The following is a 72,089-nucleotide window of genomic DNA, read 5'->3' on the forward strand; positions in this document are numbered from 1 at the left end:
ATAGGACGTGTGAACGCCATATTTACGAGGACGGAATTTTTGACAGACGATAGCCCTCAAGCTACTTTGACCGATTACGGCTTCGTGATAAGGCAAATCATAGTTCACACGACCCCTTCCCACTTTCCTTCGCCATCTTCTTCCGTTTTGGGTGCTTCGTATCCTCGGAACTTAAATATCGTGCGAGAAAAATCGGATTTCGATGTCTATTCCGACGCGTCTAAAATGATTTTATTGAGAGGGCGGCACGCGGAGGCTACAAATGTTACCGGAAAATTGGGAAGGTAACTTGCGGCAACTGTATCTATGATATTTTTTTTATATAAACATAAGTCATATTTGAGGCATGTTAAGAACCCCTTCCCCACCCCTTCATATTGATAGTAAAGCCTACACATACTATTTTTTAAAATAAAGGTACAACAATAACCCCGTTTTCGATGGTGATATTCAATCCGCTAAATCGATCGTGGTCGAGCATTACAACGGGGCGCGATTAAGATGGGAGAGCGTTGCGAAGTGAAAAAAAAAAATTTCTATCAACAGACCCAAACTGGTTCGAAAGAAATCCAGGAGTCTGTTGGATAAGGATGCCAACGAATATCAACCCGTTATTTTATCTATTAAAAACTGTTATTATTCGTTTATGAATAGGCTTATTGGATTAAGTGTATATTTTTAAACTTTACATGTGTGCTACTATAGTTTGGGTAATTGCTATATTTTTAACTTGATTACGCCATTTTTTTTAGGCGGCTGAAAAAAAAATCGGCTAAACCCAAGTTTTTAGCCCCAAAATTATCACCCTTTGGTCTCGGGGGTTTTTCAAAAAAGAAAGAGAGATAGCACAGCTCAAAATTTGGAAGAAAAACAAATATAAATTTTAATCGCCTTTAATGTTTTGCGGATTTTTTCCCGGCAGGCGTGTGAAGATTGAGGAGCCGAATTGGCCGGCATTTCGTTTTAACCCTTGTTTGTATCATTTCGAATAGGCAAAATACTTTTAAAATATCGACTTCCTTCCTTCCTTTGCCAGTTTGAAATGATTTCACTTTAACAGTTCAGAATAATTTGATTTTTTTTATAAGGTTTTTATAAAATGTACCATATCTTATCATATTTTTTTTTGATAAAAGGACGTTTGTTTGGCGCATCTGTTTACTCACCAACCCTTCAAGGGAAACGTGTTAGGGCTGGCTTACGTAGCGTCGGATAAGGCGTACAGACCTGGCGGCATTTGCACCATTCCTTACCATTACGTTTCCACTGGTTCTATTTTAAATATAAAATTACATATAAGCCATTTTTTTTAATTGCATCTTTCAATAATCTTAAAAACGTCAAAAAATCAATTATGGAGTTTACCTATAAATTATAAGTTTGATGTCTGGGTTGTCAATCAATGTTGAAAGCTAAATAGATTACCCAAATTATCCATCTCATAGAATTAGATGTATAAATTTTATCGAGAAACGAGTTTGTTTTTTTTAAAATAAATAAACATATTCTATTTTTGCGTCTCAAAATTTGTAAAACATAAAGCTAGGACAGTCGTATCCTAGAGCGTTGGGAATAAAAAATGGCCCCCAATAAAAAAAAAGAGAATTATCCATTTATATTTGTCCCAATATCATAAATATTAAACAAAAATACTACGATAAAACCTATCAAGAATGACCAACTAACCTTGGTCTCTTTAGGACCGGGCCTTGCCAGACAAAATCTTTTAAAAAATGTATATATATTTCTAAAAAAATTCTAATTTCTTGGGCAGTTTAGCCTTGCGGGGGTCTCGTTGTATTTTCTTTATTTTTGTTGATGCTTTCATGACTTCTTTCTAAAACTAAAGAGATTTAAACATTAAAATTAAGAAAGTATTATAATGTCCATCTTCTACTATATATTAATTTATTTTTCTATATTTATAATATAATTTATTTGATTAGATGTGCCCTCCACCTTGGTCCACTTGAATACCGGCTTTAGCTCCTATCAGAACGAAGCTCTAAGAACGGTCTTCACCCAAGAGGGTGACATAATAACGGCCCACGAATTGGGACATAATTGGGGCAGTGAACATGATCTAAGTTTTAACTTATAAATACAGGAAGGAAATTTGGGAATCTTTTATGTTACTATCCCCATTTATAGGCGATAACCTGCTCACCAATTCAAACCTAACTTCTATTACTTTATTTATTTTAAAAAAAAAATTTGAATTTTTATTCGTTACATCTGATTGGTTGGCTTTAAAGAGTTATTCTAATTTTATGCCGCCATTTTAATAATAAAAATAATATAAGTCACGTGAATTTTACCTTGGTTTCTATTTACCCGAATAAGTTTATAAAGTATCCTCATCAGCCGTTTTGACTTTAAAAAAAAATTGAGATTAATCGGACCGATATTTGCTTTTCCTAGTGCATAGATTAATAGAGTTAAGGAAAAGTGAATTTGATTTTTTTTTTAAAAATTTTTTATAAATTTTTTTAAATTTTAATTAATTTCGACATATTTAGAGTATTTTTAAATGTTTTTTTTAAATTTATTATAAATGAAATTATTCTGTATTAGGTCCAAGATACATTATGAAATTGATCAGATTTTTATAAATTTTTTTATTTTATTGTTTTTTGATAAATTTTGATTATTAATTTTTTAGTTTACGCGTTTGTTAGGGAAAGTATGAGTTTAATATTCAAATTATTTTTAAATATACTATTCGCCAAGAATAATAATGTTGCATAATCTATATAGGCACTCTCCGACTGCCGACACCAAGGCTAGCTATGATAGTAAACAGGTGGGCGGCGCTTACATTATGTATCCCTTCTCCCTGAGGGGCTATCACGATAACAATAAAAAGTTCTCCCCCGCTTCCCTCGTCTCCATCGGCACCGTCTTAAAGTCCAAGGCGCATTTGTGTTTCACCGAAGCGGATTATCGCGCCCCTAATAACGTTCGCGAAGGGGGGCCCAGTATGAATAAACCGGAAAACGATGATCTCATTTCCTCTTTTTGCGGAAATTACATCGTGGAAGGGAAAGAGGAATGCGACTCCGGACCGGATCTGACTCAAGCTTTGATTTTGAGCGGAGAAAATGATGGAGGTTATTTTTTTTTTAGAAACTGTCATCTCTTTAAAATTTGATAATTCGATGTCAGTCAGATCAGTGGATCATTGTAGACCATGATCCACAAATCTACCCCTTTATGGAACTTTCCTATTTTAAATATAAATTGAAGTTGGTCACTCATATTTTTTTCTTCTTCTCGTTAAAAAAAAAAATTAAACTGATTTCTTTCTTCTAACGCAAAAAGGTGAATATGCAACGAGTTTAATGAAGCGTATATATTTTAAGTCCCGCGAGTAACATAATAGAAAATAAAATCTATCATGCCACATTTATCTCTGATTGACATGTATCATTTGACAATGACCGACAGAGTCGCTAAAATTAACTCCGCCCCCGAATGTGGCGTATTTTTCTTCCCCGCGCACCCGTAGATTTAGCCAGATTTTCCAATTTTAGCCATTACCCAATTATGCTTACTACCTCCTTTTTTTGCTTTTTCTCTCCGTTTAATGACGATTTCCAGGTTTTCCCGGGTGAGCCAGTTTCCCCTTTAAATCTCTATTTTTACGGTTCTGAGCGTCACATTTTGTGAGATCCATTACCACCGATATCGGCGTCATCTCAGACCTTCCGCGAGTCCTTCATCTCACTTCCATCGAGGTGCATCTCTTTACCCAGTCATCCTTCATATCTTTTGTTCCAGTGCCTAAACCATCTCGGTTTATTTCTTCTCCTTAATATTCGGTGTTATTTATCTCCAATATTTCTTCCGATTATATCTCAAAAAACATAATTTAATTATTTATATAGGTTATTTTAGGGTGGGTCCATCCGATGATAAGTGCTGCGATGCTTTTTGCAAATTGATAAAGCCCGCCGCTATTTGCAGCGATAAAAATTCGGTTTGCTGTTCGTATTGCAAACCTACCCCTGCCGGCCTCAAAAAATGCACTCCCGATCTCAATATTATTCTAGCCATCGAGGACAAGTTAATAAAATATTCTTTAAAAAAAAAACAATCATTTGAACATTTTTTTATATCAAAATTTGAGGGAGTAGTAAATTGGAGGGATTAGATATTCAATAATATTTATCAGAAACCTGCAGGCCCATATCCGCCCCGGATCATGCCGGGCATAAACGGGCTGGGCCGTGTAATTCATACCTCTATAGATCTTTGAAATTTTTGCCTTTCAAATAAAAATAAAACAGGAATCGTTCTTTATCACGAATTCGCGACAAATCCCCCCAAAATATTTCTTCCACTTACCGCTCGAAATCCCTGATATCTGCGAATTCACTCGATAAATCATGCTACCGATTGGACCAATCGTATTGCGACGGCGTTTCGCCGGAATGCCCCACGGTGAACGTGACGATCTACATCGACAAAGTAACGGATATTTTTGGAGAACGGATAGTAGACGATCACATGATTAAAAATGACGAGGCGCCACAAATTTTTGAGTTCATCCCCAAAGGTTCGTATTGCAGGGGCTCCACCGGGGATGGCTTGTGTTCGGGCACTGGAAAATGTCGGCCATTTTGTGAATATAAAGGGTTGACTTCATGCATTTGCTCCAGTCACGGTAAACATATGTTTTTTTAAGAACAAAATATATTTTATTCGAAAATTGAAAGTGAAACCCTCCACAAGTGGCCACTTACTTATTTTAACCTATCGATAAAGGAAAAGCAACCCCTCGGACGTAGGTTTCACTCCCGAAATATAAATAAGTTATGTTAACGCCATAATTCTCTTCTATCTTTATGTTCGTTCCCAGACGGGACTAATATATTTCTTTAGACCTAACCTCTTAAAGGTGGTTGGGGTTAAAAGGGTAGTTGTAACTTACGGTCAACATATGTTGCAAATAATGGCCTCAAATAGGCTACCCACTTACCAAATTTATTAGTTCGCAGTTTGTAGACAGTCAATAACATCATAAAAAGGATTTGGATACTTACTTTATAATTTAATTTTCGGATTTTAATTTAATAATAGGGGAAACCTGTAAATTATGCTGCAAACAAAATCATTACGATTCACCGTGCCTTCCATATACCAACCCCTCGGAAAATGTTACCGAACCCTCCTTACTTAAAGAAGGTGAACCGTGTCAATTCGGATACTGTGATAAAAACGTTTATTTATTTTTTATAGATGTGTATATATATATAAATTAATGACGCCATTTTTATTTAATTATAAGGAGACATATTTTTCTAGAACTTTCTAATATCTCAATTTGAAAATGTATGAGAAACCTTTTAAATTGATTTATTTTGGATTGACCTACCCATAAACCGCCCAAAGCCATCACCTACCTTATACCGACCTCGTTATGGTTAGAGTTTAACCCTTGAATTACTATTTAGGTCAATTATAGATCTGTAACTGGCTGATGAATTCCATTGATTGGGCTACTAACTACACGAAGGCTTCACAGAATACTTTCTAAAAAATTGAAAAAAAAAAAAAAAAAAAAAAAAAATGTATGAGTAGATAACGTCCCAAATCTAGCGAACGCGATCGCAGAAACGGATAAGAACAACCCTCATTTAAAAACCTAAAATCGCAAAAAAAGTTCCGATCTTTAGGGAGATCATCCCAAATTATACTCATAATTATTATTTTATTTAATCTCAAATCATTTTAATGGCAAAGTTATAATTAGCATAAATTGGATAACAAAACAATATATTTGCTGAGATTGGCTGAAAAAAAATACTCCCTATCTATTTTATTCTGACCAAAAATTGGAATATTTTCGTAGAATAAAATAAGAGTGGCATTTTTTCTGAAATGCCATCCAAAATGTTTACATATTTATTTTATTTAAACTAATGTAGGGCACATGTCAAAGCGAATTCACCGATCAAATACAAAAAATATGGAATTACATCGAAAATATTGGCATCAATAATTTTAGTAAATGATACCAAATATATGTATTTGATAATATGAATCAGATAGACTAGCGGATAGTGTTGTTAAACGGCCCGATTTGAGCCGATTCTTAAAAAAGACTAACTCGATATTCGAGCCAGATAGATTTTGACCAAATCTCGAATTCCAAACCTTACTTCCATCTACGAGCAAAATTAACAGGCTTTTTGTAGTATTTTTCTCTCTCTGGATAAAATATTGAGTTAATGTTTTTTTAAATATAGGGTCAGACTGAGTTGTTTAGTTACACTGGTAGTAAATATTAATTTGATGCCCAAAACCACGGATAATTATTCATGAATTTGAACTTGTCTTCTCTGAGCATAATTTGGTAAATTTACCATATTTTGACGCACCATCATTTTAGAGGAAAACATAAATCGATTAATGATAGATTATCCGATGACATATTATGATATTATGAATATACGAATAAAAAATACTTGATATATTTTAGGGCGATTGATGAGGGACAACTTGGTCGGAACTATCATTATTATGACGGCCTTCGTCTGGGCGCCTTGTTGCCTGCTCATCAATAACATAGTGAGTGAGATTATATTCAGTTAAAATTGAGAGTATGTGAGCCCCCCCCCCAACAAAAATCATCGCTGAACCGAGACAAAAAAAGATATATCGTGAAACTGGAAACTAGAAACCCTCTTTACAGTGTTTCAGGGAACCCTAATAGAACGGGTTCTAACTGTATATAATTTACGGGACCGGCTTAGCCGTTTACCCAAGTACGAATTGTATGTGGAGCGCCACTAAAATTGGTCCTTAAGGCCCGCCAAATTATCAAATTATTAAGAGCTTAATATGAAGGAGCAACATTTCGGACTAAAACGCACTTTCAGAAGATTATAGAAATAAGTGATTTTATTTTTATTGAGAGATCAAATTTTTTTTGATTAGAAAAAAAAATTTCACAGTTTTTAGGCACAAGGAGTACGGATTAAAGTGTGCTTCCTTCCTTGTGCTTGAGCGGAGAATCGGTTTAGCCGAAGCCGGGACCGATAATTCGTATACACTATTTTCCATCCCCTGCATCGGTCCTATTTTTTCACCGTGACCGAATCCCATTAACAAAGTTTGGAACGCACGGAGCCTGTTTTGATCCCAAGAACCGGAAACTCTCTTTTTGACGGCTACCATTCATAGTTGAGATCCAATCCGTGACGATTTAACAGCTGATCGATTTGTTTTTTTTTAAAATCTGTTTAAGAGAACAATTTTTCTTTTATTAATTATTAATTTTATTTTTTTAATTCCATTCAAACGACAATAATCTGAGAATTATCGCTTTTTGATAAAGGGAAAATTGATCTCGTAAATAGATTTTTAGGAATCGATCAGCTGTTAAATTGTAAGTCCGATCGGATCTCCCCAATAGGAACGCAACCTAGAGAATTCAGGAATTGGAGCAGCACTCGGAACCCGAAACGGAATCCATTTTTTTTCTAGGTTACAAGCTCTGGTTTAAAATTTTCAAACTAATTATTGATATTATAATTATATTATTATAATATCAATTTAGGATAGGAAACGGGAAGAAGGACTCAAAACTATATTGGATTGGTTTGATCCTAAGGTTTTAAATATACTTTGATTTACTCACTGCCCACCCTCCTAAGTGAAAGTAACGGCAGCACGTTACTTATTATTAAAGTATCGGAAACATATTTTAAGAAAGATAGGGGATTCACTTGTTTACTATTCAAGAAAGTTTTTTTTTTAATTAACTCTTTACTTTCGTTAGTCTCTCCCAAGATAACGAATGACGATGAAGCACTTTGAGCTAATAATAACATTTTTAAATACTTATCACTCTTCCCCTCTCCCTAAAAAGAATGATTCCTTGTTTCCTCCAGGTGTCAGAACTAGTATTCAGAAGATAGATCCGAGCATAATTCAGAAATACAGAAATCCTTCCAATTCATTTAAAACCAATCGAATTAATGTAGCAGACGAAAACGTGAAAAACTCTCACGGTCATGGTTACGTCAGTAAGGATACGTCATTCTATTTCGAACCAATCGGGGCAGGAGGCGAAAAAAATCTCGATAACGATAAATATCTATCTCGGAATACGAATAACAATAATAACAACTATTTTTTATATGGGGAACACGCGTTTTAGGGAAAATAAAATATATTCCGATATTTTTTTTTATATTTATTATGACAATTATCGAATCTCAATGGAATTTTTTCACTGCAAAAAAAAAATGATCTTTTATTTCTATTAGAATTTTTATTTATTTATTTAAACCAATAGAAAAATACGGAAATTTTAAACGTAAATTATTTTGTTGATTATAAATATAATAATCAACCTTATTCATGATGTCTATAAGATATGATTATGTATAAAAGTGTATGAGGGAATTAAATCAAAAGAAAGAATAGTAAATTTGGTAAGATCCGACCGTAGATGATCGGGTCGGAAAACTTGTGCGAAATATTTTTACGGACATGCGTAAAGCCGTTTCAAAAAAAAAGCAGCGGGCCGGTTATCTAAGATTGTATAATATCGTTATAGACATCGCCGCCAAATCGGTAAATTTCCGAAACAAACGTTAAAACTTGCTGCGCGAGCCGCTAATTTTTCGGCTCTAAAAGGTTATCATATAATCGGAGTTGCGGAATAAAGCTACAAACTATTCGGTATAAAAAAGCTCGATGGTGGGATAAAGTTTTCAACTATAGAAGCTTTTCCTATGGCCTATCGTTCGCGAACGAACGCTTTTATAATCGATACACGATAAATTAGTGCAGGTTGTGAATAAGGTTTTTTTTTTGGCCTAAATACGGAATTTGTATTTTTTTTTAAACAACGTATTCGAACTGAAATTACAATTTTATACTCTCGCTCGGAACACTTGGAGTTTGCTGGGGCAAGAGAATCTTTGGCCATCAAGCGACAATGTAAGATAAGACAAAGCTATTTTTAGCGCGCAAACCTAGTGTATACGTAGTAGGGATAGGAATAGCTACTTTATCATCGAGATAATCCTTGATCTCATCCCTCCTAAGGTCAGGAAATTCAGGTGCCCCCCCCCCTTATAAATTATGATATATAATATAAAATATATTTATAATTACTTTCTTGATTTCGTGACGCGTAACTATAACAAGATACTGTTGTGTAATTCGTATACATTCGTTCTATTTGACGGAAATCCAAAATATTTACACAATATTTAAAACTATTTATTTTAGGCATATATTTAATTTTTCGTTTTTTAGGATATCAAGTAATTGTGGCCACGTGATTACTAAATGTGCCGACATCCCTACATTATGTTAACATTTTGTATCGGCATCATCATTGATCCGGAAGTCTCCTCCAAAAAAAATTTTTCCCCCATCCTTGTAAATAAATGGCATCAGTCGTAAATTCTGGCTTATATGCTAAATCCGACTACACACCAATATTTTTAATATACAAATAATTCAAGGTCCATATCATCGGGCACAATGTACCGTCCGTCCAAGCCCTCACTTCCGTTACGATTACTCTCATTTTCTGAGCCTGTATTTTACAGAGTCGAATAGGAGATTAATATACGCGGTCATATGAAAAAAAAATAAATCCAAAAACAAACAAATTATTTCAAAATTTAAGGGGATTTTAAAATACTTTTACATATATTTTATTTAGCTTTCATTAAAAGATTAAATTATTTAATATTAAATATTATAAAACATACATAATTGTTTGTATATATATATATATTTATTTATTTATATAATTAATAATTTTTGTTTGTAAAATTGAAAAATAAAAATATATAAAAAATTATTGTGTTTTAGCGTTTAATTATAATTAAAGTTAATTATACTATTTTTATTTTTACATTTTCTTTATAATATCGTAAATTATATATATGTGTCGTATGGGTATTCGGAATTCTTGGGGATTCGGAATCTCTTGATTTTAAATCCTTTACCAGAAGCGATATAAAAAATTTTAAAATCCGATGAACGCCGCTTCTAATTTATATTAATTTTTATATGGATTTTTCATATAAGTTTAAAAAAATACTAAGATGTCTATGGCTGAAATTTATAGGGTAAATACTCTACCCATGCTAGAATCCATTTCCGGTTTAATTGTTTTTAAAATTTTCGCCCTCGGTAAAGGATTAATCAAGAGATTCCGAATTCTGAATCCCTACACGACTTATATATATATATATTTTATAAAAAGGTTAAACAAAATAGAAAAATAAGTTCACCAATATACAAATAAGTGAGTGAGTGATAGCAATATGTCAAAATAAAATAAAAATGGTTGACCTTTTTATATAAAATAAATAAGTAAATATTATATTTTTCCCACTAAAAAATGGAAAATCTTTATATATTTTTATGTTAGTGTGTAAAAAATAATCTTTTACACAAGCATTATATTTTCGATACAATTTTCCTTTTGATATCTTATTTATTTAGAAATGATATTATTGTAATGGGTAAGCTTGTAATTAAACTTCATGTGTAATGGGAATAAAAACTAAGTGCTATTTAGAAAAAAAAACATCAATAGTAAGTAAGATAAAAAATTATTTTAAAAAAACACATAATTTATCTTACTTTTAACCATTAAAATTGCTATCATTTCGTAATTTATAAAAAACTCGTATTTGTTTCTTGCAATTTTCTCCGTAATTAGTTCGAATCAAATTTTTAATTGATACTAGATAATAAAAATGGAAATTTAGTTTATACTTTTTTTAAATAATAATAATAATATTGAATTTTTTAAAAAATAAATTTAAAAAAATCAAAAAAAATAATTTTAAAAGTTTTACGCCATCTTGCGGATTTAATTTTATCGAAATTTAAAATGTAATTATAATTATATTTTTTTTATATAATTACTTACGAAAAAGATAAACATTATATCCTAATCGTGAACAGGGTTGCCAGGTCAAAATTTTCAAATTGTGGGAGAAATTAGGTATTTTGTGGGAGAAATATAAAAATTGTGGGAGAAATTGCTAAAAATAATTATAATTAAATATATAAAAAAAAAATTATTTTCAATATAAATTACTTATGTACTATTATATTTTAAAAAATAATATTTATTAATATTAGAAGTAATTTTTTTAAAAATTAGCAATGAAAGTGGAACTTAGAAAATATTATTATCTTAATCATCTTTAATCTAAGCTTAAGAACCTCTATAAATATATAATACATATTTTATATTTTTATTTATATATACCATGATAATTATCCTCTAGGTGAGATTTAGATTGCTTTGAGGTTAAAGCACTAGTTTCCAATACTGATGTTGTTTTTTGGACAATAAAATGTTATAATTAAATATATAAAAAGAAAAAAAATTATTTTCAATATAAATTACTTATGTACTATAATATTTTGAAAAATTAGCAATGAAAGTGGAACTCATCTTAGAAAATATTATTATCCTAATCATCTTTAATCTAAGCTTAAGAAATCCTAAATATTATACATATTTTATATTTTTATTTATATATACCATGATAGTCATCTTCTTGAGATTTAGATTGTTTAGAGGTTAAAGCAGTTTCCAATACTGATGTTGTTTTTTGGACAATAAAATGTTATAATTAAATATATAAAAAGAAAAATTATTTTCAATATAAATTACTTATATACTATTATATTTTAAAATATATTATTAATATTATTAGAAAGTAATATTTTTAAAAATTATCAATGAAAGTGGAACTTAGAAAATATTATTATCCTAATCATCTTTAATCTAAGCTTAAGAAATCCTAAATATTATACATATTTTATATTTTTATTTATATATACCATGATAATTATCCTCTGGGTGAGATTTGGGTTGCTTTGAGGTTAAAGCACTGGTTTCCAATACTGATGTTGTTTTTTGGACAATAAAATGTTATAATTAAATATATAAAAAGAAAAATTATTTTCAATATAAACTGTACATACTATATACATTAATTATACATACCACGAACACGATCACGAAGATGCTTAAGTTCCACCACCTCAGGAATCACTGGCACTGATTTCTTGAAGAAATTCTTAATTGATTTTTGTTTCATACCAGTTGAGGTTGTTGAGGTGCCAATACCAAATATGATGTTGCTTTTTGGACAATAAAACATATATATTTTAATTAAATATATAAAAATAAAAATTATTTTCAAAAAAAACTGCTTTTGTACTATTATTTATACACAGCTTATCGTCGATCTAGAATTGGGAATGGATTGGATTGGTTGGATGGAGATTGGCGGAAAAATAAAAGAAGAACCAGACATATTTTTCGAATAAATATTTAAAATTTATTTTAAAAATAATCAAATACTGTCTCTCAAAATTATTATTTATATATTAAAAACATTAAAATGCTAAAAAAAAAATTGTGGGGGAGAAATTAAAAAATTGTGGGAGATTTCTAATTGTGGGAGTTTTGTGGGAGTGAGATGTATGTGGGTAAACTAAAAAATTGTGGAGGAGACTCTCACTGATGGGGGGGAGGAGCATGGCAACCCTGATCGTGAAGGGGTTCTTAACTTATTTTTTCTAATACTATATGTTATTTTACATTTTTAATTTATTTACCTATTTGTTCAATATAACAATTTTTAAAAAGAAGAAAAAAAAAGAATAATAATGTGTTATAATTTCTTCTATTTCAGGGTTTTTATAACCCACATAAATAATAAAAAATAATAATATTGATAAAAAAACAAATAATATCGAGTAAAGATGATAATATTGACAAAATTATAATATTGATAAACAAACCAAATAATATTGGTAATAATAAAAAAAAAAAATTTAAAGTAAGCATGCCCTATCACATTATTTTTTTCAAAAACAATAATATTTTTCTTCTTTGTAAAAGATGATAATAATTTTTTTTATAATAACAACATCTATTATATTATATCCAAAAACAACAATAATTCAATATTATAACAACTTTTACAAATACTATTTTTCCACTTTCACCACATGTCCACCCCCTAATTCTTTCTTCATCCCCATTCCTCCGGCCCCAACACAAACTCCGAATCTGTCATGCTAAACTCCAACCAGCCAAAAATTCATGCGTAAGATACTCCTCATTCCACGACACCACCCAACATGCGCTGCTATCACCGAATCTTCACTGATCGCTGTCTCTCCCATGCTTCTCCTTCCTGTCTCTGCGCCCGCTCTGACATCCGGATTGTCATTCGCCGTCCTCTTGTCTCTCATTGTCATCGTTTTCCCCACCAGCATCGCTGTCCCATGTCGGCGATACCCACTCAGGCATATCCCCCGCTTTCCTTGTATCACTTACTGGTCCTTGAACGTCACTCCTCGTGTAGCCCTAATCCCTTGTCGCATTCGTATCTTGGAGTCCACGGCTGGTTGGCATTTTACAAAATAAAATATAACGCCATTTGTAATATTACTCCCTTATCTGAAAGAATATTCCACAAAAAATATCACTATATTGGTCACAAGTGTTGTCTTCACCCTTTTATGCTATCAACTCTAAATAAATCTTACCAGATATCCTATATATCAAAATTAAAATAAAATTGATTGATATTTTATATAAAATAAATCAGTTGAACAATTATATTTTTTCCCCTTAAAAATGGCAATCTTTATATATTTTTATGTTAGTGTAAAAAATAATCTTTTACACAAACATTATATTTCGATAAATTTTTTTATCGATATCTAATTTATTTAGAAATGATATTATTGTAATGGGTAAGATTGTAATTAATCCATATATTGAAATGGCAAAAAAAACAAATATCAAATAGCAAGTAGGCAAAGATTATTTTTTAAAAAACACTTTATTTTATCTTATTTTTAACCATTAAAATGTGATCATTTCGTAATTTATCAGAGTTGTTAAAAGATACTTTTTAAAATGGACAGATACATCGTCTAAAATAATATCTAAATAACGATGTTTTAATCAAACATCTATCTAGATGCAGATACAGATACCACATTTTTATATCTAAGATACAGGATCTAGCTAGATAATTTATAAAAAACACATATTTGTTTCTTGCAGTTTTCTCTCAAATTTGTTCGAATCAAATTTTTGATTGATAGATAATATAAATGGAAATTTAGTTTATACTTTTTTTAAGTAATAATAATAATAATATTGATTTTTTTTAAAAATAAATTCAAAAATCAAAAAAATAATTTTTAAAAGTTTTACGCCATCTTGCGGATTTAAGTTTATCTAAATTAAAAATGTAATTACAATTATATCTTTTTTATATAATTACTTACGAAAAAGATAATCATTATATATTGCCCTAATCGTGAAGGGGTTATGCCTGTTCGAATTATTTTTGTGTAGGGAAGAACGCCCTCAGATTGTTTAAAATTAAAAGGCATTATTAATATACTACTACATGATAATATAAATATAAAAGTTTCCGAATTGTACCATAAGAAACGGATTCGGTTATTTGATAATAAAGAGAAAAACATGGGAAAAGTGAAATGTATTAATAACAAAAAATTTTTTTTTAAAAAAATAAAATAAAAGAATATTGGTCATTTTAAATTATCGATAAATAATCTCGAAGATATTGGAATTTGATTCCAAAGGTTGCTGATCGGGTGGGATCACATATGTTCTTGATCTTTAGGTCAATATGCGAAAGAATGCCAAATCAAGTAGTTCTTAAATTATCAAAAAGTAAAAAGATATAAATAAAAGGGAAATATATAAGTGTCAAAAATTCTACAACATTTAGTTGTTAAATCCTTTTTTTAAATGAATCTGATGAAAGGAACAATTAATTAAATTAATCGTGAATATTTAACTTGTAAAGTAAAACAAAGGTTATCAAGAGACCTTCATGGGGCAGACCGACCCAAGGCCCGCTGGTTCATCTAATATTACATTTTCTAGCGGGCCTGGGTCGGGCTTAGATTTTTTTAAAATGGACATGGGCTGGGCCTGGCCTTTTTTTTATTCTAATGATAATAAATTTCAGTATTGTAAACAAAATGATTGCCCAAATATATTTAAATATTGTTTTATTTTCATTAAACAAAAAAAAAATTAAATTTTTGGATATGGACTTGGGCCGGGCTTGGGAATTTTTTTTCCAATAGATAAGGGCCGGACCGGGCTTGGACCTAAAGAAATTTTATACTGAGGGCCTGGGCAGGGTTTGGTCAAAAAATTAAGGCCCATGAAGGTCTGGTTGGTATCACAAATTATTGTGAATGTAAATTTAAAATATTTTTTTATTAAAAAAAATAAAATATATAAAATATCATTTTTTGACATTTTATTAAAAAAAAATTTTTTGGGGATTTTACTGATGGATACTCAAATCGGATTTAATTATCATGCCAATCCCTTGCTTTCAAGTGACGTTTATTCCCTAAAGATGGAGGCATGAATCTTGATTCTCAACATTCCTCAAGGTTTAGGACTCCAACGAGTTATTCTCCCGAGATGCTAAACAAGAAACTACGCTTTAGAATGTAATTCTAGAATACTGTACAAAATCAATGCTAAAATCAAAAAAATAAAATTATGTCACGAGCCCATTAAGGGGGCGATATGTCTTAGTTTTTGATCAAATTATTATTAATATTTGTATAATTTATAATTTAGTAGATATTTATATACATGTCGTGTGGGGATTCGGAATCTCTCAATTTTAAATCATTTACTAATGGGCAATTTTTGGATTTTAAAAGTCTGATTTTACAGGAATTGCATTCCAGCATGTGTAGAGTATTTACCCCCTATAAATTTCAGCCAATTTCAGCGATAGACATTTTTTGCATTTTTTTGAATTTATATGAAAAATCCATATAAAAAATTACTATAAATTAGAAGTAGTTTCTAAAAGTTCGTGGCAAAATTGTTTGAAATTTACAGTTTGGGTACTCTACCCATGCTAGAATGCATTTCCGGTTAAAATCGGACTTTCGAATTTTTTTCGCTCTCGGTAAAGGATTCCAAAATCAAGAGATTCCGAATCCCCACGGATTCCGAATCCCAACGACGACATATATATATATATATATATATATATATATATATATATATAAAGAAAGAAAGAAAGAAAGAAAGAAAGAAAGAAAGAAAGAAAGAAAGAAAGAAAGAAAGAAAGAAAGAAAGAAAGAAAGAAAGAAAGAAAGAAAGAAAGAAAGAAAGAAAGAAAGAAAGAAAGAAAGAAAGAAAGAAAGAAAGAAAGAAAGAAAGAAAGAAAGAAAGAAAGAAAGAAAGAAAGAAAGAAAGAAAGAAAGAAAGAAAGAAAGAAAGAAAGAAAGAAAGAAAGAAAGAAAGAAAGAAAGAAAGAAAGAAAGAAAGAAAGAAAGAAAGAAAGAAATATATTATATATATATATATAACTAGAAGATATTATGATTGTGCGATTGAATAAAACATTTAAAATATAAATTATTTCATCATTAAATTTTTAGTATAATAATAATAAATGAATGAAAAAAAAATATATATCTTATTTTGAGTCATTTTATATTCCCCGAACCCGGCCCCTTCTTAAATTTCATTCCTGTAACCGAACCCGGACCGCACCCTTTATTTTTGTTGAAGAGTTCACGTCCCTGTGTTAATATCAAATCTGAGTACAGCCCATTTCGCGTTGTTAATTATTAAATAAATAAATAATTTTTGTTTACAATCATGTTACACCATGCAAACCTATTCCCCATTTCATTACTTTTAACGGCCTAAACTGCACCCGCAGCCAAGGTCGCCGTCTTCGGCATAAAGCAATAAATAAAATCATCCATAACGCTTTTAATAAGGTTAAATTACCCAACATCCTCGAACCAACCAACCCCTCATTACAAGACGGCTTCAGACCCCACGGTTTAACCTGTACCCCAGGGTTCAACGGGAAATCCCTTATTTGGGGACGCAACCTGCGTCTCCTCCTTTCCCTCATTAATTCATTTAAACCCTCTTATACTAGCGGGGAGAATAAAAAAAATTAATAAATATGTAAAATATAAAAAAAAATTTATATTTCAGCCAATAGTCATTTCGACCAACGACAATTTTTCAGTCTACATGCCAAAAAATTTTTAATATAACAAACGAAAATCGCGAATCCATATTTCTTGAACAAAAACTTCAACGCTACTCGTTTTTTTTAGGTACATATTCATCATTAAATTAAGCTCCTTTTTAGATCCTTCGATACTTATAAGATATATATTTTATTTTGGTAATTTTTATATATTTTTATATACTTTGTTTTAATATTTTTTAAGTGTTTTATCATAAAATTTATAATTATTAAAATAATAATAATAATGATAAAATAGAAATTATTTGGAAAAATAAAATTTAATAGGATCTTGATCCTAAAGAATGTCAACATGAAAATTTCGTAATTCAGGAAATAATCGTCAATTGTTATAAAAAAAATTATACTACAATAATTTATTGATGGTATCGCGACAACTATTTCATTGACGTCAAATAAAGATACCTTTACAATTATTCTATCAATATCAATATTTATAAAATATTGAAAAAGTAAAAGAAATAAAAGTTGGTTATTAAACCTTGTAAAGAAATAGTAAAAAAAAGAGAAATATAAAATATTAATTTACATAATTTCGATAATATTGAATCCGCAAGTTGGCGTTTATTATTTTAAAAATTTTATTATATACCAGAATTTACTCGCTTAAAACATTTAAAGGTTCATTTTAATATACTGAATCACCATAAAACTCATGGTGGAAGGCTATGTACAATATTATGAAACAAAGTAATTCGCCTGTTAAAGAATATTGTTTGTTAATTGTTGCTATGTACTATATTATTTTGTTGTCATTATGGTATTTCGATAATACCCAAATGACTATTTAAAATTAAACAAAAAAAATTTTTAATATTATTAATATTGATTTATCTAAGATTTTAAACCATATTAAATTGTTTTTTTTTTGAGAAAAATAATTAAGGTTTATTTTTAAAACTAATCTTTAAGTATTTTAATCCCCCCCCCCTCTATTTAGTTTTCTTTATCTACATTCATGATAAATACGATGGCTATTTTGAAAGTTATTGCATTGCTTTATGGTATAGCAATGCAAGTAAACAAAAAAAATTTTTATATATATACGCTATATAAACGTTAATTATTTTTTTTAATAAAATTTTTTTTAAATATATAACGCCATCATATTTAGGTAAATTAGTTTAATAACATTTTTTAAAAAAGAATATTTTATTTGACTGAGTTTTCATTCATTTTTTTTTCAAAATAAATTTTTAATTTTATAAATTGACAATATTAAATTTTTTATATTTTTTTGTAAACACTTACTATATTCTAAAAAATAATTTAATTTATTGATAAAGGAAGGAACAAGTCTCATGTTTAAAGGTCTTTATATAAAACTTTCAATATAATAACTAATTAAGTTTACCCCTATTTTTCTATTATAAAATAAATCAACGTACAATTAAGTATTTCATTATTTATCAATAAATATTAATTAATAAAAATAAATAAAAAGTTTAGAAAAATAATATAAATATGAATAACCAAAATTATGTTAAATCTTAATCACCACTTTTTTCCCCGCCAAATTTTAGACAAACAAAAAAAAATATTTTGTTCAATAATTTTATAAAGAATTCGAATCATTATTTTCCTCAATAAATCTCCATTTTTTTTTAGACAACAAATTAATAAATACAAAAATTTTATTTTTAATCTTAAAATTTTTTTAACCTTTGTAAGAAAATTTTAATATTTTTAATTTCCTTCCATAATTTATAATCTTTTATAAGGCAAATATTAATAATCTTATTTCATGTATATCATTTTGTTTTCAATATTATAGTTTACTTCTATTTTTAAGAATACCTTTAAATTATGTTATAAATGGGAAGTGTGTCAAAACAACTTGTTCATGATGGGTGTATATCCAGGAAAGAGAGAACGATAAATCAAAAAAAAAACAATATGGAAATGCATAGAGTTCTTATAAATTATTGGAAGGTAGATCTGCCCGTTGCAAAGAGCGATACCATACATTAAATGAAGAAGTAATTCTTCATATAGACAATAATCATGATCATGTATGAGATGGTATTGAGGTCTTAAAAACCGAAAGCTTAAATAACATTTAAAAAAACGTGCTATTGAGGTGACTGATACACCTCAGAAAATTATAAGCGTTGCAATAGCAAGGGGGTTCCCCATCCCTTCATGCTGCCCTTCAACCCATCACATCAATAACGGTACCATCCAGAGGGCTACATCTTAGAGGTCGCGGGCTTAAGCTCACGATGGCAATAAAAAAAATTCACGCTTACCACTAAAAATTTTCGACCAGACCCACCCTCTCACGAAAAGCAATATTTTGATTCACGCCGGAAAATTCACGGTGTTTTTAAATTTTTCGCATATAATTTTACACTTTTTTTGAATTCATTTCTATTTATATATCTAAACAAAAAATAAACAATCTATAAATCGAAATTATTAAGAAAAAGAAGAAAGTCCATCTTTTTTTTATTACAATTGTGTACATCTTTCCTCTAATAAGAGATTTGCTACAGAAAATAACCTTTTCACTAGAAGCCGAACTTGAAGCTGACAAAACTTTACTATATAATTTTCTCAAATGAATATTCCTGCTTCCAAAACTTCAAAATATTGTCTTGTTATTTAACTTATGTGAATCTTTTAAGTTCATCCTCACAGCTTTCATCGGTGATGTTGATGTTTCATCAGAATCATCTAGAAATTCTCTAATATTTTCATTTAGAATATAGGTCTTTTATGAGTGTAGGATGAATTAGGAGTTATAAATGATAGTTGGCATCGACTTATGCATATCATCTAATTTTATATCATTTAGCATTTTTGATTGTTTTATATATATCATCCTTTTCTTCTTTTATTAAAAACTTAAGTCTTTTAAAATTCGGATCTAGAATTAAGCCTACCTTATGTAGTGGCTGCATAATAATCTTTTAAAAGAAATCTTGTTCTGTATTTTAAGGTTTTGATTATTATTGTATCACGTTCAGAAGGTTAACAAAATTTTACTAATTTTTGTTTCCATAGACAAAGTGCATTTGTTGTGGGACGAGAATCTGCTCTCAGATTATCCGAGCATTCTTTAAATATTGATAAAAATTTATCTAACTCGCGTATGATGCTGATATCAATTGTGGCTAATCTATTTAATTCTTGCTTGCTAAACAAATACACCTGTGTTTCAAAATATGATTTTAAAACTCTATATCATGATATATACAGAGTTCCATCTCGTTATTCAATCTTGTTTAAGGGTGTGACTTAGTTTGCTATTAGCTGTAGATTGTTTGAAATATTGTACTATTTTTTTACACCATTTATATTTAAGGCTATTTCAGTTATAAAAATATAAATATAATATTTTTTATTATATGGCATATACATGCTAGCGTTTCATCCTTTGAATGCACTTATAAGATTTGCTCCGTTATCACTCACAACTATACATTTATTTAAGTAATTTTCTACTTCTGTATATTCTCCTAAAAAATTAACTACACTTTTAAAATTGACTTTTTTTTCATCCATTGTCCTTGTAGCCAAAACAAATGTTTTTAATGTAAAATCTTTAATGATAATATGTACGTAGTACTTTAATGGTTAAAAAACTTATATTTTTATAGTCATCCGTCCAAATATCAGTGATTATGAAGTAATTATTATTGATCATGCTTTTAATCTGAAATTTTATTTCATGGTATATTTTTGGACCTATAGTATTCATGAGAGTTTTCCGGTTCACAACTTTTATATTTTGTTATACTATGGAATCCATATTAATACCAACATTTATCTTTTGGCCTGGCTTGTAAAATCCTTCACTTTCTGATGCATTTAAAGATTGAAGATCTTTACTAATAAAATATAACTGACTTTTCTGTAAAAAATTTAAGCAAAATTTAGCATAAAGTCTCGCGATAAAAAACACCTAAACATAAAATGAAAATAGAGCTAACGAAATGTTACCGGATGTTGTTTATAAAATGCGGAAGATTTTTAGTTTTCATAAATTTTTCTTTTTTTTTAAAAAAGAACTAAATTAAATAAGAAAATATATAATATAATTATAAAATTGCAAATTTATATTTATAAATAAAAAACAATTTTAAAAATTAAAATTTCCGTGATTCACGGGAAATTTATGTTCACTCCCGATTACGCCCGGGGAAAATTTTGTGAAGACCCGCCACGCCCAGTCACGCCTTGGAATTTATAATTTTTTCACACTCACGCCATGACCCACCGTGACACGATGGGTCACGTGTAATTTCACGGCCCGCGCCCACCTCTACTAGATAGCTTATAGGTTCTCCATTACTTAGCCAACGAGAGGCTATTATCTAGATTTATCCTATAACTATAGAATAACATGTTCAGAATTGCCATTCCTTCAGTATGACAGCAAGCATATGCAACCGGAACTGCCAAGAATTTTAAAATTAGCCACCCCCCCCCCCCCAAGGCCTTACGATGGCGGAAAGCGGTCACTGGTATGCAGATGGCAAGTTAAAAAAAATCCCCCTCAATTTTTCACCAACTTTGGAGCCTCCATGTCCTATTAAAACGCGGTAGTGCCCACAATTTTTGTACTACTATCGAATAATATCCAGATTACGTGTATAAGGATCTTGGGATGAGATAAAAAGGTTACAGAATAATATAAATCTTATATCGTTAATGATTGATTTTAAGAAGGCGGAAATAAATTCCTTTACTCTTTCATTCCATTAAATAACTATATTAGGGTACTTTTTTTTCTTATGACCCAATCGATTTGGAGACACATACAAGATGGAGAGTTAATAGCGAATTATTTGGACAGAGATGCCAGGAAATGAGTGGTCAATAAAAATTAGACAAATGTTCTTACTCTTGCATCTGTTCCCGTGGATGATGCAACTGGTGCCTTTCCATGGACTTTTACACAAACACCATTTTTATCGAAACACTGAAAGAGTCTTAGGAAATCTTATTATACATGTTATTGAAGCGAATTTGATTGGTAAAATTCTTTGCAATGGAGTTAGACAAGCACCGAGGTTTCCAATTCCCCCTACCTCCTAGAGCATGAGACTTCCCTTTTGTTAATTCCTTCACTTCTAAAAATATAATTTGAAAAAATTTTTTTTGATGATATCCAACCCTCAACATGACTCCTATTTGATGGTCCTATTGTTTTATACTAATAAAATTGAAACTGTATTAGATAGGAGATAAACTGACGCCGTGCTGAATTGTCGCCACGCCTATGCTGCTCCGAACTGACGCTTCACCGAATTGACGTGATACCATAGTGTATATCAATCTCGCAGTTTTTCTCCCGATAAATTATTCTTTCCAGAAATTTATAAAGCATTTCAAAATTTGTATTTATTTCCATTATATACCATGGAGTTGAATTGACGAAATTTGAATTTAAAATGGAAGTCATACCCGATAGTTACGACAGGCTATAAATATTAAAATCTTTACAATTTATAAGAAAGAGATAAAATAAAAAAACGGATAATTATTTGGTATGGTTGTGTTTTGTCACCGCTAAAGCCATAATAACAGTTATGACTACATAAACTACCGGATGAGAGCGATAGATAATTTTGAACACATCTATTCCATACAAAATCATTAAACTATTTTTTTTTAAAAAATCTGCAATGAGATAGAGAAATTTCCAAGTATAAACACATTTTTACTCATAGACCCCACCAGGGCTCCAGATGGTTAAAATTAGTGTTGTTAAATGTCTCGTTTTGAGCCCATTTTTAAAAATGGCTAACTCTCTATTTTAGCCAGAAAAAGGATGCCTAAGAAACAAGATTTCGATAATATATGTCTAAGAACCTTTTTTTCCTTCTACGAGCAAAATCTTCAGGGCTTGGCTAATATTTTTCTAGATGAAGTAGTGAGTTAGCCGTTTTTAAAAACAGGCTCAAAACAAGACGGTTAACAACTCTAAGTTAAAGTATATATATCGTTTATTTATAAAAAATAGTGCAAAAATTTTTACAAAATTAAATATTCCCATTGATTCCTAAATAAAAAAAAAATAAAGAATCCATAAAGTTTCAACTCCAAGAATTGTATCTTTCAAAGAATTATTTCACTTATCGTCATGCCAATTAATAGACTTAATTTATAAGATAATAAAATATATGATAAGTATTAGTGTGTTCGATTTTTGGGGAAAATCTTGGTGGAATGGCGCTTCTTTTGATGTTTACACGAGTTTTAAGCGCGCCAAATTATTCCCACTGGCAAAAATGTTATGCCTTTTCAAAAAATCTTTAGATTTAACGTAACAAATTTTTTTTTTGTATATAAAGTTAATAGAAATAGGGATACGAAATGTTTTTTTTTTATTTTAACATTATAAAAAAAGATATATTTAATTTCGTTATATATATATATATCAAATTCAAGGTTTAAAATATAACCATGTCGTTCGATGTTTATTTACTATATCAAAAAGATATTCATCTCATTTTAAACTCATTTAAAATTAATGTAAAATTAACCTATTTCTTCCAAATCTAAATTTATTATCACGAAAATGTATGTATCCTTAATAATCTTAATCCTGACGAGATTTCCCCCCCGAATTTTCCCCGAGAGAGCTTTTCAAATCATTTGGAATTCTCCTACACAAATTTGCAAAATTAGGTATCTATATACATTGTAACATATAATAACTCTATGTGCAAAGTTTTCCTTCCCTTTATTTTTTACTATTAAATATCTTTAGCTTCCGGTTTGGCTATTAATGTAACAGTTTTAAAAGAAAATAATTTGTACGAAAATTACAAAAATATTTACTTGCCGCTGTGTCCTAAACCTGGTTTCAAAAAATTTCACAAAAAAAAAAAATTAACTTTCACAAAAGTTTTTAAAATTTTTAACCAAATCAAATATGTTTTTAAGATTTTCTAGATTTATATTTAGGACATGTTCTTCTATTTTTATATCAAAACAAAATTATATTTTTTGATCTTTAAAACGCATTCTAACTCTCCACAGGACTGTCACGTGACGAAAAGTTCCAAAAAAATAGAGAACTTCAGGCATAGGATTATTAAAAAATGGAATTGTTAATGGCGATTGAACGGCGCCGCCATTTTTTAAAAATGGCGGCAAATATGCTTCCTGTAAGACAATCTTACTGGCCAACTATTTGAAGAAATTTATTTTTATCGCCTCATTTACCCAAAGATTTATAATTTATAATTCTTACAATTAAAAATTTATTTTGCACTCTGCACTTTTAAATAAGAATTATAATTTTTGAATTCTGAAACACTGCTATTAATCAGGGAAAGGCGGCGTATAATCCTTTCAAATGATCCCCCCCCCACTCCCCCTTCCCTTCTGGCATTATTTGCCGATAATAATGGGTATATATTCATTATTTATTTTTTTTTAAAATGAACAAAAATTTACTTAAATTTAATTATTTATCATAAAAAAATAATCTATTTAAGTTTTCCCCAAACTTAATCATATGGCATCCACATGATGTTTTACTACATTTAACTAGAAAATATGAATGACACCTCCCGAGAGTTTCTATTGGATGAAAGATTTTTAAGTCTTAATATTAAGTTTAATTTGTGGCAGGTAATCGCATCCATATACAAAAAATGCAGCTACGCGTTTTTACCGCTTCCATAATGTAGGAAACAGAACACCCCCCCCCCCTTCCCTCCCTCCTTCAGTAAAATAATTTAATCCATGTATTTTTGAATAGGTACAAGAATGACCTTAATTTGGCATCATATGGTATACAAGCAAATCCTAACGAGACCTGGAGAGGCAACTTAATATCCCTATTCTACGATTCCCAGTTAGGTCTTTGGCCTAGTTTGACCACAAATACTGTCACGAATAAAACCGACGAAGTCAACGGCGGAATCCCTCAGAAGAGCGATATTTCTAAGCATCTCGCTAAAGTGGAGAGCGACTTGGAATCACTCGTGCCGAATACAAATTTTGACGTTTATTTATATTCATATAATATTATTCGGTGAGTGTTTGTTGAACGGCCCAGATTTGAGCCCAGATAAAAAAAAATGGCTCGAATATTTTTTTTGTTCATAGATGGCACAAAGGTGAAAATATTGAGATCGCCATTTTTTTAAAAATGCGTCACAAATCGAGAGCCGACACTTGATGAACTCCCTCGGTGCGCCCGCCAGCCTAATATTTAACTTATTTTAATGGCTTAGTGTGTCTTAACTTAAAATGGCGCAAGTTTATTATTACCTTTTGTATATTTAATTTTTTTTTTTTTTAAAAAAAAAAATATTGTTTCAGGGATTTGCCGTGATAGATTTCGAAAAATATCTACCCTGGTGGAGTTTAATGAACGATGGAATATACAAAATTTATCATGTAATATTATTAGAAATCCGGAGTATCTCCCTCACACGCTAAATTATCGATACAAAATCGATCCTATTTATTAGAGATCGGTGGCGGAACGGTTATCGCTAAATGAACCTCTCTGTTGAACCGTAACCGACTTTAGCGAATCGAACCTATCGATTCGATTTAAAATCGTTTTTAAGTGTATTTGATAAGTAACACTTTCTAGTTGAGTTATTTGATTTATTTCACTTTCCCAACTCCTGAAGAGGCGATATGGATTTAATTGTATCAAAACTCACATTTTACTTTTTTAATATTTTTTTTAAAAAAAAACTTCGTGATAAAAAAAAACGAAAAAAAATCCATTATTGTTTTTTATTCTGTTTTATTTCATCAATAATACGCAAATAAATGGTCACAATCATTTTAAATAAAATTTAAAAATTTGGGGGAGAAAAAAAAACGTTTTTTTCGGGAAAAAAACGAAAAAATCCATTATTGTTTTTTATTCTGTTTTATTTCTTCAATAATACGCAAATAAATGGTCACAATCATTTTAAATAAAATTCAAAAATTTGTGGGGGAAAAATTTTTCTTAACAATCCTTCTACAAATTAAAAATTAATTTTTTTTTTTATAGATTTTAATATATCATTTTTGAGGTGTTTTTAAATTTTGACAAAATAATTTTTTAAACATGTTTTTTTATTCGTATTTTAACCCTTGAAAAATAAAACGAAAGACGTTTTTTTTATATATTATCTGTTTTACATCTTTCTTTCTTTCTTTCTTTCATTCTTTCTTCTTTTCTTTCGCTCCTACTTTCTTTCTTTCATTCAAATTTTAACGATTCAAATTAGAACTAAATTTTCCTAACATTTTACTCTTACAAACAAAACAAAAAAAGGATGCATCCATAGCTTATTACAGAAGTGAAAACCCGTCTATAACGAATATCAGTCTCATAAACGCGGGTGCGAGGATCGATTACGAAATGGCTGTCAAACTTTTTATACTAAACACCATTAAGAGGCTTAGAGAATTGCGACCTCGTGCCAAATGGGGATACTACATGTACCCTTTTTGCGCCAAGTAATTTATAATATATGAAGGAAGGAAGGAAGGAAGGAAGGAAGGAAGGAAGGAAGGAAGGAAGGAAGGAAGGAAGGAAGGAAGGAAGGAAGGAAGGAAGGAAGGAAGGAAGGAAGGAAGGAAGGAAGGAAGGAAGGAAGGAAGGAAGGAAGGAAGGAAGGAAGGAAGGAAGGAAGGAAGGAAGGAAGGAAGGAAGGAAGGAAGGAAGGAAGGAAGGAAGGAAGGAAGGAATAACCCTTCATTTGAGCCGATCTTATTTAAATACGATTGACTATTACTTACGCACCGCAACACATCGCGAACTTTAATAAGAAAATCATTTTCTAGGCAGAAATTATGGAATAATAAAATTATGATCCAATTCATATCAAAGAATAGCTAATAGCGGATATTTTTGCGACGGAAAGCTCAAAATACTGAACGAGAGAGCTCATTGGTTATATCAAAACAGTTTCGCGTTGTATCCAAATTGTTACTTGCATCCGCGCGATATACCCGATACCGAAATGCGAGCCCTTTATATCTTGAAAAGTAACGTTGTATTTTGGGAAATTAAAGATACAATTTATCCATCATAAAATCCAAATTTTTATATTACAATAATAAAAAAACGCTAAATAAAATACGTAAAAATCATCGAAAATTTTTTTTTAAATGTCAAATTTCTTCATTTTTCTGAAAATAAAGAATTTTATAACAATTGAAATGAAACCTATTATTTAAATATTATTTTTTTTTATAAAAAGTTTCAATTAGTTTCAGAGATTTATTCTGTTAAAATCCGTTTATTGAATATTACATTGTTCCATCTCAATTTTTACAAAAATTTGTTCAGGGGAGCATCTTTATAGTAATAAATATATCTTATTTCTTTTTTTTCTCTTTCATTCTTTCTTTATTTTATTCTTTCTTTCTTTCATTTCTTTCTTTCAACATTTTTATTGTAGCCATATAAAGATTATAGAATCGAAGAATTCATTTATAAAAAAAAGAAGGCATTATGATACTATGTCAACAAATTTTCGATTTTATTTGTGCCCCATCGGGTACGTCCGGTCCGATTTCGGGTGGGCTAAACCCAAAACTATTTAAATGCCGCTAAACCAATATAAATTATTATAGGAATGAACGAAGCGAAGCGAATTAGCGATTACGTGGGTGATGTCGATATCCCCATATTTCCTTATATTCGCTATCATTACGTTCAAGAACCTTTTCCGAACTTTCTAACCCCAGTTGATATGGAAAATAGTATTGGACAAGCGATAGACGCTGGTTCGTCGGGAATAGTTTAACAAATAAATTAACTCATTTTATAATTCGATTATATAACTCTACTAAAGGGTGACTATTTTGATACATTGATGCGACTCTTTTTCTTTTGTATCTGTAACCGATTACATAATTTTACCGGTATCGGATCGTTACTATCCATACCTGACCTGGCACCGCCATTATATAGACAAAAAAAAATAAATACACAAATAAACAACTTAAAAGAAAAAAAAATTTTGGTTAAATTTTATTAATAGATTTTATGGGGAGATTATAGCGATTTCGGTGATTGCTCGCTATTAGTTCAATATATTAAAAATACACTGGGTCCAATTGCTAGAAATATGCTGAGTTACGCTAATTGTAAGTTTTCAAAATATTAAATGTTATACACTCTCTATTCTCCTTCTTATAACCTATATGTAAAATTTTATCAAATGTTCTTACATATATATATATATATACAGTTACATTTGCAGCTATAATTAATTTTAGATGAAAAAAAGATAACAATCAATGGCCTGAGCATTTTTCAATGTTAAAAAATAATATATTGGGGAATTTTAAATTTTATTTTGATTTCAAATACCTTTAAGAGATATGAATATCAAGTTTTAGGTTAGTCACGAAGGATAGTCAAATATGAATGATAATGTTTTAAAATAGTTGACTTATATTATATTGAATTTTTCTTGTTAACATCCAAAAATGCCTTTAAAAAAAAGCTTGCAGCGATTGTGTTTGTGGAGGAAATGGTAGATGCGTCAAGTCTTTATTCCTGAATCAACCTGTAACAGACTCCGAGAGCTTACTTAAATCGGAGCAAATTTACGATAAATTTTGGGAGATACCTTATTATTATAACAAAAGTCTGGAATCCTTTGGGAACAATATCTGCAGATGTTATGCCGCTTTTGATGGTTATGCGTGCCAATGTTACGCTGGTTGGAGTGGACCCCAGTGTCAGACGGAATCATGATATATATATTTTTTTTATCAATTATAATTATACCTAAAATATTGATTGTTAAAAATAAAATTAATTTAATCTATGCCTCTTCGTAATGCAAATTCATATGTTTTAAAAAAATATTAGATTGTTTTAAAAACAGCTGTTATATATAAAAAAAAAGGAATCCAACCCAATCAGTTTTCCATCTTCATTATCTTTAAACATTCGAGTTATAATATCCTCAAAGCCCACCGTACTGATTTGGGATAAATATTCCGTTTCCCTTATCACGCCTAGTTTTCGCTCCTATTATTCGTAAGTAAAATATTATGAAAGGGCTCGATTCGAATTATCCAAGCCTATCCTACGAACGACCCAACCATGTCACTATGTTACAACTTTAGGGCCCTCTAGAAAGCTAGTTTTTTTTTATAATTTAGGATTGAAGAAAGAATTAAATACTTAAAAAGGCTAAATATATTCTTTTCTTTCCCGCCATTCGTCTGTTCCTTAATCTAATACCAGATGATATAATTTTAGTATTAAGGCGCGTTTTAACTTTGATCACATTTAAATCTAATAATATTTCAAAATGTTGTGTCGTGCAACTATCAATGCCGATACATTTTTACTCATCCTGCCCTTCTAAATTATGTTTTAACCACCCACCCCCACCCGTTATCCTACCTTTAGCCTCATCGTGGGTGAGAGGGGGGCAACGTCTAGTGGCTGCTAGTGGAGGTCTAAAAGGTTCCTTGTGGTCTGGGTCTAGAGAATAAGATCATGGTCTCCTCGACGGGGTGTAAAAACCACCGAAAAGGGGGTTGGTGGCAGGAAGGCCATCCGATTATAATAACCTTGCTACAAAATTTCCTACCTGGGTAAACCTGGAAGTGGCCATTAAATGGAGAAGAAAGAACACTTCCACCAGCCCCTTAAACTTCTATTTTATTCAAACAACGATATTGACTCATAACCCCCTGCCCGATCGTGGTAATAGCAGTGGCCTAAATATAGAGACAGTAATGCAAAAATGTCAGTATTAGCATCAACAAATGCTTTTTTTACCCAGGGCAACTTGGCCACTCAATATCCTTGATCATAATTTGATTAAATTTTTTTGTAATAAATCTAAGACTTTTCGAATAAATTTTAGATAGACTTTGATTCATTTTAATTGCTTAACTTAATTCCATGACTTTTCTTCTTTTCCGTATAATCATAGCTCGTTAACAAATAATAAGACAATTCTTAATGGTTTACAGTTATTACGACGTTGATTTATTATCCTTAATCAAATTTCATTTAACGGGAAAACACAACCAAGTAAATTAATTTACAGCATTTCAACAAATTTTATTAAACCCTTTTTATCAACAATGGTCAATTCATTAAACCCCGGTGAAATGCAGGACTAAGCTGAATTCCTGTAACCCTATGATATACGCAACCAAATTAAAAACCGCTTGTTTTCAAACAATATTTTTAATTTTTTGAGAAACTAACGCCATCTAACGGATAAAATTTTATTAAATTTTAATATTGCATAAAAACTATTTTGGCTCATATAAATGATAAAAATTAGTCTATCTTTTATTTATATAAATCAGATAATTATAAATCTAATATTTAATGATTGATTTATAGTTTATGTTTCCTAAATATTTGGATGCATGAATCAACCTTTATTGTATATTTCTATATACCTTTTAATGTTACATAAATTGTAATATGGTAAAAATTTACGATACCAAAAATCGGAAATAGAAAACCAGAAATGGCCATAAAAATAAAATCGGCATTTTTTAATTTTTTTTTATAAAATAATACAATATCATATATGTATAATCATTTTTTTTTCAAATGTCAAAATAAATTATATTAAAATTAAGACATAGGGTGAATTAATATTAGAAATTATTTTTAATCAAAGAGAAATTTGAATTTTATAAATTAACATTTTAATTAATATAAAGAATTTTTGAGTAAAATTTTGACTCTCATGTTTTTATCCCGTGGGAATAAAATTTTTGTGTTCCAAGAATTTCATTTCCAGATGTTTAATTAAAATAGTATATTATATTAAGAGTTTTATAATATTTATGGTTCTCTATACATCCCCGGTTCCAACTGATTCAATTAACATCTAACAAATACTAGAGACTGACCAACATAACAACAACGATCTAAGGATGGGGGGGTAGGGGAGGATTTTATTCTTAAAGATGAGTTTGAATCGCCCAACATCTTAATCAATTGAATCCGACCTACAATTAATCTTCTAAAACTTAGGAGATTAAAGAAAATCTGTGATAATTTAATATATATTTTTTTTTAAATTAAATTTTATAAGATATTAATATTTTTTTAAATAAAAAAAATGCACATAGAAATACAATAAAAAAAATGATGTATTCGCGTAAAGAAAAAAAAAGTAATTATGATCTAAATGTATGTAATATTGTTATTTTTTTTATAATGTGCCAATATAGTAATTATTGGGAATTAAGGTATTGGAAAGCGTATCATAAAAGGGGGATAGGAGGAGGGTAGGGGAGAGAAAAGTTACTTAAAGTATGATGTTTACGAAGGTAAAGAACGTACAAGAATTAAGGTATTATATAAATACGTCGTTTTTTTATATTAAAGACATATCAAACAGAGTTAATCTAATGATAGAAAAGGGAAAATAACAGGAGGAATATTAATTGGTTAAGCAATAAAATATATAGTAATAATTGAAAAAAAATTTTTTTTTATATTATCAAAATTACATTTAATAGGGAAGATGATATACTTAAAATAAATATAAGAAAAACATCCAATCTTTAAATATTAAATTTTTTAAATCAGTTACAAAAAAAAAAGATGTTGGTTTGGGTTGGTCAAGTGATTTTTATTTTCAAAATAATATAATTTTATGTACAACAACAAATAAAAAAATTTAGCTATTCAAAATCAAAAAATAACGCCCCCTTTATGGCGCGAAATATTGTTCGAATTCTTTCTTTTTTCCAGAAAAAGGAGTTAAAATTAAAATACCCGCCTGATATACTAGAAGGTAAAAGAAAAATATATTCTTGAGGGAGAGAAGGGGTGTAAAGCGAGATTGGGAGGGGGGTTAAAAGGTGATTTTAATTTTAATTATATATTATATATGTGTATGTAATGTATGTTATGATAGGTTTGGAAATGTGTTAGGGTGTCGGGCTAATTCGATTTTTCGTCTTCAGAGTCGGCATGATCACCGTGTAAATCTCCGTTCGTATTGTGAGGGCCATTGGGCAAGGATGTATTTTTTGCGCCTTGTAAATTTATATATTTTTTTGAACAAACAAACAAAAAAATATATTATAAATGTTGTCATTTATATATAAACCCAACGCTAATTAAGTTTACGATAAAACAAAATAATTTTTCGATTTTAAAGTAATAGTCCATAATCCTGAATGGTCTTATTTTACTTTTTAAAACTTATTTCTGTTTTAGTCCAGGCTAAACAGATTTTAAACTAGGATTACCCTAATTTGATTTAGAAATTTCACAAAAATGGATATAGAACTTTACAATACTCAGTCGACGAAATATAAATGCTTCTAGGAGTGTTCTAACAATTTGATAATGATTTACAAAATTCTTTATAAATTCGAGTTAAAAACAATTAAATATATTTTTTGAGCCTAATATAGATGTCATTTTTCCCCCTCATTCGTGTAATATTATTATTTAATTTTGTTTTTGTTGGTAAACAAAAAAATATTATTAACCATGTTGACGGGGAGACGATGCTTGGGAAGATTTAAGCTTGACTATGACCGACCGTAATCGAGTGACGTCCTTAACGTGTTTACTGTTTTTAGGATTAAAATCGCAAAGAGACGCCACCTTTTCCCATTCCTTTTTGTCCTTGTTGATCATGTCAGCTGTTTTTTCGTTTTCTAAATCAATTATTTATTTATTTTATGGTAAATAATTTCGTAATAAAAGATACATTAAAAATATTTGATAACGTGCCGTTACTTTCTCTGGTAATGTTTGATTTTATGTTTTCCCGGTTGTGGCTTTGTTGAAATTCCTTCTCTTGAATCCTAGTATATTATTGTATTTATTTTTTATTAAATTCATGTATCGAAATTGAAGCCCCTTTATGGGACCGCTAAATTGTGAGTTACGGTTACGTTTCGGTCAGCATATAGAATAAGTCCATTTCACTTAGAATTTCGGACAATACTGTCGCCATGGAAAAAAAGAGACAAATGAATGATGTAAAGTTACCGATTATTCTCTTTGGCTTTGGACACTTGTTGTTTATACATGGATTGCCATTCTTCCAATTCCTTCTTAGCGTGTTCCCTCATCTCTTTCTTCTTGATTTCTTCTTCTTGATCTGCATTATTTAACAGGAAAAACAAAAATTAAGTTAGGGATATGTACTATGATTAAGACTTCTTTATAACTCTATCCGATATCGAAATATCTGTACCGGATAGTGAGTTATTATCGGCTGATAACTGATAAACGATCCGATCTTTAACAAAAACGTCGGATGAAAAATATTTGTTTATAATATAATTTTTCATCTTCTAGCTGGAAGCATGGGATTATAAAAAAAAAAGATTTAAAATAAATAAAATAAGTCACGAATTTTATAAAAAAAAAGAAATCCTCAAAAATTAAAGAAAGGAATTTTCATTTTTTTAATTCTGAAAAATTAATATTATTTAATAAAAATAATTTTAAAATAATAACATAGATGAATTTTAAAAAAAAAAAAATTTTGGAGAAATTGAGAAAGGTATAAAATGCGAACGAAATTTGTATTAAACATTTAAAGGAAGGAAGGAAGGAAGGAAGGAAGGAAGGAAGGAAGGAAGGAAGGAAGGAAGGAAGGAAGAAGGAAGGAAGGAAGGAAGGAAGGAAGGAAGGAAGGAAAGAAAGAAATTAAACATTAAACGCTATATATGTATACCTTTTTCTTTGAGGATTTCTTGCTGTTTTTCCCGCCATATTTTTATTTTTTCGGGCTCCTTGTATATTTTGTCCTCTTTGGAGATGGCGCTAAAATCTCCCCTCTTTTTGTAAGGGTCGGGTTTACCCTGGGTAGAATGAGATTCACCGAGATTATTATCGTCGTTAAAGTCGAATTCGGCGTTATTTGGTTCGATAAGGTTGTTGCCATTGGTAAGATGAGCCTATATATATTTTTTTTTGTAAGAGGATTTAGGAATAAAGGGATACGATCTCAACAAAAGTGACTAACATGACGTATATTCTAGCAGGAAGAAATCGCTTCCCATTCTTCGCAATGAAAGATTACAAAATCCAACAAATAGGTTTATACCGTGGCAACATGGCGCTCATAATTCTCAAAATAAAAAATTGCTAAAATTCATGACATGCATCTTTTAAAAAAAAAAATTTTTTTAAGCACCGATCCAAAATATTAATTTCAAGCAGCCCCGTTACGATCTGCAAAACGCGGCCCACCCCGTACCCTTCCAACAGACCGGGCCTATTTTGCGAAAAATAATTTCGGTCTCGGGCTAAGGCCGCATCCATAGTGGATCCGATCCGATCCGACACTATTTTACAGCTGATCGACTTTTAAAATCGGTTTATGAGAATCAATTTTTTTTTATTAAAACCATTATTTCTTAGGTTATCATCATGTATAGAATTAAAGACAAAATTAATATTATTACAAAAAAAATTGATCTCATAAACGGATTTTAAAAATCGATCAGCTGTTAAACCGTGTCGGATCGGATGTACTATGAATGCGGCCTAAGTCCCTAACATTTAAAAAAAAATTCTGGACCTGGGGGTGGGAACGGGGTTAAATTTTTTTAAATATATTATCACTAAATTTTAAAATTCTTGCAAGAGTCCCAGCATATTTTTTTTTATTTGAATTTTTCCGAATTTGAATAAATTCGGGTCGGGTAGTTCAAAAAAGTTTTTTTTAATTCGGGTCGGATTTTTGGGGGACAAATAAAAAATAAAAAATTGGTTCAAAATAGGGCAGGACAAACAGATGCCAATCGCTAATTTTAGATCGTCATTTTTTTTTGTCCTTACTTTACGAAATAATAATAATCATAATAGAGAGAAGAAAAAAAATTGAAAGATTACTAGGGATGTCATATTAATTTTAAAAAAAAAATGGTGTCCTCACACTTTTTTAGGGGAGTTATAAAGATTTGTTAAGAGAAGGATCAAATTAGTTCAAAATTAAAATTTAAAAAAAAAAATGTGTAAAATCGGCGTAGGTAAAAAACTTTTAAAAAAATGGCTGAACATTTTCTATCTTTATACGTAAAAACCATATGATCGCGTTACGAACGAGGGAGGCAAAAACGGGCCCATAGTCGCCTGAACGTAATCGCTTTGATCCGAAATCACAGTGCGCACAAATTGAACGTTTCAAAACGCGAATAAAAAAACGCAAACACGACGCGTTTAAATCGAAGCGTCTAAACTAATTAGCGGTGTATCATTTGCACAATTGTCATATAGTTCCGGGTTTTCAAAATTCTGTATAGCCTGCCATTGTGAAATCAGCGTGCGCAGCAATTTGGAATGCTGCTGAACATATACATATGCCTAGGCCTAATAAAAATGATTGGGAAAGAGTAAATTTATTAAATCTTTGGATTTCCCAGGAATTCCTGCTTCAATCAGGATTCCCAAATTGTTTTGGGGCAATAGATGTGAAAGATATCTCCTTTCCTCCCAATCAATTTGGAATGCTGCTGAACATATACATATGCCTAGGCCTAATAAAAATGATTGGGAAAGAGTAAATTTATTAAATCTTTGGATTTCCCAGGAATTCCTGCTTCAATCAGGATTCCCAAATTGTTTTGGGGCAATAGATGTGAAAGATATCTCCTTTCCTCCCAATCAATTTGGAATGCTGCTGAACATATACATATGCCTAGGCCTAATAAAAATGATTGGGAAAGAGTAAATTTATTAAATCTTTGGATTTCCCAGGAATTCCTGCTTCAATCAGGATTCCCAAAATTGTTTTGGGGCAATAGATGTGAAAGATATCTCCTTTCCTCCCAATAGTGGTTCACAATTTTATAACTATAAACATAGATTTTCAATTAACCTGTTTAGCCTTAACAGACATCAACAGAAAATTTTTTTTTTTTTATAGGTGTGGGAGCATATGGAAAGCAGAGTGACGGTGTAGTATTTAGAAATAGCTCTTTATATAGAGGTTGTATTATATTAATCCTAATATATTCTAAAAATATAAATAATAGAATTGGTGAACCATAGACTTTATTTGCCTGCATGCCATTTGTAATGGTCAGGGGTGACGCATTCCCTTTATCAAATTATCTGATGATGAAGCCCTACCATCAGTTAACTTACATTAAATGTGATAAAAATTTTACTAGTTGTAATATATTTTATACATATAAAAAGAATATCACATTTAAATTACAAAAACATCAATGATATACATGAAATAATTAAAAGGTTTGTGCAGAAATGCTGGAATCTGATGAGATTTTTTTGGAATCAACAACATCCGGTTTGTCTAATTCCATGTATAAATATATAAGAATATAATCAATTAATTAGCTTAACTAAGGAAGTTCCTGGTTATGATACCAGTCCTCTTTATCTCAAGAAGAGATTGAGGAATTTCAAGGACAGATTGAATAAGGAAAAATTAGGGAAACCTTCAGGCTCATCAAGAGGAATCAATGAATATAAACAGCAGAAATATCTAAATTCTATGCAAAGGATTATAGAAGATCGCCCTACATCAAGCAACTTTGATGTATCTCACCTAAAAAGGAAAAAAAACCTAAACTAAATGAATTTAATAGGTTATTAAATGTTTTGGAAGAAAAGCCATCTGGGATGCAGTAAGGCTAATTTTTATCTATAATTTATTAATATTTTGTATAGACTTTTTATGGAAAACCTTGTAAAGGAGGTGGAAAACTTAAATTTAGACAACCAACTATTGTTTAAAACTGAGGTTTTAAAATTTCTAGACTATCACCTGAAGGCAAATTGTATTTTACCAACACCTGCTAATGAATCTGCATTATATGATGTGTTTAGTATTTTAAATGTGATATTGTTCTGATTATAATTACATGTGATATTTGTGTAAAAGATATATTCTTTAACAATTAATAAAATTTTTGTATATTTGTATTAATGTCTATTTTCACATTTAATATAAGTTGAGTGATGGTAGCGCTTCGTCAGATGTTTTGATAAAGGGAATATGTCATCCGCAACCATTACAAATGACATGGCTTCAATAAACCCTGGAAAAGGCTTGGAAGCAGGTAGATCAAGTGTAGGGTTCACCTATTCTAATTATTTATATTTTTTTAGAATATACTAAAATTAATCTATTTCTAAGTACTTCACCATCACTCTGCTTTCCATATGCACCCACATCTATAAAAAATAAATTTTTTGTTGATGTCTGTTAAGGCTGACTGGTTATTGAAAATCTGTTTATAGTTATAAAATTGAGACACTATTGGGATGGCTATTAATATATATACATAATTTCCCATTGTTATATGTACAGCCGGATTCCAAATTGCTGCGCACACTGTCATTTGGCAATGGTAGGCTATACAGGACTTTGAAATCCTTGAACAATATGCCAATCGTGCAAAGGATACACCAGTAATTAAATACATTTAAATAATTCCTAACGGAGGTAACGAACAATCTGTCTTCGGCATCAAGTAAAACCTGTTACGAAATTAGTAATTTTGGGATTTATATCATATGTTACCCCAAGAACATATGAAAAGGTTGATCTTCAGAATTTGTCAAATCCCCCCTTTATATTAATATATATTCAGAAAAAAAAATCCCTTTTTTAAAACATATGTTTGAAGATGTTCACTTTATTTCTCTCAAGTAAATATAAGATCAACCATTTTTGTTTTTGTTTTGAATTTAGACGTTTCATATTGGAAAAAAAAAATTAAAATTAACGCTTCGATTTAAATCGTAGCTGCGTTTTGCGTTTTTTTTATTTGCGTTTTGAAACGCTGCGTTGAAATTGAAACGTTCAATTTGTTCGCGCTATTATATCGATTGGTTCAACGCTATCTTTAATAGCAAAGTTGTTAAAGGATCTAGATACAAGTATCTAGATCCTGTATCTAGATATAAAAATGTGGTATCTGTATCTGTAACTAGATAGATTTTTGATTAAAATATCTGTATCTAGATATTGTTTTAGACAATGTATCTGTATCTAGATCCATTTAAAAAGTATCTTTTAACAACTCTGCTTAATAGTAACTAACAATGATCTTTAAAATACCCATAAAATGTTTCGTATTGACCCAAAGCGTAACCCGTAACTGCATAAAGTTTCCATTTATTATCTCCAATTATTAGAGTTTTTTGATTGATCCCAGGTCACAAGGGAGATTTCGCGTGTCTTTATTGGATAAAGGTCCGGACTTTTATTTTAATATCGGTCTTCGGGTAGGTTCGGTCTCGTTTCTTGACCATCATTACGCTAAAAATATTTGAACCGAAACAGATGATCCATTTATTGAAAAAAAAGGGTAAACAAATTTTACAGATGATTTGTATGAAGTTATGTCATTTTACTTTAATCTTGTTATTTCATAATCATTTTTTTTAAATATATATAATAAAATAAAGAAAAATTAAACTTCCATTAAACTATAAACTTTTTAAGAAGAAAGAAAGAAAGAAAGAAAGAAAGAAAGAAAGAAAGAAAGAAAGAAAGAAAGAAAGAAAGAAAGAAAGAAAGAAAGAAAAAAAGAAAGAAAGGTCAATTAAAAAAATCATAATTATAGATTTTTTTTTAAAAACCAAAATAACCTCTATAAAACCGAAACGATGCCCAAAAAAAATAAAGGAAGGGGGGCTTAACCCCGCTGCAAAAATTTTAAACTATAAACCGGAAATTGAATTGAACCGTTATACATCATGGTGGTAAGGGATTACAAAATATTTTAAGGGGTAAAGAGAAAATGTCGCCATGTTGCCTTCACATTCATTTTTTTAGCTATCATTGTCGCCACCCTTATTCCAAATCTGCGATATATTATTTAACTCCTTCCTATCTCCCGATCTGCAGAAAAACAGGAAAATTCTAACCGACACTGATAGCTGCTTATATAACGTTCCATTTCCTGAGTCGGAAAATCGTATCGTAACTTAAGGTGGTCTACAAAAATCTTTTTTTCTCCTGGAAAAATAAACGAGTTAATAAAATACAGCAAGTCTTCTATTCCTCCAGGAACAAAAAAATTTATCAAACCGATAAGCATCCAACCTCGTCCCGAATAATAAGATACATGTATCACGATACTTTTCCCCCAACTCCTTTAAGGAATATATATAATAATATACTTTCAAAACAAATTTTTAAAAAAACATCGATTTTTTTTTGAATTTTTTTTTTATGAACCGAGAGGATATAAATTAAATCCTTAAAATATTGTCTTTTTTTTATAATCGTAATATTTACGCTATTAAATTTATTTTATTATAAAAAAAAAAATTGTCTTTAAAATAAATAATAAATCGATCCTCGATAAAAAATAAGAGGAAAATATTTATTTTATTTTTATATATCTTGTAGAGAAAATGATATTTGGCTCGGGGGTAAGTTCGCGAAGAGAATGAATGTATGAATAAATAATGAATAGGATATTTGTAATACATTGAGGAATGATTCGGTCGGGGCCAAAAGCCTTATTTAAAAAAAATATGTACATTTAAGGCATTTGAAAAGCGTCGGTGAATGCAAATCAGCTGGAGGCGCCATTTTGGTAATCCACATAGTAATTATTCTCATGGTTCAAAACTATTATTAAATTTATAAATTGCTTCCCTTATTATCTCGATGATCAGGCAAATGTTTAATAAATTTTACTAGTCATGACGATGCGTTCATAATAATGCACCTGGAAAGCGTCGTTGAATGCAAATCAGCTGGAGGCGCCATTTTGGTAATCCGTATAGTAATTATTCTCATGGTTCAAAACTATTATTAAATTGGTAAATTGCTTCCCTTATTATCTCGATGATCAGGCAATTATTTAACAAATTTTACTAGTCAATTTAAGGCTCTATATCACACCTAAAGCGAATTTTTTTTAAAATACTTATTTGTTTAAAGTAAAAAATTTTATGGAATCAAGGGTAGAAGCGTATAATTTCAAAAGATGATTTAATCCATCTCGGGTGAGATTCTAAGAAACTAGCTAAAGATAGACGCCATCAACAGGTCCCTTGCAGAAGCAAATCTGGGTGAGGCAAGCATCGAGACACGAGTATTTAAATTCTTTATCAAAGATGAGCTCCGAAGCTAAGGTGATAATACCGCCAAATATTATATTTTTTTGGGGTAATTTTCGCATCTATCCCCACTTTTAAAAGACCGCGAAAATTTTTAATCAAATTATAACTTGTCCAATCCGCCTTTTGTTGAACTGACCGATTTGAATCTAGTTTTAAAAACGGCCCAATCACGATTCGAGACAAAACAATTATTTCCCGGGGGTTAAATCCATTCCACCACCCATGGGCGAAATCTCCAGGCCTACATAATATTCTTTTGGCCAGAAATTTTGATCGGCAACACTAGACTCACCCCTCTCCCCCACCTCCCGACTCCATATATAATATGATAAAATTCAATTATGCTTTAAGTTTTTCCGCAGGAAGAGATAATAGTTTTCCCAAGTATAATCTTCCGGAAATGAGAGAAGAAGAATGGTTAACTTTTATAATTTTGAAAAAAAATAATAAAGTAAAATAATTAAAAACTAAAAATTATTTTGTTTTAATTAAAAATTTAAATTATAAAATGTAAAAATCATAATAAAAAAAAAATTTCCTCAATGAAAATATAACTTTCAAAATTTACATAAATTTTAGAAAGCTTTAAAATTAAATTTTCTTATAAAAAAAAATTTGCTAAATTTTTTTAAAAAAATAATCCAAATATAACTTCCGGGAGAAAATGAAATTGGAAATCAAAATCATATCCGGTGGCATTTGTGGCGGGGTGTTATTCCACGTCAAATATATTTTAAAACAATTAGCGAGCCCCCCCCCCTCGTGATTTTAGTAAAATTATATATACAAACTAATATCCGATAACCGATATACCCGATACAAAATTGATATCGGCCGATTTATCGATCCGATATCGTATTCCGTAAACATACTAATCTTTTTTATATTTGTGGCGCCAAAAAAAAAAATTGCGCTAAGGTATCGAGGTAATGACTTAAGTTTTTTGACCTTATAGTTTTAGCTTAAAAACTAGGTTTGCCATTTTCGACTGGTGGAAGTTCAAAGAAATTTCAGAAAGGATTTAGAGGTTCCAGTAAAATTTAGTAAGACGTTCCCTTAGATACGACGACCCGATTATTGAGGATCCCGGGTTCTCGTTCCGAACCTTGCTTTATGCCGTTTTAAAATTGGGAAGGGGAGTCTTCTGGAAAATGGCGAATTGAAGAAAATATCCGGGCTCAGTACCGGAGAAGGGACAAACCCAAGAATCGGTGCAACTCTCTCTCTCTCTCTCTCTTAAAATAAGACCCAGGGCCCATTTCAAAATTCCAGAACCGGTTCGGGAAAAAAGGTGATGGAACTAAATTATATTTCATATATAGAATCGTGTCGAAAACCTAAGTGAAATATGTTCAACCCGGAACTAGACCATTCCGAGTTCTAAAATGGATCCCGAGTGTGCGCAGCCTGGCCTTCTGTGTAGGGCGGCAAAAATTGTTTTTAAAAGCTGATAATTAGCCAAAATTTATATGTCGTTTTTAAAAACTATTATGGATCCAGGCCCAGTAAGTTGTATTGTACAAAGTATATTTTATACGGGCTGGATCGGGCAAAGATTATAATGGACCAGGATGACCCCGTACCAACCTCTAATACAGTTAATAAATCATATTAAAAAGAATCTTACGTTGTTTTCAGAATTATCGGTGGGAAATAGGTCATCTTCATCAAATGGGTCGGTTGATGAGGCACCTATAGAATATAGTTTAAATAAGGAATTAATTTCCTGTCGTCAGCTGATATCGAAATTAAAAAAATTTAATAAGTAAGATGGCCAAATTATCTTGATTGAAAAAATGAATATCCTTATAATACGTCCCTAAAATATTCTAATCATATGATCATTTGATTGGCATAATTCCGTAATAAATTATGCCAATCATTCAAAAGAATATTGAATTACGATAGACCTGCGAGCCGAAGCCCTAATTGATGGTGGCGGTCCGCCGATTTCGCCCCTGCCTAATAAATTAGCGGAGGTCGAGGCGTGATATTTATTTGAAGAAAAAAAAATATGAATGTATTTACACTGAATATTAATTTATTTGGGCACTCTTGATTCTATCTGACACTTTATTTTCCGTTCCTCATTCCTATTTAAATTTCATGTATTTTCTCATTATCAGGAATAGGTGATTTAAGGAATTGCCATTTACACTCAGATCAGGGTCGAGTATAACGAAGCATTTCGGTAATAATCCGTTGATTTTTTAATGAAACAAATTCGGATACAAATCAGATTTAGAAAAATTATAAATTGTCCTGATTAAACAGTATTTTATCAAGATTCGTGGGACATAAAGAAGCCCTTTTCCATTGAGTATTAATCCAGCGATAGAAAGGATGTATGTACTGGTTGCAGGCATAAAAAGGAACCTTCCTAGCTAAATTAGCAAGCCTAGGAAGTTCCATTTGCTTTTTTCCCCAAAATGTTAGAACATCCTCTTCTGGAATAATTAGACCAGTGCGCCGCCGGCAATTTTATTCACGCCAGAACAGCCGCCACTTGAGATCATCGGCGCATGGCAGCGGTGCGCCATGTATAATTATATTTATATTTTAAATTATTATTATATTTAAATTTGAATTATTAACATTAATAAAATTAAAATATGAATTGTATTCTAATTGTTATATATAATAAGAATAGTTTATATCATTCACATCCATTCCCACATCATATTTCATTTTCACGAACAACACATATTAATTATTTTTATGGACTTGCAACTTTTAAACCACCCTAATATACAATTATGAAACAACAACTCTCTCTCTCTCTACTTAATCATAAATCGAGTTATGCCTGGAGGTACTTTGGAAAGTGATGTCCATTTTTGATATGTCTGCTGAGGCGGATAATGGAAATTAGCATTGCACCAACCAATCTAATTAATACAAAAAACTTTAAAAAATTAAATTGCCCTACCCGCTGGCACAGCACATTAATTTATGTTGGAAAGTATAAATAAAATAGGAAAACAATCTTTAAGACTCTTTAATAATGAATGGGATATGATTGGTGAGCTTTACGCAGTATTAAATCCATCCCGAGAGTCAGTGGAATTTCTTTCCTCCCAAAAAGGATCAACAATAAACTTAGGGTTATTATTTTGCAGTGAAATGGAAGCTCATATACAAATCAATAAATCTTATTGCTAAGATATTATATGCTTAAAAGAAAATATGAAGAAAAAGCTTGACCATAGGTTTCCCAATTCTGAAATTCAAGTTATTTTATGTTTTTGTTGATAAAATTATATTTTAAACATTAGATATTAGCGACTCTACTTGATCCCAGATTTCAAAATCTTAAAATTGTTTCAGAATATTTAAATTAGAATTCTACGACATCATTGCAATTTTTAATTAGACATTCAAAACTTTTAGAGCATGATAGAAATGCAGAGAGTGAGATTCAAGTTGAAGATAATGGGCAAACATCCAGATCTTATATTAAAATAGCTCGTAAACATTCCATTCTAAGCAACGATTATAACAACATTAGTAATCTAGAACAAGAATGTCATATTTTGCTCCAGTCAACATAATACCACAGAAGAGGATGCATTAATCTTTTGGAAGAAAAGGCGACTGGAACTTCCTCAGGTTCTATTTTAGCTAGAAAGGTTCTTTGTATACCTGCAACCAGCACACGTGAAAGAATTTTTTCCATTGCTATATTCATACTTAGTGCAAAAAGGGCTTCTTTATGTCCCACAAATCTTAGCAAAATACTATTTATTCAAGGCAATTATAATTTTGCTGAATCTGAATTCTGATTCATTATATGTTACACTTTATATTTTGCTTGCATTCCAAATTATTCCAATTTGTTATAATAAAAATCTATAGAATATAACTAATATATTTGCTGTTTATGTGACTGTGATCTGAATAAAAATGCAATTCCTTAGCCTATTTCTGAGAATGAGAAAATACATCAATTTAAATTGGAGTGAGACTGGAATTAACTCAAGAAATGAATTAAGCTATATTAACAATGTGTTAGGAAAAAACACCCAATTATAAAAAAATGTAATACAATCAGCACACAGGTCTAGATAAACTATGTTGGTTGAGCAAAATATGTCATTCTTGCTCTATATTGCTAATGTTATTATGGTCGTTGCTTAGAGGAATGTTAACGAGCTTTTTAAGTTATATATGAACTGGATGATAATCCATTACCTTCAACTTGAATCTCACTCTGCACAATTCTATCATGCTCTAGATGCTATTGCAATGATTTAGTAGAATTTTCGAATTAACATATTCTGAAACAATTTTAAGATTTTGAAATCTCGGATCAAGTAGTGTCGCTAATATATCTAATGTTTAAAATATGATTTTATTAATAAAAATAGAATATAAAATAAATTACTTACTTGAAGTTTGGTACTTGAAAACCTATGGTCAAGCTATTTTTGCATATTTCCTTTTAGCATTTGAATATATTGATTTGTATGTGTGTTTCTATTCCACTGTGAATTAGTAGTCCTAAATTTATTGCTGATTCCATTTGTGAGGAAAGAAATTCCAACAACTTTCTGAATGGATTTAATGATGCGTAAAGTTTGTCAATTATATTCATTCATTATTAAAAAAGTTTAAGGGATTGTTTTCTTTAGAACTTTATTCATAGGAATTTTGAACACTATGGATGCCAGCAGGTAGGGCAATTTAACTTAAGAGCTTTTGTATCAATTAGATCTGTTGGGTGCCATGCAATTTATATTACTAGCCTCATCAGAGATATCAAAATGTTCATCCAGGTATGGATCAGAATCATCAATATCCAAAATATGGCTCATTTACGATGCCCATCCTCAATCTCACATTCCAAATCAGCTACTCAATATCTGAGGGCTAAAATGATTTCTCTAATTTCTTTTAAGAACATTAATTCTAGCAACTTTTTTTATGCCATTAACTATAATTAACTTATGAAGTCCATGCCCTAAGCATAAGCATAATACACCAATCTGATGCTTTTTTAAGTGAGCCCCAGCATTATTGACCATCTGAATTTGTTTTAAATGGAATTCCTATCCTATACTATCAATCTCAGATAATTGATTTTGTGTCCATTTCTAGTTGCCAGATTTTCATCTAAAAATTACAATGCTTGAAATGACCTGTTCATAAATCAAAAATGATATAAGAATTTTCAGAATCAGATTTAAAACTTGCACCTTTATAGATTAATAAACACATCATCTAGTGCACCTAACTAATGGTTGCCTTATCAGGCAATTCTGATGAGGAATCAAATATCATATTTCTATTTTTTTAGACAATTTATACAAAATTTCAAACCTTTACAAAATCAGTTATTCCTTTGTTTATAGAATTAAATGACATTAAATCTAAACACCACATCATAACATAATTTTGCCCAATTAGATTTTATATTTATTTTATACATTAGAAAGATCTTTAAAAAAACATCTGAAAAATTTTTGAACCTTCAAAATAAAGTTTTATATATTAATTTAATAAATCAGTTATATATTAAGTTTATACATTGAAAAGATACTCAAAAAACATCAAATAGTGCTGGCAATAATCAAACTAAGGTGGTTTAAAATGTGCAAGTCCATTAAAAAAATTAATTGTATTTATGTTTGTGTAATATTGAAATATGATGCATGAATATTAATGAATGTATACTATTTTTTTATATGCCAATATAATACAATTCATATTTTATATTAATGTTAATACTGGTCATGCCACTCACCTCAATCAGTGGCTCCGGTCCAATGTGAATAAAATTGCCAGAAGTACATAGGTCTAAGATGTGCCTACCAGATATTAAAAATGACATAAAATAAATTCTGAATATTTTTTTAAATTTTAATCTTGGCAGATTTAAAAATTTTGATCACTTTATGGTCTGGCATAGGCTTTGATTTTTTTTTATTTTTAATAATTTAGCTGTAAATTGTTATAAAGGGAAGTAAATAAAGGTCATGTTTTAAAGACAACACTGATTTTACTTCTATTTATTCTATATAATGTGCAATTAAATATTTTTTAAAAAAATTATTATTCATATAGTATAAATACAGAATCATAAATAAATTTTAATCTAAAATAAATAAATTATAGATTTCTAGGGATAATTTCTATTGTATTAAACAAAGTTGAGCAGTGACTAAAAATCAGATAATTTGGCTCAATACTTGAAATTTGTGGTTAGTAATTTTTTATAAAATATCTTAGAAATGATATAAGGTGAGTATTATAAATATAAGTTTGAATAAAGCTTTATTTAATATGCTAATTTCACAATCTAATAACTGTATAAAAATAATTTTACTTTAATTTTAAACATATATAAATGTATTGTCAAAAGATAATAAAATCTTATAAGTTGAATTGTCATTAAATTAAAAAAAAACATTTATTTAGTATACATAACTTATCATTAAATTATTCTAAATATATAATCTGCCAAAATGTGAAATAAGATATATTTCTAAACTACCGTTAGGAAGATTTGATGACAAATCATTTAAGGCAGGATTATCAGGAAAGTCTTTTTCAAGCTGATCTAACTCATTTTGCGTCCGTTCCCAAAATTCATTTTCTGGTTGGGTATTATTATTGTTATTTTCAATTTTTGCAGATGTCTCATCATTATCGAAAAATATTTCACTGGTCGCCATTTTACGATTTAGTGGCAAACGTAAAAAGAATGTTGATAATTAGGCGAGGTTGCATTCTTTTAATATCCTCATTTAATTATATAAGTAGTGTAATTATGTACTAAACTAATACTTACATATTTATATCGTATTTCAATTGCTAGTAAAATATTTGTTATACTTTATTTGATTCAAGCGTGAAGTATTATATTTAATTTTTATGATGTTAATGTAAATTAAGTTACAGAAACATAGCATGGCATCGATGAACTGCTATGATTCGCCTCCAAATGGAAATTTTTACCATTATTTGTGAATATTTTGTATTTCAAAAGCTACAATATCCCAAAAGAAAATTATATAGTTTATATTTAATTGTTTTTTCTTCATCTAATATATGTTTACCATAATTATATTTATAGCATAATGATTTTAAAAAATTTTATCTGCTTAGATGGTGGCGTATTTGTGACAAAATTTAGAAACCTTCCTTCAAAAACGACAAGGACCAGACGCCTTGTGCTTGGCGGCATCGTGTTTAAATGAGAATCCAGTGGCGAACTAGCCTTGTGAGAAAATATTAATTTAAGCTAATAGAAAAAAAATAGAAAATAGTTTGTTCAAAAATCTAAAACATAAAAACATTAATTATACTGTCACTTCTTCGTAATTTTATATATTAAAAATTATATTATTTCCTTTTTGAGCATCTATATTAACGCTCCTTAAATAAAAAGCTTATTTTCCCTTGTGCTAGTGTGTTATTAAAAGGGGCGTGCTCTTACATATTAAGAAAAAAGGGGTTTGCCTTTTATAGTATAGGTATACGACAGGTCATATTTTTTTAAAATCTATTATAGGAAAATGTATAGTCTTTTTAAAAAAGTAGCCAATTGCAATTTGAATCTGACTTACAGGCACGCTTTTATAAAAATTTTTTTAGCAGCATTTAAACTGCTCAACAAGAGCACTACAGTGGAGATAGATATTCTATTTTATATAAAACCTATTTCATAATTTGCTTTCTTTTAAAAAAAACTTCTCTATTTAGACTCCAGGTATTTGTATTGTATAGGTTTGAGGCGAGAACATTTTTATTCAATTTTCATTCATCGATCATAAAGTAATTCAATTATTCACATTTATCAAAAGTTATCTAACACTAATAAATATTTTCCTTTATAAAAAATAATATGAAAATGATGTATTGGGGAAATATGTCAGTGATATATTAAGGAATAAAGTAATTTTTTTAATATTATTATAATTTTATTTCTTTTATAGATTAATAAACCAATTTTAAATAGAAGGTCTTTTATTTTATCAAAGGAATTAAATAAGTTCAATATTAAAACAAGATCCAAAAACATTGAAAGATGTACATGAATTTACGGAATTTCTCAAAATCCACATATAAAATTTGAAATTTGAGTTTATTAGACATAAGGATTTCTAATTCATATAATTTGATCTAGCAGAAATAAGAAAAATCTATAAGATATCATATCAATATGAAAAGAACTATATATATATATATAAACACATAGGCGTAGCCAGGATTTTCATAAAGAGGGGGGGGGGGGGATTGTATTGTATATACCTTAATTTAAAAGCATGGTAATAATTTATTCCAAACAATTATAAAATTTATTTATAAAAAGTAAGTTGACATATAGTTGATTTTACTCTATTATATAGAATTAGTTATAAAATACTACGTAAAATTCCACTTTTACACATATTTGACAGTTAGTAATTTTACAGTTAATAATTTAACAAATTTTACTAATCAATGCTCTTGATATTAAATATAGCAACAATTTTCATTCATTATTTAACGCCATCTATTTATTTTAAGTAAAATTGATATTTTAATTTAATCTTCATATTATTCATCCCACAATGTCTTTTAAAGATATTTTCTGATGTCCTTATAAATATTTTATAGTTTTTTGTAAAATATATAATTCGCTATATTGGTAAAAATTACTTGATTGTCATTTGATAATTAGATATACTGTAAATCTACGACATATAATATTCCACTGTTTGTATTTTGCTTTAATTTTTTTTTAATTTATGACTTAATTTTATCAATAGTTTTATAATTATATTTTACTTTTATTAAGATAAATAAATTAAAGTTATTCACTTTATAAAAAATTATATTTGATATACTATATTATTTAGTAATATGATGGATCTATTATTAATAATTATAATACATTTCACTTCTGTCTTAAGACTTATTTTTGGCTTATATTCCATTTATTAAAAAACATTTTTGGTTCATTTTACATATTTATAAATTTTCCCAAAAATCTATAAATTATGATGAATAGTTTTACAAAAAAATATCAACTTTTACATTATTTCTTTTAAATTATTTAAGATATATGCATAAATATTTGAGGGTCAGGGAGTGGGGGGAGGACTAAGGGGGATATTTTTTTATTAGCTAAAAATGATATTTACAAAAAGTGATAAATTTGTGAAGGGGGGATTTCCTCTTGCCCTCTGCTTTTGGCTACGCCTATGTATAAACATAACAATATAGAGACATCAAGTTTATAACTAAGAAAGCAATTAATCTCATTTTTTATTAGTCAAACTATACAAAAAATTAAAATTTTAAATAAGCGGAATTCGTCTTTGATTTTAGGTAAAAAAATATTCTATTATCATTTCAAAGTCAATTTCGTCAAATATTATTATAATGAATCATAGACTCAAATTCAATGTTGATTCTTTATGCCATTTAATTGCCTTCAAAAAATATTCATATTTAAAAATCTTTTATCAAAATAATTTTTCATCTGGCAATAAGCATATTTCCAACCAATTTATAGATTCCAGACAATATTCTTCGGAAACGTATTGAATGGAAGGAAATATTTCCTAGATTTCTAATTTTTAAAATATTTTTTAAAAATCAATAAAAATGATTAAGCCTAATTTTCAATGCACCGGGTTTGATGCACATGGATTTAATTTAATAACTAAATACATATTAACTATAAATTCATTGAATAAAATATATAAACAGGCTTAAAAGTTATTAAAAGGAATTAAAGGGAATCATTTAATTTCTACAAAACTAAAAAAAACATAATAATCACCCAACACGAATATTGCCAACTCTAACTCGATGAGGTAGCTAAAAATTAGATTTTACAAGAAATAGCAATCCCTGATGTTTTTGAAAAACTATCACCCAAATGATGATAGCTTTTGGGGTTAAATAAAGAATATTTCTTAAGAACTGAATCAATGTATAATATTATAAAAATCTGTTGAGAATAATATCCAGTAAAAAAAAAGTTAAGCAAAGACATTTATTTAAAAGGGAAGAGCTAATGCTTCATTTTCTGCAAATCTATTGATTTCCAGATTTTTAGGAATAACCTTGAAGATAGTGAGATTAGTTATTGGAACCCAATAATATAGTCTTTTTTGATTTTTTTTAAATTTAGGATGCTAGTTTGATTATTAAAAACTTACTCAATTCACTCTATCACTCCAGAGTGATGGAGTGAGTTTTTCCAATAAAATGTTGGAAAAGGCTCTGTATTAATTTTCTAAAATTGCCCAAAATTTTTTTTAATATCTCCTCTAGTTGTTCATCAGAATCACTATAAAATAAATTAGAAAATACAAAGGTACGAATGTTGTTATCAATTCGACAAAACTTCTGCATATCACTAATATTTACACTTTTAAGTTTAAAATTCTTTTAAAATGTTTGAATATGATTATATGGTTCAATGTCATAATTTTTAGATATTTATATCAATTATTATTAAAACCATTATTTTAAATATATTGGTGGATAATGGAATGGTTTTTGAATAATTCTGAGATACTATGATTTGATTTGTCTATGATGGAACATTTATTAATTATACCGTAAAGCCCATGCTAAAATTCAGTTTAAAATTTAACAGGAAAATATCAGATATAAAATAAAATATGTAAGAAATTATGTCTATTATGAAATTTAAAGATTTTTCATTATGTAACAGGATTTTTCAAATTATCTTAATTTCGCCACATTATTATTAGTATGACAGAATTATAATAGGATTGGTCAAACTAAAATGGGAATTATGATGTTAACTAAAATTTACTCATGCAAAACCAAAATATATCATAAATAAATATCAAAACTATGCGTAACCTTTTATCTAATCTGAAAGTGAATTAGTTATTTGATTGTTAACTGAAAATATGAGAGGGTTTAAATCATTAAATTTCTTAGAATTAAATAATAAAAGAAATAAAGAACGATATATACACCATTAAGATGCAAATTTAATGATGAATCCGAATACACAATAATTTTTACGTTTTATTAAAAATTAGAAAAAATAAATTATTAATTTATCTTGTTTTTTTTAAATATATTATAATCAGCTTAATGGTGATTTTGAATATATATTTATTAATAGATCCCCAATTTTAATTCTTGCTCGAATACTAGAAGTTTCTATAAATATGAGAACATGGAAAAACGCCCTTGATTCACACTAAATTTGAAACTATAAACGCTTTGTTATTTGGTTAAAATTATATTTTCACTCTTGTAACTTTTTTTAAAAAAATTTGTTTTTTTTCTTTAAAATTAAAATATTTTATTAAATTTCTTTTTACATAAAACCTAGTAAAAAAATAAAATTTCTAAATAAAATTATCTAATTAGAAATAAAATCCTATAATTGAGTCCTCAAAAAGTAATCATAATTTTGTCTAAAAATTTCTATTTTAATTTTTTGTCTAATAAAAAGAAATTCTCTGGGTTCATTTGTGAATTCGTATTTTCTTACCCAGATTTTTAAAATACATAAATGTTGATGGAGAAAAATGCTCGTTCGAAGAGGTAAATACTGTAGTAAATATGAAGTTTTTAAAATTTTTTAATTTGTTATATTTGTTTGTTTTTTTATTTCTGCCTGAATTATTAGATTGAGATTTATGTTTGATAGGAATGATGAGCCACATGTGTAATCTCATATAAGTGATTTACCAAGGGCCCAAGGTATGGTTGTCATAGTATCAGGTCTTAAGCCATCTACTTAAGATAAGTTTGTTGGTTCAAGATTATTCGGAATGTGGGCAGCTGTTAGGCTTCTATTTATTACATGGTTTACTGCTGTGTGGCGTTGATGTCGTTTTTGACTTAATATACAATTAAGGCCATGCCTACCCTTTGAATCGACGGGTGATTTGCATATGATGCAAGCATGAGGCTGTAAGATATCACACCCAAGACGTAAACCAATGATTCTATAAAAATAATGTTGAATATATAATATTTTATATAACATATTTGAATAGCTACGTAACATGAAGACTTTTCAAAATAAAAATAGAAAACAAGTTTTACAAAAATAACAATAAGTTTAACGAAAAATAAGAATTCAAAAATGCTATAAACTATAAGAAAAGTATAAATTGATTATTAAGAATATCAAAATATTATTGTGAGAACAGATTAAAAAATAAGAGTAGTAATTGAATATTTATTATATCAATATTAACAATTAACAAATTTATTTAATTATATTTTTGCATTTATTCTATTTAGGTTAATATTTTTAAACGATTTATAGAGTTATATTTCTGGCTAAAATTTATTTTTACATTTGATATCTATTATAAAAAAAATTTTTATCTATATTTTTTTAGTGAAAAACTCAAAAAAATACCAATAAATAAAACGTTGTGCAATTCATTCGGATCATCTAACAATTTGTTAATAACTAAAGTCATTCTAGACTAGTTATATAAGCAGGTCATTTTTTATTTTCACTTAATATTAGCACATGGAACCTTTCTTTTCTTTAAATTATCTATTTTCCAATTATATTTGAAAAATATTAGAATACTCATCAATGTCAAACATATATCTGTCACATTTAGTCACGTAAAATTTAATAAAATATTTTATATATAGCGTTACCGCCAAAATGAATTCTTTGACACCAAATTCAATTCAAGTTATATTATGTTTATTTTGAGTTTACCTTACAAGTTCCTTTACGATATAAACAAATAAAAACTAGTTTTATTGATAAGTGAATGTTTAAATATAGGTTTTCACAATACTAAATATATATAAAATTAACATAGCTAAAATAACCCTCCCATAATTAAATTTTTTTAAGTAGAGAATGGACTTTTTATCTCCTCTTATTTCTGATGAGAATTGGCCATGCTTTTTGCATGCTCAATAACCATGGCCTCTTCTCTTAATTAATTCACTTCTTTTTTTCCCCTTGTTTGATGGGCTTTCTGTAAAAACCAAGCATTGCTCTCTTTATATAACCATTATGTAACATATAGGACTATACGCTTAATATCATGTAATTCAAGTTATAATAAATATTTTTTATATTTAAAATTATGTATTTAGGATATAATCAAAGGTGATAACATTGATAAACCAATAGTTCAGCTCTTGGGATTAAAAAAGATGGCAGGAGCAGATATATCATCTGATAGATATAGATTGTTATTATCTGATGGTAAAAATTGCACAACCTCTGTACTTTTAGCAAATCAGTTAAATGATCTTATTACAAGTGGAAAGCTAGAAAACTATGCCATTATTAGACTTGATAAATATTTATGCAATAATGTCAATAATGAAAAGTAAAACCATATTATTTTTAAATCTATTTACTCTTATTTAAGGCGAATTTTAGTTGTACTTGAATTAAGTATTGTTAAACCCGGTAATATGTCACAAAAAATTGGTAACCCAGAACCTTATAAACAAACTAATGAAAATCAAACTGTAAATAATTCTTTAGATGGAAATCCAACAAGTTTATTTTATTTAAATAACTTATTAGTATATATATATTATGCTAATTAATAAACTTATTATATAACTAAATAAGAATAACTCTTAATGAAATCCTATTTTTTAAAATATATAATTTAGTTTGTAAATTATTAAATTAATACCAGAGATGCACACATCTAAATATTGAGTATAACCTTACATCAATACTTATATATATCCGAGACCTTCATTTACTTTTATTTTTTGATTAAGCCCTTGTTTATTTAACCTACAGGCATGCATCGATGAAAATATGTTTAGCATTGAGGCATGAGTTAATTTATTTTTTTAAAGTTAAGCTCTATATTTTCAAATTTTGCTGACTAAAAATAAAGCAATTACTTTATTATACGTGCAATTTATTTTTTTTATTATAAACATTTTGTATTACAATTTAAAAAAAACAAATGTACGTTACGATAAAATTTGGGTATTTTTAAATTTTGCAGAAAAGGCCAGAAATAATTCTCAAAATATTGGCCCTATAAACCCCATTGCAAGCTTATCTCCCTATCAAAACAGATGGATTATAAAGGCGCGTGTCACAAATAAATCTAACATTCGCACGTGGAGTAATTCGAAAGGCGAGGGAAAACTTTTCTCCTTTGATTTATTGGACGAAAGTTCTGAGATAAGGGTGACCTGTTTTAATCAAGAATGTGACAATTTTTACTCCATGATTGAAGCTGGCAAGGTTATTAATTTCTTGCTTTTATGACAAATATTTTATTTTAAAAAAAAATATATATTATCTCAGGTTTATTATATATCCAGAGCAACGTTGAAAGCTGCAAACAAATCATTTTCCTCCATCAAAAATGATTACGAAATAACTCTCAACTCAGATTCATCGGTTACACCGTGTTACGACGAAATTGATGATATCCCAAATATCCAATACAACTTCATACCTATCAATGAAATATTGACCTTAGAAAAGGATATCATGATAGGTTATTTTAAAATATTAATTAACCAAGAACCACGGGCAATGAATCGGGAGAGGTTCTAAATCACGAAACAAAAATTTTTAAAAATTGGGAATCTTGCCTATATCTCCTATAAAATTTTTAAAGTGAATTTTAAATTTAATATTAATGGATGCTACTATGGAAGTAAACACTTGTATTTAAATTTTATTTAAAACAATTTTTTTTTAGGAGAAGTAAGATTTCTAATTTTTAGCCATTTCTGTTTTAGCAATTTGGAATGGGAACCAATAAATCATACAAAATAATGGTTCAATGTTGGCTTGTAAAAAAAATATTGATATCCGTTTAGTCTGAACTTTTTAGAAACAAGTGTTAACCATTTCGTGTATACAAACTTAATAGTATATAGCAGGGGTATGCAAAATTATTCAAAAATTGTAATTAATTGCTAATTATTATTACAAAATTTTGTAATTATGTATAATAGCTAATTCCTTTTTAAAAACGATATTAATTACTAATTGCATGTAATCGTGATTTTATAGAATTACGTAATTACAATTCCTTGTATGTATAGTAAAATTAATATTAAATATAAAAGTTTTACTCATTCAATATAAAATACAATATCATAAAAACATTTATTCGATATTAATTATTTATAAATATTATATTTGAATTTTTCATCATTATTTTTTTGGAGTTATGATGGCCATTCTCAGTTTAGTCATTTTTTTTTTAAATTAGATTTTTGGGTTTTAAAAAATATATTAATTTTTTTTTTCCCTTTTTTGTAAAACTAATTTATATATAAACCTAAAACGAAAAAACAATTTTGAAGTTTCCATCATTATGACAATAAATAAATATATATAAAATTTTTAAATCAAATTAGAAATAACCATATTCTATAAATCTTATTAAATATAATTTTATTTATAGATAAGAAAGTCATTTTAAAGATTAGAAAGGCCTCTATTCTTGCACATTAATCTTAAAAATATGAATTAAAAGCCAGTTGGATCAATAATTGTTAAAAATTTATTTAGTTTAGTCCATTCTCAGATTTACAAACTCATTCACAATTCAATGATTTTTACCCCCTTGGCAATCCTGTTAATGAACGACTAACAGATATGGGGGAAAAATTTTTATTGTATTAATTTATAATTAATTAATTATTAAAAATTATTTTAAGGAAGAGTTTATCTCGGAATTAATATTTTAAGTTTTTTTGTCAAATTTTTGATTATTATACAAATTATAAATAAATATATATTTTTTAAAATATTTCCAAAAATATACATTAATTTAAATCTCAAATATTATGTATATATATATATATGCATCTTATATTTTATTGATTTTCTCAACTCAATAACAGGTAATTTTTTTTAAAATTTTTTATGTGTTATCTATAACTGATTTATGATTTTACTTGTACCTCAAGAGGAAATGTATAAAGTTTATACATTTTATATTAATATATTGACTAGTTGAAACCATATAGGACATGTCAATACTTAAAATTAACAATCTAGCAATATTTACAACCCTTATCCCTATAACAGATTTTATATGTATATAACTTTATAAAATTATCAATATAATGGCTTTAATTTTAAAATATTTAAATCATTCTATAAATACCAAGCTTAACATCTTTGTCCCATTATAAGGTGAATAAATCTGATAAATAGAGTTATCTTAAATGCCTTAAAAATTTAAATTTAATAAAATATTTATGTTTTAGAATTCTGCACAATTTTTATTAGTCATGTGACAATGTCCGATTTATGTTACTATATTTAGTCTAAATGTTGGAATGGCCGATGCTGGGATTTTTTCGGCGAATTTTGTTGGAGATGGATTCACGCCAAATGGATCCCTAGATTATCATCGAAAAAATGATGAAGGACGGGGCAAGTTTGCAAGGAAAGTTTTTTATGTTATAACATAGATGATGCTTTACCAAGATTAAGAATAGCAGCATCAATTGCTCATTGCAAGAGGTAAGATTAATTGGAAAATTATTCGTTTATAAAGTTTCTGAAAAAATATTTTAAAAAACACAAATTTGTAAGGGTCCACATGATATTATTAATATCACTCTTCGTAGATACCTTAACATCATAATCCTTTTTTATACTCATCCCAACACTTGAATGGAGTGGGAGGGGGGGGGCAATAAGACATGAATATTAGTTTTAAAACTGCCGCTCAGTGCATAAAGATGCAAGATCCTGGAAAATCCATCTATATTTAAACATCTCCATAAATAGCGAAATACATGGAGCGATAGAAAAAGTTACCATCGCCGATAGCTAATCTCGGGGAGTTATTGACATAAAATTTTGGGGTTGAAAAAACGCCTTCTATTAATTTTTAAATGAAAGAATGTCTTCTCTTACACCTATTAATTTGTTTTTTTTTTAAAAAATATTTTTTTTCAGAAAATTTATAAATGAATTTCCAATAATCTCAAACTCATTTAATGCACAATTGATTATTTGCTATTCTTAATTAATCTTGGTAAAGCATCATATATGCTTTAACATAATGAGCATATAAAAACCATTCCTTGCAAACCTTCCCCTATCTTTCATCATCTTCGAAGATAATCTAGGAAAGCATTTAGCGTGATTCATCTCTGACAAAAAAGCCCCTAAAAAATTTCAGCTTCAGCCATTTCAACATTTACACTACAATATATTACACAAATCGGACACCGATGATAACTAATAAAAATTGTACAGAATTCTAAGTATAAATTTGAATTGCAAGGCATTTAAGATAACTCTATTTATCACATTTATTCACCTTGTAATGGGACAAAGATGTAAAATGATTTAAATATTAAATTAAAGCCATTATATTGATAATTTTATAAAGTTATATATGCAGATAAAATCTATTATAAGGATTAAGGGTTGTAAATATTGCTAGATTCTTAATTTTAAGATATGAATAGATAATTTTTTTTAAAAAAAAATATGGTCTGGCTTGGCCTAAATTTTATTTATTTATTTTTTAAAACCGAAATATTTTTAAATGGCAATTTATTAGCTATAACAAAAAAAATACGAAAAATAAATTTAATATATTTATTAAAAAAAATCCGAATAGTGCCTAGTTTTGTTAAAGTGCCCAACTTTAGTCAACTATAAAAGTGAGTAGTCACGTGTTTATTCAAAAAATATTTGGATCATTCTTCAAATTTAGACTCAACTTAAGAGGCTTGATTTAATTTTTTTAGGCTAAAATCTTGACTAGGCCACCATAGACATGGTCAAGTTAGGTAATTTAACAACCCTGCACATGGTCACTCTAGCAGGTCTCTTTAAATAGGAATACATCGACTTCTTTTTTTATATGGAATGCAATTAATTACAGTTATTACTAATTACACAAAAAAAAGGAATCGTAATTATGGAATTACTTTCCCAACCTTGGATTACATTCTATAGACTCAATTCGATTATGCAATTAACCTAAATATTATATATTAATTACTAAAAATGGCTCACACAATTATTTAAGTCAAATTTGATATTTTTGATGCATAATTAGTGAGGATTCATATGTTTTATGGTTGGTTCGTATTTTAGTCATCCCTCAAAGTTTTTTTGAACTTATTTATTGACTCTTTTAGAAGGTCCATACTTTGGTGACAATTTTTTTTTTATTCATTTGGGGTTTCGATCGATAAATGGTTTTTGGTTGACAAACGTCCATAAATGTTGATTACGAATTGGCAGATTACAACAAATACCAGTTCGGGGGTAAGTTTGTATCCCCTGGACTGGGTAAAGTGGCATTTTTTTCCCCTTCTTCTCGTTACCTATCTCTCTTTGAGAATGAGTTCCTTCAGGATTTTCGTATTTGATATTATTTTTGGGGGAAATCAGAATTCTTTTTTTAGAAAAACCCTAGAAAGCTCTGTAACTTTTCCAAATTTCCAGAAATATTTAATTGCTCTTAGGCATCCTCCTGCCCTTGGAACTTTATTGGTAGGTACCCTATTGTCAGAAAATATTTCATCATTTTTTTAAATAAAAATTAAACTAATTTTGACAAATTTTCCAAGACGTTATTGCGGTCATTTTATCCGCCAGCGATATCCAGACGATTATTAGTCGTAACATGAACAAGGAGATCAAGAAACGCGACTTAGTTATTGCCGATCAAACCATGACTTCCATAAACTTGACCATGTGGGGAGCTGACGCGGAGAATCTCGTCCTTCCTCCCGTTGGAGGCGGCGAAGAAAAGCTGGTGATAGCGGTTAAATCAGCTCGGTTAACGGATTTTAATGGGCGTTCTCTATCCCTAACACTCTCGAGTTCGTATCAAATCGACCCCGACATTAGCGAATGCGCCAAATTAAAGGAGTGGTACATGACTCAAGGGCATCTCATGAAGTCCTCTATCGTTCACGCCTCCGAATCTAATATTATGGGCTCTAGCGTGAATGGCGGTATGCCAATCATTTTTTTTATTTTCTTCGCCTTTCTTTCTTTCTTTCTTTCTTTCTTTCTTTCTTTCTTTCTTTCTTTCTTTCTTTCTTTCTTTCTTTCTTTCTTTCTTTCTTTCTTTCTTTCTTTCTTTCTTTCTTTCTTTCTTTCTTTCTTTCTTTCTTTCAATAAATTATATTTTATTTATAAACATTATCAGTCAGCACTGATTGGAAGTTCTTGCATCAAATCAAGGACGAAAATTTGGGGCAAGGCGATAAGCCAGACTACCTCATGGTTAAAGCTACAGTGGAATTCTTCAAGAAAGAGAACAGCATGTATCAGGTGGTTATTTTTATTTACCACGAAAAAAAAAGAAGTTTATCTTTGAAAATAGTGTTGCCAGTGTTTGCACCAATATCGCAAAAGTTTACATAGTTTTGCCCGAGGTCCTGAAATCGCTACACATTTGACTATCTCGCTCAAAAAAAATTTTGTACAAAAACTGATATCTCTTTTTTTGTTGAGTTTTATTTAATATTTTCATTCGATTCTTATATCATAAATGTGCCGTATTCCATGTCAAATTTATACGCCCACACTGCCCCGGCCCCTTTTCAATTTTGATAAAATAAAAAATGTTAGGTTAGCACGTTTTATATGTTCCTCCAATCTAAGTTATTGTCAAAAAACGAAATTCGTAGCTCGCTAGCAATTTACATTAACCCGAAGTAACGTTTGGTTAACGGTAACAAAACGTCTCTGTGGACATTGGTGGTATCGGTGCAACTTACCCCTGAATTCTGATGCGAAGATAATGATTTTTTGGGGGAATATTTTTAATCAAATAAATACGAAATTATAAAATTCAAAATATCGCATTTTTTTTTAAATGCTCGTTATAATTTTTTATTGTTTGTTTTATCAGGCTTGCCCTTCGACCGAATGCAATAAAAAGGTTGTCGATATGAATAACGGTAAATATAGGTGCGAAAAATGTCAAAAAGATTACGACAATTTCAAATGGCGCCTAATTTTGTCGGTTAAAATATTTATAAATTTGAATAATTTTGCGTATAATAAATTGTAGAAAATTAATGTCAATTTATGAATTATATAGAAATGTTAAGATTTAGTTTAACGGAAGTTTTTTTTTTAACCTGAAAGCATTCTTGGGTTTTATTTTAATCGCGGATTATACAGTAATCATTGCATCAGAAAGAACAACTTAAGTGATAAAATGAGTGAATTTTGATGGTTAGGCCTAATTTTTAAACCAAACCACACTCATAAAGACCGCAAATAAGTTTGCTTTAGGGTTAAATGTAGGTTCACAATTAGTGCTGTTTGACGACTCGTTTTGAGCCGAATTTTAAAAACGGCCAACTCAATATTTTAGCCAGAAAAATAGGAAAAATATTGCCTAATCCTCGAGATTTGGATTAATAGATGTTTCAAGCCTTCGCGCCATCCACGATTAAAGGCTTGCATAATGTTTTTCTGAATAAAACATTGAGTTAGCCGTTTGACCACACTAGTCATAATAACCTGTATCCCTCACCAAAAAGATTGGGGTCAACTTAAGCCTCGTAAGAAATTTGAAGAGTCTCTCCTGAAAATTATGAAAAATGGTCGTTTTGAAAATTGCAAGTTAAATAACTTCGGTAATTTTTTTTTAAAAATTGGTATTTTGAACCCCACCCTCTGAGATTGTAAAGAGGCTACTGACCATAATAGCAGCCTAAAAAACGTAAACTTTGTTATATGTGTACAGAAAAGTTAGTGTTTCACATAGGCATTTCTCTCGGTTATTATCAGATAATATTAGTAATTTTATAAATAAAAAATCATTTTCTTTCACTTGTTCCTTAAATTTAGGTCAATATAGCAGATTTTTCTGGGAGCCAATGGGTGATGGCCTTTCAAGAAGCGGCAGAAATGTTGTTAGAAACGACAGCGGAGACCTTGGGTGATCTAAAAAACAGTGTTTGTAAAAATTGGATATTGTTAAATAAGAGATGCAATATCGATAACCGTTTAATTTTCAATTTTTAAACCTTATACAAGTGACCTACAACTTTATTATAGTTGAATATTTACTATATTTTTTTTAGCCGTTTAAGCCAATTCGGCCCGCTCATAATATCGGCTAAAATCAAGTTTTTACCCGAAAAACTATTACTTTGGCCTTCTCGGTTTTTCTTAAAAAGAAACTAATCTTCAGCAATCGCCTGAAGATCGAGCCGACATTTAGTCATTACCCTACTGATGACCCTTCCAAAAATGATTATTAAATCTTCATAAAATTGAAAAGATTCTTTTTTTTTGGTCCAACATTAACCTATAAATTTATTCCTTAAAATCATACAAAAATTTATCTAAGCCCAATAAGAAAAGGGGGTTTTTCTTTCGGCACACTCTCTTTTCTTTCAAATTATTCGCACAAATTGTACGTTTCAACGCAGCTTTTTCGAAACTTAAATGCGGCTATGTTTAAAATTGAACATTATAATGTATATATTTTTTAAAATATGAAGCGTCTAAATTTAAAACAAAACAAAAATGCTGTCCAATTTAAACGAACGCATTTAGAAATGCATTATTTACGTTTTGAAAGCTTTTGAAACGTTAAATTTTGTACGCGCTATAAGTTTTAATTTTGCTTTTTTTAAATAATTTTTTTCTCGAATCGATGATAAAAATGGGATTGAATTACAATCTATCCAGATTTTTTTCTTCCAATCAATATTCTTCGTCATTTTTTTTTGGCGTTCGGTGGTGAATGGCCAATAACTTTGTTAGTAATTGTTCCGACTTGTCAGGACATAGATCCAAGTTTGTTCTTGAGAATTGGTTTAATACTGAAAATAACAAGAATTTTTTTTTATATATATAAAAACACTACTATATAAAATGGGAAAATAATTATATTTATAATTTTTAAGAAATTAATTTTTTTTTAAATATAAAAAATAAGACAAATGAGCCTAAAGCCATCAATTATCTCCACTAATGTTTCTTTATTGAATTTTCTTTTATAATTCGTTAATCTTTAGAGATCAGCACAGGTTGTATGGTCCAGCCCAATTTTATATTTTTACATGGCCCGGATTTTTAAAAAAAAATAAAAATACGACCTGGCCTGTATTAGCAGGTATAGGGCCAGCATCTCTGATATTTATTAATATAATAAATTCCATGTCAGTTCTAAGACATTTTTAACGAGAAGAAATATTAATTATATATATTAATTGTGTAATTTATTATTATTAAATAATTTTCTTTTTCCTTCGGGACATTTTCATTAATACGCATCTATCTCTAAAAGTCTGGGGACTGTTATTGGCCACATCGGCGCATTCTCTAATAACCAATTTGAATTGTTGCTGTTGTTCTCAATATAAAAATACACTTAAATGATTTATTTTTATTTTTTAGAACGAGGCATTATACGACGAAAAATTTCAAAATGGAATTTTTAAATCCTACATATTCAAACTCAGGGCTAAAGTGGAAACATTTAACGTGAGAATTATATTTATTTATTTAATAAAATTTTTTTTATTATTATTGTATTATATATATATTTTAAAAAAAAATTTTAAAATTTTTATTTCCCTCATTTTCCTTGTGTGCCAAAGGTTGCGAAAAGAAATATTCAAGAATTGATAAGATTAGAGATTTAAAAATTTTTTTTTTTTAACTGTTCGTTATGGAGAGAATTTAAATATTTCTCAATCATCCACATTACCAACAATACATAAATGATTAAATTATTATATTTAAATTTCCTTTTTTTTGTATCCTTAAAATAGGAAGAAACTCGATTAAAGGTCACCTGCATGTCAGCGAAACCCGTCAATTTTAGCGAATATAACAAACGACTGATAGACGAAATTACTAAATTATCGATAAAATGAATTCTGTAAAGAAAAGATACAATTATTATTTTTTTGTTTTTGTTTTAATCACCTGTTTATACCCTTATTCTCTTATAGATTAACAATTGTAAAAATATTTTCACAAATTATATATAATATTTATAGTTTAATTATTTTACAGATACATACATGATTTATTCAATATATATTATTTATAAAAATTAAAATATACAAAACTGCCGATTTATTATATTTTACCGGAAGTCCTAATTTAGGCCAAAACATTGCCATTTTACTTATTATTAGGGGCCCGAAACTAATATAATTACCTAAAATACTGGTTTATACAGACAATTAGGGGCCGAAAATAGTATAATTACGTAAAATTACAGGTTTATACAGGCAATAGGAGCTTTTAAGATTAATATTTAGATAGCTATCTTATAATATTTCATATTGTTATACTTGTTATTTAAAAAAAATATATATAAAACAATGTAAATTCAACCACATCCTAACCTATTTTTCATTGTTTATAGAGAGTTAAAAATTGCTAGATTTTTTTCTATATCGATTATATTAAATGATGATTGAATCCTTTAACCCAATAGCTATAGTGTTGCCAAACGGCTCGATTTTTAAAAACTTGCTAAATCAAGATTTTATCCAAAAATATCACTCAAGCCTGGAGACTTTGCTTATAGAAGAAAGATTTGGACATCTATTAACGAAATCCTGAGATTCGCATTATATTTTTGGCTAATATATTGATTCAGTTAGTCGTTTAGCAACCCTACCCAGTACAGATTCTGTATTTATATTGTATTTAATTAACCATCAGATCCCTGAATCATTGATAAAAATAATTAAATTTTCTTATGTAATAAAATTATTTATCTGGAAACTAGGGGTCTAAAAAATAATTCTCAAAATTCTACGTTTCTCGTGGCGTAGGCGATATTTGGCGCGACAGTTTTCTCAAAATGGAATCATCATTTAAAGGAATCGTTGAGTTATTTGAAATTTTTTTTCCTGTTAGCGATAATATATCAAAAAATAATTTGATATTTTTGAAAATTATGCAAATAAGTTTGAATTTCCTATCCTTCTATTCATTCATTAGTATTAGGGAGGAGGGAATTACATATAAAATTAAAAATGTTGTATTATACTAGCCAACCAAATATAACGCCTATCTTAACATTTGTCTCTCACCAATTATTGCACGCAAAATTTTTGTATGTAGTTATATTTTTTGACCAAAATGATTTTGATAGGGTAATTAAGGTTAGTTTTGAGATTCCTTGTGGTGATTTAATAACCTCATAAAAATATCCCCAATGCCACCACCTTGATTAAGATCATATTTTAAAGTATTTATAATATCAATTTTGTATAGGGTAAATTGATATTCTTTAAAATAGGATTTTTCCTTTTATACATAAGATGATTTTTGGGTGGTAAAAATGTATATTAATCATTTTTGAAAAATAGTAAAGGTTTAAAAAGTTATTTTTGTAGGTACGAAATCATAATGCATATTAAAAATTCTTCAACCTGTCCAATAGAAATAGAAATTAGCCGCATATGCATTATATTATAATTTATAGTTTTGGTAAAAAAAAATTATCCCTCACAGTTTAAATAGAAAATAAAGCCACGTCTCGCTATAACCCCGGGTTCATCATAACCCCGGTCTCCCCCTAAAGGTTTTTTGCTCTCTTAAATCTTGTATCTTCGAATTTTAATAAAATTTATATTAAAATAAAATTGAAATAGTTTTAATTTTACCATATTCTTAATTTTATTTTTTAAATTTTCAAACTGGAATGTTCTCGATATTTCGCTAAATTTAAATTGAGTAATTAATTTTAAGCCTTCAAGGATGTTTCCTGGATAGTCCATATGTTTAATACTTATTTCTGTTTAGCCTAAACAACTTTCTAACCAGGACACTATTTTGATTTATTTTAAGTATTAGGTGACATTGTTATTTTTTTTGTATTTTATTTGTCGTTTTTTTAAAGAGTTTTTTTTAAGGCTGTTTAGTGGAAGCAAGTTCACTGTTTAGCTGATTTGATAAAAGATACTCTTTAAATGGATCTAGATACAGACACAGATACCTTTTTATATCTAGATACAGGATCTAGATAGATCCTTTAACAACTCTGCTGTTTAGTAATCCAACACACTCCAAATCATTATTATTGAAACAATTTTTCAGATTAAGATTTGCAGGCAGTACATTATAAACAGATAAAATTAATCATTTCTTTTATTTTTAAAAAAATTATATATATATTTAAAATAACATGCAAAACTATTTGTAAAATAAAATTTATATAAAAACTATATTAAATAAAATAATAAATTAAACATTTAGATAGGTATGATCAACGGGGCTTATAGATCCATGTATGGATATGCAGTTAAAAACGGCAGATTTCAGTTGATATTCTCTGCCGAAGGTAGAAGCCTTCTTTAGGATCATCTGTGATTAAGCGTCAAAATATAATATCTTTATTTTTTATGATTTGACAAACACAATTTTTTTTTTTTTAAATTAAATCGATTTTTGAATTTTATTTACTTTTATAAATCAAATTTTTTTATAACACGTTATTAATTTAAAGCATATAATTATTTCGTTTCTCTTTGATAATTCACGAGTAAACTACTTGTTAAAGCTGTTTATTTAATGTTCTCTCTTTTAAATACCTTTTAATACGTTTTTCAAAATATATAATTTTAAATAAAAAAAATAATAAATTTTAATGTAAGCAAAGCAATATTCTGTTGCCAATCTTGATCTTTCTTTCTTACTTTTTCTTTCTTGCTTGTCTGTGACCTATGTCTGCCCCACGAATCTAAGGGGTACGGGAAAGACTCCGATCCTCCTAAGGGTCGACATGGTCTAAACCAGTTTATAATATTTCTAAAGGACGGCCCAGTCGTCATCGAGCTATTAACTATTATAATCTCTAATAAATTAGGGCTAGTATTGCCCGAACTTCCCCGCGTACACTTATCCCTATCGGTTGGGAAAAGACCAGTGCGATTTCACCCGTATCTCTAACCCAAACATTGATCCGATTATTAGAGCTGAAAGGTCAAAAATTAGAAAGTATCACGTCTTTTCTGATTATCACTTTATCTCAATAGTCATTTCTTACCAATGGGTCCCTAGGTCCCGTTGGCTATTGCTCCACTCGAATCGCTATGTTCCGATGCAACTATCTTAGTTTCATCGGATCTCAAGCCCCATTTCTTTAGCCCCCCCCCCCCCCCCCCGAAAACTTGCCTGAATTAATCTTCTTAGCGTCAAGGAGATATGAAACAGTCATCATAATAAATTTCAAATTTATAATTAGTTATACCGCTTTTTTTTACTTGAATGACTTTAGGTATTCCATTTCTCATTCCATGACTGATGAATGTGTCTTTCGATTTTATCCGATTTTCGTTATTTTTCTCCAGATTTGACCATTTACCAAGATTAGACTAGTATAATTTTTCGTTAGATACACATCTATGATAGAATAAGAAGGCTTTAACAGAAGGCATTCAAATATTTCTTTTGGCACATTTTTCATTAAAATATTATGGAACTCTATTTCACATGAAACCTGCGTCTGTGGCATATCATTCAAAATGTTATCACACCAAGAACAGATCCTATTTGATGATGTTAAAAAAAGAGTATTGAAGTTGTAATTCTAATGTTATCCTATCAAATTTTTTCTAGTATGGGAAAATGATCTCTCACAAGATGATGGCAAGAACTGCTAAGAAGGCATTACAATATAATTCGGTGACGTAATAGGGGAAGGCGCCAATCGCTCTTAAAGATTTTGTGCCTTCTCCCCCCATGAAAAAATTAGATTTTGGGGATAGGATTCATTCCTATTTTTTTGTTCCTGTAGGATAAAAGCAAAATTAGATGATCCTTCCTAGTTAGAAAAACCAAGGGGACACCACTGATACAGTCATATTTTGTTTGTCGGAATATGTTCAAATTAGACTTTCGAAGTTCAGTTAGTAATCTGACACTAACATGTATGAGAAGAAGGAGGAAATCTCTCATATTGATTAGAAAATAGACTGGTTGACTGATAAATGGCCATCACATACGATTCGAAGATTCAGAAAACTTGGGCCCAATTATTCCCTGAGCCTAACCTTGATATCTCTCGATCACGTGTGAATCAATTTATTTGCAATATATTCTTTTGGGCAGTGACGAAACCTTTGTTGCCCACTATGCTTTACGAAACGATAACTATATTCGGGTTTTATTTGCTATACACCCCGAAATCGAAGAAAACAATATAGCCCTTCTCCCTGCGAATACTGTTAGGAATAGGGAGATGGAACGTTCGCAGTACAAGTATCATATTTCGCGGAAGCGAAGGAGTGGAATCAGTATTTTAAGATTATCCGAACCCTTCCGGTTAGGATCAACCATGACTTCCCAAATATTTTAATCGGCTGCATTTCAGATCGAATTTAGAAACTGAAAGAGAATCTAGTCATTTTATCTGCCAAAATCTGTCACTACCACACCTGTCCCATCGACCTTGATTAGTTTACCAAATTTTTTGAAAATTTTGAGGGCCTTTTCGACACGTTCCCGATATGGAAAATCTTAAAGCAAACTGGAAGGAATCCTTTAATCTTAACAAACAGCTGGAAGTGAAATAATTTGGCGGCAAATTAATTTCTCAAAGAACGGGAACGAATCAGAACAATAAAAAATGGCCTCCCTTGTTCCGAGTTCCCCTGCCATGGTTTTATAAAAAAAAACGCTTGGAAATGTTTACCTAACACTTTTTAAGTATCCATCCCCCCCCCTCTCTTTAAAAAATAGATTATATTCCAAGCACGAATCTGAGAAAAAGGGAAAAAAATTTCTCCGAAAATAACTAAAATAAATATATTTTGAGTCAGATAAAACGAATTCCCTAAAATTGTGCCCGATGTTTAACCTGGAATAGAAATTACGATAGGGTTTAACCCCAGTTAGGACTAGTATTGTTAAACGGCTAACTCAACATTTTATCCAGAAAAATATCGTGAAAGTCTAGAGATTTTGCTCATACATGACATTCAGGATTGAACATCTATTGGCGAAATCTCGCATATTTTAAATGGCCATAATGTTTAGTTTAGCCGTTTCCGTTTAACCCACACTAGTTAGGGCGGATCGCGTAGGTCCGTAGCACGCTGTGCAGCCTATAACTCAATTAAATCGATTATCTATTTATAAAATTAATTTTTTTTTTATTTTGTAAAAACAAAAAAAAAAATGAATGAAATTATCAAGGCTCGTAAATTTTGGTATGTCATGGTCAAAACGTGAGTAAAAAAAAAATTCCAAAAAATAATAAAAAGAGATTAGTAAATCATCATATTGTGTGACACTTTTGGTAAATAGGGACACAGCCAAAAAACAATATATTTTCCATTCACGATTCAATATAGTAACAGTAAATTATAGAAATTAGATTATCTAGTAAATCTTAAATGAAAAATATATAATATATAGTCACAAATATCATTAAAATTTCAATTCGGTTTTGTATCATGGTTATCGCGAACGTTGATATTAAGCATGTGTGGTTAAGTTTACCTATAATTCCTCGAAAAAAAATATTACATTTTATTATTTTTTTTATAAATGGTTGATAATTACAATCGAAATTAAAAAAAAAAATTTTCAAAATATTTTTTTGTATTTACCACGTGGAGTATATGAGTCGGGTTCTATTGTAAACTACAAGTACTAACCCGCCCCATCTATTAATTAAAGCCCGCCAAAAAAATCTGAAGTAAACTGTAAAATCCTAACTTACGAACCCTCAAAAACGTGGCAAATTTAAAAAATAATTGCCCAATCAAATTTAGGGATCGGAACCATTTTTTAAAACATATTCAAAACCCTAATTCTAATCATATAATAAATGTCTATACTATATCCTCCTGCATATTATGCAAGGTCTACATTTTATATACAAATTAAATTCTTTTAAATCAGAGAAGTTTCTTCTCTTAATAATTAATAATCAACCCCCCCCTCCCCCCCCCCACCCATTTAGAAATAAAGTTAACGATACAAAATTTTAAATATTCCCATTTTCGTTACAATATGGACATTATAAATGGTATCTAGAGATGTATTCCCTGACGGAGGTAAAAAAAACCACTCATTAAATCAGGGGACCCAAACCGTAATGAATATCGATTCGGTTCTCGGTTAAAATCGGTCCATTAAAAATAAAAAACCGGTTTGTTCGGACCTTTAAAAACCGGTTCAAACCTTTGCATATAAGCATATTAGAATTATATCTTAAATAAACATTTTTTTAAAATTTTATTAGCCATATCACAAAAAAAAAATCTACTAATAATTGCTTATTAATCATCCTTAAAAGAGTTAAAATATTAAAAGGTTAAAACCGGCTCACAGACCTATTTGGAGGTTCAGTTTTCTGAGGATAAATTTGTAAACCGTTCAAGTTTGGTATATAATAACAGAATACCGGTTTAGCGGTTCGGCTAAAGTTAGGCTGGAATTCCTGGATTCGAGTGTAACAGGTTCTCTGGCATTTCATCAATAAAAGATGTCTTGCCGGATACCCAAGATTTCCAAATTATGGGTGGCCTAAGCTGTATTAAGCCATGCCCCAAGTTTAGATGCTTTGATTTGACGAGAAATCGATGCGGCCATAAAACCCAGGCTAGTTAAGAGCAAGCCGTTAGACCATGGTATTAAGGTGATAAAATTTCTACGAGGAATATAAGGGATGTGCCGAAAGGGAGTGTATTTATTTGATGATGGAATCACCGGCAAAACTGTGAAAAGAAATTGGTGGATCGGATGGCATGCTCCCTTTCATTCTCTTATACCTTCGCAAGCCTGGAAGTTTTTCTAAAAAATTGATATTTTCGAGCTATGGACTCCTAACTCCGAAATCTAACATCCAACCTACCAGCTCTCTGTGTGCACGTCTCCCCCCAAAATTCATAATTGTAGCTTCCTATTATTCTAACTCCTTGTCCTGTTGTGTTGTAATCATGCCATACCTGTCCGAAATTCTAAGCAAATACATGATCACAAACATACAAAAATTTACTTAGAAACGGGGAATTCCTGTTCTTAGAATTTTCAAAAAAAATTTCATTTCAAACTCCAGTAACTCTACAGATAAAATTTCTAACATTATAGATTATAAATGATAAATCTCAGAGGTTTATAAGTATCTTTAAAAATAAATAAATATCGTGTAATTAATAGAAGAATTCATAAAGAATAAGATCACAAAAAAAAATAGGAATAGTTTGCCATTCAAGTCATTCCTGGGGCATTAGCCAACTCTTTTATCTCTCCTGACGTCAGTGATGTCGTGTGCGGCTTTTGTTTATTTGATATTTCATTTTTACAAATTATCAAATTAATAAATAATATATATTTTAATTATTAAATTTTATTAATATATAATATATTAACATAATTATTTTTTTTTGTTTTTGATTAAAATCAAAAAAAGTGATAATTTTAATCTCATAAATAATTTATTTATTTATCTTTTTATAATTATATATAATGGCTTTATGTGTTTAACAAAAACATTTTATTTTGGTTTTTTTTTTGTTTGATTAACTTCATATATCAAAAACATTTTTCAAATTTTTAATGAATAATTTCAAAAAATAAAATTTCAAAAAAAAATATGATATTTAAATTTGAGAGAAGGAACAATTAACGATGTCAAACGACACACTGAATCTCTTAAGTGATGACCTAAATCTAACTACGGCAATTATGACGGAGACTAACGTGAGCCAAGTACCCCGGTTGTCCCCTATGGAGATGGTAGATTTGTTGGAGTACGAAATGAAGACTTACCTAATCACGATATATTGGGTGATAGCTCCCATATTGATCTTTTTAGGGTTGTTAGGCAATATTTTAACCTTACTCATCATAGATCGTTTGATCAAGATGAGCAAGTCGGGTTCGGTCGCTGCTGCCCACGTGTTCATAAAATGGATGGCCATATCCGACATCATTGATTGTTTACTATTCATACCTTATCCCATTATGTATTACATAGGCAGATGGGAGCGTTTGCGATACGTTTATCGGCACTGGTACATTTTTTACGTGTCACGAGTACATTTCGTTTTCTTGAATTCTTTTTACAAAATCAGCGCGTTCCTTATAGTGCTGATAGCTCTGGATAGATTTATAGCCATATGCTATGCCCTGAAGTACAAGTCTATCTGCAAGATTGGAAGGGTGCACATCGCCATCGCGGTATCCTACTTTCTCGGTATAGCCATGGCCGTCAATGAGACCTTTAAATATTCTCCGGATATCAGGGACGATAAAACCACAGGCAAAAGAATATGGTTCGTGACTATAAACTCCACCGTTTCTAGGGTACTGTTGCTTTACATTTATTTGTGGCTCAAAGAAATTTTGTCTTCGATTCTACCCATGATATTATTGTGCTATTTCAATTACCGAATATCCCTATCCTTCGCAAATATGATGAAAAAGAAGAAAGTGATAGCCATAGAAAAGTCAGTAGGTTCGGCAATAGGAACAGTATCATCTGGGGTGGATAACTCTGCAGAAGGCAAAAAAGTTCAGACAGTTTCTACGGAAGATAGGGAGTTAACTTCTCTCATGATAGGAATAGTCATAGTTTACTTCGCGGCTAATATACCCATGTCTTTGCACTTTATTTTAGCAATCTTGAAGCCGTCATTGTACTCCACCAAGCCCTTTATGGGTTATCTCCATCTCACAAATATCTTGGCCATGGTTCATAGTAGCGCCAATTTTTACATATATTTGTATTTTAACAAGAGTTTTAGGAGGATACTTTTAGATATGTTTTCTTTTAACAAGCACCATAAATTGAAATAGAAATTATATATATAGAGCTAGAAAAACTTTTTTTTTCTCGCTAAATGAATCCCATCCCACCCCCTAAATTGCATAGATTTTATTATAATACACTTTACTATATTATTAATCTTCTATATTGCACCTCAACCTTTTTTTTTATGTCAGAATTGTAGCATTATTTTATTTTGATCACTTCCTTTCCCGATGTTTCATAGTTATAACACCCTAATATAACCACGTACTTTTGATGTTATTTTTTTCCCCCAAACTTGTTATAGTTTTT

The 72,089-nt window shown here is 29.4% G+C and overlaps 5 protein-coding genes across 5 annotated transcripts in view; 4 read left to right on the top strand and 1 right to left on the bottom strand.

Annotated features, from left to right (window-relative positions):
• The window catches only part of LOC135928168 (ADAM 17-like protease), a 13,237-nt gene extending 4,988 nt beyond the window's left edge, over positions 1-8,249 (top strand). The window contains 13 exon segments of the mRNA XM_065464535.1: positions 1-284; positions 418-610; positions 1,137-1,269; positions 1,947-2,087; positions 2,663-2,669; positions 2,731-3,110; positions 3,888-4,065; positions 4,290-4,666; positions 5,083-5,222; positions 5,931-6,009; positions 6,485-6,573; positions 7,565-7,618; positions 7,877-8,249. The exon segment at positions 1-284 is cut by the window's left edge and continues 9 nt beyond it. Coding sequence (XP_065320607.1) covers positions 1-284; positions 418-610; positions 1,137-1,269; positions 1,947-2,087; positions 2,663-2,669; positions 2,731-3,110; positions 3,888-4,065; positions 4,290-4,666; positions 5,083-5,222; positions 5,931-6,009; positions 6,485-6,573; positions 7,565-7,618; positions 7,877-8,167 — 2,346 coding nt within the window. The 3' untranslated portion in view covers positions 8,168-8,249.
• Positions 8,250-21,953: 13,704 nt separating this feature from the next.
• On the top strand, positions 21,954-28,800 carry LOC135928169 (hyaluronidase-like). The gene is made up of 8 exons (XM_065464536.1): positions 21,954-22,132; positions 24,835-25,081; positions 25,401-25,478; positions 26,362-26,546; positions 26,920-27,077; positions 27,669-27,835; positions 28,079-28,184; positions 28,547-28,800. Exons 1-8 carry the CDS (start codon positions 21,954-21,956, stop codon positions 28,798-28,800), a joined length of 1,374 nt encoding a protein of 457 aa, XP_065320608.1.
• A 2,787-nt stretch (positions 28,801-31,587) lies between these two features.
• LOC135927763 (clathrin light chain-like) lies at positions 31,588-46,823 on the bottom strand. Its single transcript, XM_065463926.1, has 7 exons — positions 46,616-46,823; positions 41,750-41,814; positions 33,743-33,965; positions 33,049-33,160; positions 32,794-32,861; positions 32,541-32,711; positions 31,588-32,078 (listed from the first exon to the last, which is right to left on the bottom strand). The coding sequence occupies exons 1-7, from the start codon at positions 46,794-46,796 to the stop codon at positions 31,984-31,986; spliced, it is 915 nt and encodes a 304-aa protein (XP_065319998.1). The 5' UTR covers positions 46,797-46,823; the 3' UTR covers positions 31,588-31,983.
• Positions 46,824-52,741: 5,918 nt separating this feature from the next.
• LOC135928080 (replication protein A 70 kDa DNA-binding subunit-like) lies at positions 52,742-62,965 on the top strand. Its single transcript, XM_065464415.1, has 11 exons — positions 52,742-52,771; positions 53,188-53,426; positions 53,469-53,602; positions 54,072-54,316; positions 54,380-54,575; positions 58,642-59,031; positions 59,229-59,353; positions 59,937-60,050; positions 60,887-60,994; positions 62,447-62,533; positions 62,824-62,965. Exons 1-11 carry the CDS (start codon positions 52,742-52,744, stop codon positions 62,926-62,928), a joined length of 1,773 nt encoding a protein of 590 aa, XP_065320487.1. The 3' UTR covers positions 62,929-62,965.
• Positions 62,966-70,522: 7,557 nt separating this feature from the next.
• The window catches only part of LOC135927864 (probable G-protein coupled receptor B0563.6), a 1,580-nt gene continuing 13 nt past the window's right edge, over positions 70,523-72,089 (top strand). Inside the window, exon 1 of the mRNA XM_065464090.1 lies at positions 70,523-72,089. This exon is cut by the window's right edge and continues 13 nt beyond it. Coding sequence (XP_065320162.1) covers positions 70,655-71,824 — 1,170 coding nt within the window. The 5' untranslated portion in view covers positions 70,523-70,654 and the 3' untranslated portion in view covers positions 71,825-72,089.

The sequence above is a fragment of the Gordionus sp. m RMFG-2023 genome, chromosome 4 (genome assembly GCF_954871325.1).
Source record: "Gordionus sp. m RMFG-2023 chromosome 4, tfGorSpeb1-WG-v2, whole genome shotgun sequence".
Lineage (NCBI taxonomy): Eukaryota > Metazoa > Nematomorpha > Gordioida > Chordodea > Parachordodidae > Gordionus > Gordionus sp. m RMFG-2023.

Bases quoted from the DNA above. Each gene is read 5' to 3' on its own strand.
- LOC135928080 (XM_065464415.1), top strand. From the start codon at position 52,742: ATGAATTCTTTGACACCAAATTCAATTCAA. The intron at 54,317-54,379 runs GTTATTAATTTC...ATATTATCTCAG, and splicing joins CCATGATTGAAGCTGGCAAG to GTTTATTATATATCCAGAGC. The intron at 59,354-59,936 runs GTGGTTATTTTT...TTGTTTTATCAG, and splicing joins AAGAGAACAGCATGTATCAG to GCTTGCCCTTCGACCGAATG.
- LOC135927763 (XM_065463926.1), bottom strand. From the start codon at position 46,796: ATGGCGACCAGTGAAATATTTTTCGATAATGATGAGACATCTGCAAAA. The intron at 32,862-33,048 runs GTAACTTTACAT...ATAATATACTAG, and splicing joins AAAGCCAAAGAGAATAATCG to GATTCAAGAGAAGGAATTTC. The intron at 32,712-32,793 runs GTAACGGCACGT...TAATTGATTTAG, and splicing joins ATCAAACATTACCAGAGAAA to AAAACGAAAAAACAGCTGAC.
- LOC135928169 (XM_065464536.1), top strand. From the start codon at position 21,954: ATGTTCTTACTCTTGCATCTGTTCCCGTGGATGATGCAACTGGTGCCT. The intron at 22,133-24,834 runs GTTTCCAATTCC...ATTTTTGAATAG, and splicing joins GGAGTTAGACAAGCACCGAG to GTACAAGAATGACCTTAATT. The intron at 25,082-25,400 runs GTTTATTTATAT...ATATTGTTTCAG, and splicing joins TGCCGAATACAAATTTTGAC to GGATTTGCCGTGATAGATTT.